This window comes from Gossypium raimondii, chromosome 2 (assembly GCF_025698545.1).
Source record: "Gossypium raimondii isolate GPD5lz chromosome 2, ASM2569854v1, whole genome shotgun sequence".
Classification (NCBI taxonomy): Eukaryota; Viridiplantae; Streptophyta; class Magnoliopsida; order Malvales; family Malvaceae; genus Gossypium; species Gossypium raimondii.
Window position 1 is genome coordinate 383,364 of NC_068566.1, and position 70,721 is coordinate 454,084.

At 31.8% G+C, this 70,721-nt stretch overlaps 8 protein-coding genes and 2 long non-coding RNA genes across 10 annotated transcripts in view; 5 read left to right on the forward strand and 5 right to left on the reverse strand.

Moving 5' to 3' along the window:
• Positions 1–30: 30 nt before the first annotated feature.
• LOC105787443 (uncharacterized) lies at positions 31–3,062 on the reverse strand. Its single transcript, XR_008191109.1, has 2 exons — positions 790–3,062; positions 31–714 (listed from the first exon to the last, which is right to left on the reverse strand). It is a non-coding gene; the product is annotated as an uncharacterized LOC105787443 (long non-coding RNA).
• Positions 3,063–6,755: 3,693 nt separating this feature from the next.
• LOC128033705 (uncharacterized) lies at positions 6,756–8,369 on the reverse strand. Its single transcript, XR_008189687.1, has 3 exons — positions 8,311–8,369; positions 7,757–7,843; positions 6,756–6,958 (listed from the first exon to the last, which is right to left on the reverse strand). It is a non-coding gene; the product is annotated as an uncharacterized LOC128033705 (long non-coding RNA).
• Positions 8,370–14,464: 6,095 nt separating this feature from the next.
• LOC105787446 (la-related protein 1C) lies at positions 14,465–18,965 on the forward strand. The gene is made up of 6 exons (XM_012613831.2): positions 14,465–14,944; positions 15,308–15,848; positions 15,926–16,082; positions 16,189–16,279; positions 18,102–18,173; positions 18,327–18,965. Exons 1-6 carry the CDS (start codon positions 14,471–14,473, stop codon positions 18,609–18,611), a joined length of 1,620 nt encoding a protein of 539 aa, XP_012469285.1. The 5' UTR covers positions 14,465–14,470; the 3' UTR covers positions 18,612–18,965.
• A 1,385-nt stretch (positions 18,966–20,350) lies between these two features.
• LOC105787447 (la-related protein 1C) lies at positions 20,351–26,976 on the forward strand. The gene is made up of 6 exons (XM_012613833.2): positions 20,351–21,158; positions 21,472–22,009; positions 22,101–22,257; positions 22,364–22,454; positions 25,755–25,826; positions 26,009–26,976. Exons 1-6 carry the CDS (start codon positions 20,682–20,684, stop codon positions 26,273–26,275), a joined length of 1,602 nt encoding a protein of 533 aa, XP_012469287.1. The 5' UTR covers positions 20,351–20,681; the 3' UTR covers positions 26,276–26,976.
• A 4,194-nt stretch (positions 26,977–31,170) lies between these two features.
• LOC105787448 (protein FD) lies at positions 31,171–32,740 on the forward strand. The gene is made up of 3 exons (XM_012613834.2): positions 31,171–32,080; positions 32,160–32,237; positions 32,366–32,740. The coding sequence occupies exons 1-3, from the start codon at positions 31,547–31,549 to the stop codon at positions 32,435–32,437; spliced, it is 684 nt and encodes a 227-aa protein (XP_012469288.1). The 5' UTR covers positions 31,171–31,546; the 3' UTR covers positions 32,438–32,740.
• Positions 32,741–36,768: 4,028 nt separating this feature from the next.
• Positions 36,769–37,570, reverse strand: LOC105787453 (E3 ubiquitin-protein ligase At4g11680). Its single transcript, XM_012613838.2, has one exon. It carries the CDS (start codon positions 37,425–37,427, stop codon positions 36,996–36,998), a length of 432 nt encoding a protein of 143 aa, XP_012469292.1. The 5' UTR covers positions 37,428–37,570; the 3' UTR covers positions 36,769–36,995.
• Positions 37,571–39,574: 2,004 nt separating this feature from the next.
• On the forward strand, positions 39,575–41,490 carry LOC105787449 (pentatricopeptide repeat-containing protein At3g51320). The gene has a single exon (XM_012613835.2). The coding sequence runs from the start codon at positions 39,807–39,809 to the stop codon at positions 41,430–41,432; it is 1,626 nt and encodes a 541-aa protein (XP_012469289.1). The 5' UTR covers positions 39,575–39,806; the 3' UTR covers positions 41,433–41,490.
• Positions 41,491–42,305: 815 nt separating this feature from the next.
• On the reverse strand, positions 42,306–44,495 carry LOC105787452 (SKP1-like protein 1B). The gene is made up of 2 exons (XM_012613837.2): positions 44,114–44,495; positions 42,306–42,711 (listed from the first exon to the last, which is right to left on the reverse strand). Exons 1-2 carry the CDS (start codon positions 44,408–44,410, stop codon positions 42,538–42,540), a joined length of 471 nt encoding a protein of 156 aa, XP_012469291.1. The 5' UTR covers positions 44,411–44,495; the 3' UTR covers positions 42,306–42,537.
• A 2,634-nt stretch (positions 44,496–47,129) lies between these two features.
• LOC105787450 (protein MID1-COMPLEMENTING ACTIVITY 1) lies at positions 47,130–52,067 on the reverse strand. Its single transcript, XM_012613836.2, has 9 exons — positions 51,740–52,067; positions 51,287–51,479; positions 50,734–51,162; positions 49,925–50,337; positions 49,683–49,792; positions 49,451–49,522; positions 49,061–49,167; positions 47,622–47,715; positions 47,130–47,470 (listed from the first exon to the last, which is right to left on the reverse strand). Exons 3-9 carry the CDS (start codon positions 51,139–51,141, stop codon positions 47,418–47,420), a joined length of 1,257 nt encoding a protein of 418 aa, XP_012469290.1. The 5' UTR covers positions 51,142–51,162; positions 51,287–51,479; positions 51,740–52,067; the 3' UTR covers positions 47,130–47,417.
• A 14,552-nt stretch (positions 52,068–66,619) lies between these two features.
• Positions 66,620–70,721, forward strand: part of LOC105787457 (F-box protein At4g35930) — a 4,219-nt gene continuing 117 nt past the window's right edge. Inside the window, exons 1-7 of the mRNA XM_012613839.2 lie at positions 66,620–66,766; positions 66,895–66,929; positions 67,036–67,085; positions 67,244–67,737; positions 69,572–69,646; positions 69,878–69,987; positions 70,280–70,721. The exon at positions 70,280–70,721 is cut by the window's right edge and continues 117 nt beyond it. Of these exons, the coding sequence (XP_012469293.1) occupies positions 67,384–67,737; positions 69,572–69,646; positions 69,878–69,987; positions 70,280–70,541 (801 nt within the window). The 5' untranslated portion in view covers positions 66,620–66,766; positions 66,895–66,929; positions 67,036–67,085; positions 67,244–67,383 and the 3' untranslated portion in view covers positions 70,542–70,721. The remainder of the gene's footprint in view (positions 66,767–66,894; positions 66,930–67,035; positions 67,086–67,243; positions 67,738–69,571; positions 69,647–69,877; positions 69,988–70,279) is intronic.

A 70,721-nucleotide genomic window follows, 5' to 3' on the forward strand; every position in this document is an offset into this window, starting at 1 on the left:
AAAGTTACAACATTGTAATGACATATATCATGTTATTATACCGTCCCAAATATTATAAACTCAAAAATTTACCAAAATATCATCAATACAACCATGATTTTTAATTGTTAGCAAGAAATCTCCTGACCCATTCCAATCGTACAGAAGAAGGTAAACTAAAGAAAATGAGCATTTGCGTTGGATGATCTGGAATTTTGCTCAATGCTCGATAACGCTCATCCACAGTTAAACCTTCTATTTCACAAATGTTGGATATAAATTTATAACTTTTTCTTGGATGACCTGGAATTCTTCTGACTTTAGTTGAATTACCACATCAGAGACAATACTCCTACTGATTTGCTCGCCTACAACCCGCATGCTTTCCGCCAATAAAGTGATAGCATTATGAAATGAAAAAGAAATATGATCACTTGCATCAGAATTCTTTTTTATGTTCTTTGAAGATGTGGAACTCCCTTGGCTTCTATCTGATTGTAGTTCTGTAGCTGAAACATTCATGTCATCCAAAGAGACATCAGCTTCACATTCATAAAAATCGTTTCTTTCTTCATGAATATTTGTAGTAGCTACATCCTCAACATTTATTTCTTCAATGATAACAGCGGCTATTTGAGCATCTTTTCCAGTGGCTCGATCTTTTGTGTAGATGACAGTAAGTTGGTCGTAATAAGGGAAACTACGATGTTTAAATTGACCTGCTTCTTTATGACTCTATAAAAATGAAGAATTCATATTAGTTATAAATTTGGTGAAAATAAGATAATAAAGACTTGAAATAATTCTTACATTTATATATGAGTTCCACACCGCATCTTCAGCAACAACGAGCTGCCTATGCTCATCCTAACCAAAATCGCTATTATTTTTTCCATTAAGCATGTCATAAACGATTGACCAATCCCTTTTCAGTAGTCTAATCCTCGATTCAATATCAGGTTTAGCCTTTAACATTGCATTGGGTAAAACTTTTTCTAACATTTTTTCCAACTCATTTAAATAACCGGCTTTAAATCCCGTATCAGCATTAAAGGTTCCAACATTGTGCAAGTCGACCATACAAGAAACCAACGCAGCATCTTCTTCGGAAACCTATTTCCTTTTGGTTCCTCGAGAACTTTGGGAAGAAACATTTGATTCTGGAAAACCTGACATAATTATCTTAAGAAAAAAAAAATTAAAATTCAGTTCAATATTATGAATCAAAAGGTCAACACTTTATAAAATTATAATACATGATGAATCAAAAGAAAATAAATTATAATTCAACAAGTCTAGAACAATACAAAAACCAATTCAAATACCACCAAAGTTTCACAAACTAGATACATAAAATAACATAAACCTAGTTCCATCCTAACTAATTAAAGCTCCAAATGATAAAATTGTAAGAACCATTCGAACAACCACATCCAACATCTTAAAGACAACTAAATTTTGTCATCGGAACTTACATATTTGGCAGAGAAACCTAATAATAATATTCCTAGAAAAAGAAGCAAATTTTGAAAAAAAAAAATCCAGCTTGAGTTTACTACTATTTAAGCACGATTGAAAACAAAAAATCCAAATCAATAGTGTTTCTAAAGAAACATTTGACAGCATTAAGACATAAGAGGTAGCTAGATTCTGTAATAATGGTAAACTTGAAATTTTAACAATTGCAAAGAAAAAAAAAACATAACTATATATTGCAAATTATGTAACTTAAACTACAACCACACCTTTAAATCTAGAGCTGTTTATTCGAATTTAGGTGTAAGTATCATTAACGGATTTGTTTCCATCATGACTATGCAGGGTCTGCATTAGAGGATTGGCCATCTCAGAACATTAGATTAACCATCTCATCAGCTCACTGGATGGCATTGGCAACATCTTTGTTTAACTTTATTTTTATATGATTTCACATAATGTTATTAGATTAATCAGAACATTTTATGCTCAAATCCATAAACAAGAAACACCAGATCAGAAAAGGAAAAAAAATGAGCATTTGCGTGAATGCATGAATGAAACAGCAGAGAAAGGTGAAATTAGAAATGCAAAAAATGCAATGCATATGCAAAAAATGAAAGGTGAAATTTTAGGTCATTTTCAATCAATACCCAGAAGAAAATAGGAAAACAGGTTGACAAACAAGCAAACCACAATATTGGAAAGAAAAAAAAAACCCAAAATACAAACTGTAATTTACATTTGCAAATCTGAAATGTCAAAGATACATGCTTAATATAGAAACTCAAAATCTGAAATGCATTTATAGAGTTGATGAAACAAAAATCCCATTCAACAAAAGAGTGAAAAGAAAATCAGAACTTTGGTTCGTTACATTACCAAAATGGCTGAAAGATATATATATATATATAAAAGGATTCTTTTCCAACAACCATCCCCCAACCATCACCATTTTATATATAATATACGGATCTGGAGATGATGCACACAAAATCTTTCTTTTTGTTTGTTTGTTTTAACTACATTATATTTGAATATAAGAAAAGCAAATGAGTATGAAAAATTCATCAGGATTTTTAAAAAATATTAAAGAAAGAAACATGAAGATGACTACCAAGAATAAAACAACAAAAGAGCATGAAAAATGAAATACTGCAAATCAATCCACCAAGAAAAAAAAGACCCTAAAATGAATGCTTCGGAATTGCGCCGGAAAATGGTAGGAAAGGGGAAGTAGAGAGATATGGGAGAACGAAGAAGGGAAGTCGGCATTTTTCATGAGTATCTGATATTGACTGAAAATGACCTAAAATTTGCAAATCTAACATTTGCAAATCAGCTGTAACAAAATCGGAGCTAACAAAAGAGAAATCAGCCGCCAATAAAGTGAAGAAGCACTTGCCTGAACAGTGAATCGGGAGCGGGTGGAGCCTTGTGGGGTGACTTTGCTGGCAGCTTCTGTTTGCTCTTGTTTTGGGGGCTTTTGGGTTGGGAGGGTAAAAATTGAAAAGGAGTAGCCAAACGGTGTCTGAGAAGGAATAGAAATCACCCATAAAACAGCCAATTTTTGGCATACCCCCATAATGGAATAAGCCCGTAATACGGTATTTCATTGAACCAAACGGGTGATTAGACTCTTTAATTACAAAAGAGCCTATCTTTTTTAATAGTTGAATGGATTCTTCGTCTTTATTACCAATTCTAGAATAATATGCTATTATTCTTCTTCCATCAGTTCTGATGTAGTAGTTTCTTTCTTGAAGAAGATATCTGGCTTTAGCCATTAAATTAATTCCGATTTGGATTTGATAATAACTTGGATCTTTTTGACACTTGTCAATTGTTTTTGCCAGGTGTTCTTTGTCTTCATTTAAAGCTGATAATCGATGGCCAGCAAGCATAGTATTAATAAACCATATTTGGTATGGCTGAAAAAATTTTTCTTTTTCAGAAATACTTATAAAAGTACTAATTTGAATATAAAAATAGTAAAAGAAATCATCATTGTTTATGATGGGGTGTAATGGCCAACCAAACATGCTGATTACATGTTTTCATATTACATTTGAAGTCTCTTTTTGTCTACAAGACACCTTTATTTTACTTAAGTTGAGTTTGGATAATAATTTTGTCTTCTTTAATTTAATTTTAAATTAAATAAAATTTTAAAATTTAATTATAAAAATATCTAAAATATTAATATAAAATTATAAAATTTATTTTTCTTTAAATAATAATATAATCTTTTCAAATAAGTTGAGCCAAGCTCGAGTTTGAAATCATTTACAAAATTAGGTCTTTATCAATAAACATCTCTACCATTTTGAAATCTAGTCAGATTACTCAATTAATATTTTTTTACAACATTTTCTCTATTTATAAAATTCAAACTCAAAACCATTTTCAACAAACTGCAGTTCAAGCAAATGCTTCTTGTCTAAATGTGCTCGTTCGTCGGGTTCAGGCCGGGCTTAAGCATAATATTAATATACTTTATGCTTACTCAAGTTCGGCTCGGCCCAAAATCTGGGCTTAAAATTTTATCCAAACCTATCCATATATGCAAAAGATTAACCCAAACTTATTTTATGCCCATGCATGTTGTTTTTTTTATTTTTTTAAAAAGAATTATTTTATTTTATTTCAATATTTTGTACATTTTTTATATAGTTATCTTAATATTATTTTAATGTTTATATTAGAGTAGTATTATATATTTAGTGTAAGTTTATTTTTTTAATGTGTTCTAAATTACATAATATATAAAAATAACATAATATAAAGTATTATAAACTTAAAAACGGGTCAGGGCGGGCTCGGACCTTGAATATTCAAGTCCGAACCCAACCTATATTTTAAACGGGCATAATTTTTTTGCCCAAACCTTCTCAAATGTTAAGCGGGCCTTCATACATGAACAAATAAACCGATCCATGAACAGGTCTAAATATAATCTTTTCGGGTTTTTTACAAAATTATTATAAAAAAATAAAAAATAACCAAAATATTATCTTTTTTATTTACCAAAATGTTATAAATTTTTTTATTTACCAAAATATACAAAAAAAAACAAAAACCTGCAAAAAAAAACCTGTGGCGGCACCAAAGGTGCCAAAGAGATTGGCCTGACCAAAGGTGCCAAAGACATTAGCGGCATAGGACTAAAATGTAACTCTCTACAGTTTCAAAGACCTGACATGCAAATTTACCATTTTGAATTTTGAAAGTGAATTGGTGCACCTGTGGGTGTGTCAGCGCTAAAATTGAAACTTGGCTAATTTCCTTCTAAGTCTTCCTTATTTATTATTTTCTTTTTATTCCCCTTCAACTCACTTTTTTATTTAATAAACAATTCCTCAACCTATTTTTGTAGTTAAATAAGCTCTTAATCTATGATTTTTACTCATAAAAGCCCTTTATTTTATTATTAAAGTAAATATATTTTACCTAAAGTAAAGCTATTTTAAAAAGTATAAACTAATTCGCATTTTATGTATTATTTTGGTAATTTGATGAGAATAGTTTATCAAAAGTAATAACTCTATTTTACTTTAATAAGTTTATTAAAAGTAATTTTATGTATTATTTTTACTTTAATAAGTAAAATTTACAGAAAATAGAAGTCTCATATCAATTAGTCTACAAATTTTTTTACCTAAAAGTATTTTTGTAAAAGGTGATTCCAACCACAAATAAATTTTATTTATTTTAGAAAAATAATTTTCTATTTAAATTATGTTCGACTTAGCGATTAACGGTACTCATAGTAGTTTTCTTTCGCTCACATTATATTTAGAAACTATAAATTTAACTAATAATTATAATTTATACATGATAATATTTTTCTAAAGCTTTTATAATTATCCTTATTATCAATTTAATTTACGATACGGTATAAAATTTTAATTATAAAACTTTAGAAAAATCTTATTATGTATAATTTATAATTATTAGTTGAATTTATAGTTTCGATATAATGTGAACAAAAGAAAATTATTATGAATATCATTAACTCTTATGTCGACATACTTGAAAAAAATTATTTTTGAAAAATAAATAAAATCTATTTCGTTGAATCGATTTTACAAAAATACTTTTGGACTAATTGGTATAAGACTTCTCTATTTTTGGTGTTGAAAGAGAATAATAAATAATAAATAATGAAGATTTATGAAGCAATTATTCCTATTTAAGGTTTGATGTCGCCACACTCTCAAAGCGAGACCTTAAAGCTTTTTTCAACAATCAATCTAAATGAAAAATTTACTTATCGGAGTTTGAATATTTTAATTTATCATATTTCAGTTTGGTGTCACGTGTTTAATATTATTTTTAAGAAATATTTTTAGGATAAAAAATATTTCTAAACAAGTTACTTTTTAAAAGAAAAAATACTTCTCCCAAATAAAAAATTAGCTAAAAAAGTATTTTTTTAAAGCTAAAAATTTTTACTTCTCCTTAAAAACATTTTTTTCCTAAAAACATTTTTTGAAACATTACTAAACTAAGCCTAAAAGCAATAGTTTATTAAAGTAAAATAGAGTTATTGTAACACCCCTTACCCGAGACTGTTGCCAGAGTCGAGCACGAGGCATTACTTAACTTATCTTACTAATTCGGAGCATAAAAATTTACTTTTGCAAATTATTTTCACTACTTACAGCAAAGCTGTCCAATTGCGCAACAGTCACTAAATTAATTATAACTTGAGCTACAGAACTAAAAATTTAACTCCATAAATTTTCCTTGAAACTAGACTCATATATCTTCCTACCATAAAATTTTTAGAATTTTTGGTTCAGCCAATTAGTACAGTTTATTAGTTAAAGTCTCCCCTGTTTCACCATTCGACTATTCTGACCTCTTGTTACTAAAAATAACTTTTCTCATTATAGGATTTTCATATGCTATTCCCACTTGTTCCTACAGAAAATAGACTCATTAAGGAATCTAATCATGTAAATTTCAACTCATAACCATTTTTGTACAATTTGTAATTATTTTCTAAACTCAGAACAGGGGACTCCAAAAACAGTTCTGACCCTATCTTACTAAAATTCACATATCTTAAAATATAAATTTCCTTTTGCTACACTGTTATTTTTCCATGAAAATAGACTCAACAAGACTTAATTCCATATATCATTCATCCTCTAATTCATTTTATACCATCCTAGCTGATTTTTCAAAGTCACGTCACAGTGCTGTCTGAATTCTGTTTCTTTGCAAAATTTTACCCTTTTATGATTTCCATGCATAGTTTATCACCTAAACTTTTATAACAACAAACACTTCCATACTTGACCATTTTAGCAACCATTCATCATCAAATACTTACACATCATTCTTTAGCAAGATCATAAATACAAACATTTAGAATAACTAAATCCCTATACATGCCATAACTCAAACGTGTTTCGACATAAAATACCGAGCAGTTGTGGTTGATAGTGTGGATGATCTCCGACTTCTTTAGGATCCTTGAAGTAGCCTTGTAATACTATAAGAGAAAGAGAAATAAAAGACGTAAGCATAAAGCTTAGTAAGTTTACTAGCAAATAAATAACAATATTTAACTTAAATAATTAAACTCAATGTCTATATCTCTAGTTTACTCTTTAGTTAATCTCATACTAGTTCTCTTACTTGTTTACTTAGAATACTTGTGTGCATAACTTACTCAATCCTTGCTGCATCGTTGAACATCAATTGATAGTATAATAAGTTCTTAAGTCTTACAACTTACCTGAGCTTGCCATTTATGCTTTAAACTGAACTTTCATGAACATGATTCGTTTACAAGCCCGTTGAGCTACATTGGAATAATAAGGATACTCGGGTCTCTTCTGATAATAACATGCCAAAACCATGTCCCAGAAATGGTCTTACATGGGATGTTCTCATGTTGGTGCCCATGCCATGTCCCAGACATGGTCTTATAGGGGACCTCTCATCTCGGTGCCAATGCCATGTCCCAGACATGGTCTTACATGGGACCTCTCGTCTCGGTGCTCATGTCATGTCCCAGACATGGTCTTACAGGGGACCTCTCATGATCTTAAGGATGCCAATGCCATGTCCCAGACATGGTCTTACATGGGATCTCTTTACCCAAATGTCATGACATTCGTATCCAGTACCATCTTTATGTATCAACGGGACTTTTAAATTTTAATTCTCTATCATTTTATGCTTGGATCATCATCAAATAAATTCATAAAATAAATTCATAATTGCTGGAAATTAACAGCATTAATAATAAATATTTAAATATTGCATTTATTTACCGTAAACTTACCTCGGTACCAATTATAGCCAAATTCACCAACTTAGCCTTCAACTTTATTCTTCCCTTTGTCTAACCTCGAGTTTCGTACTTCTTGATCTAAAATAGTAAATTTAACTTATTTAATAATCACATTCATCAAAACAGCCCTCGACTCTAACTTTTTCAAAATTACAATTTTGCCCCTAAACTTTTACATAATTACATTTTTGCCCCAAGGCTCGGAAATTAAACTTCATCTCTTATTCTTATGTTTTATAACATTCTGAACATTTTTCCTTCTATGGCAACATCAAATTCCCACTCTAACATGTACTTATGAACATTAGGTATTTTCTTGATTATGTCGTTTTACTCGTTTTCACTTAAAATCGCTTAGCAAAAGTTGTTTAACATAATTTATAGCTTCATATTCTATCATAAAACATCAAAATAAACACTTTTTACCTATGGGTATTTTTCCAAATATAAACCCTAGGTTAAATTATTGCTAGAATAAGCTAAATTAAGCTACCAGGATCTCAAAAACGTAAAGAACATTAAAAACGGGGCTTGGGATCACTTACTATGGAGCTTGGAAGCTTGAAAACCCTAACTATGGCTTCCCCCCTTGCTGATTTCGTTCATATGAAGAAGATGAGCATAATTTGCCATCTTTTTCCCTTTTAATTCATTTTAATTACTAGATTACCAAATTGCCCCTAACTTAAAAATTTTCTATTTCACTTATCACATGTTCATTTTTGTCTACCAAGTTACCAATGGTATAATTACCATATAAGGACCTCCAATTTAAAGTTTCATAACAATTGGACACCTCTAACATGTAGAACTCAACTTTTACACTTTTTACAATTTAGTCCTTTTGACTAAATTGAGTGCCCAAACGTCGAAATTTTCGAACGAAATTTTCACAAAATTATTTTGTGAAATTGTAGATCATAAAAATATAAGAAAAATAAAATTTTTCTCATCGGATTTGTGGTCCCGAAACCACTGTTCCGATAACCTCAAATTTGGGTCATTACAGTTATTACTTTTTAATAAACTTATTAAAGTAAAATAGAGTTATTACTTAATTAGAATTCTAAGTATCTTAATTATCACTTAATTATAAATTTTGGTAATTTAATGAGAATAGTTTATTAAAGTAAAATAGAGTTATTATTTAATAAACTATTCTCATCAAATTACTAAAATAATACATAAAATGCGAATTAGTTTATATTTTTTTAAGTAGCTTTACTTTAGGTAAAATATATTTACTTTAATAATACAATAAAAGGCTTTTATGAGTAAAAATCATAGATTAAGAGCTTATTTAGCTACAAAAATATGTTGAGGGCTTGTTTATTAAATAAAAAAAAGTGAGTTGAAGGGGAATAAAAAGAAAATAATAAATAAGGAGGGCTTAGAAGGCAATTAGCCAAGTTTCAGTTTTGGCGCTGACACACCCACGGGCGCACCAATTCACTTTCAAAATTCAAAATGGTAAATTTCATGTCAGGTCCTTGAAACTGCAGAGAGTTACATTTTAGTCCTATGCCGCCAATCTCTTTGCCACCTTTGGTCAGGCCAATCACTTTGCCACCTTTGGTGCCGCCACAGGTTTTTTTTTTTTGCAGGTTTTTGTTTTTTTTGGTATATTTTGATAAATAAATTTTTTTTATAATATTTTGGTAAATAAAAAAAAGGATAACATTTTGGTTATTTTTTATTTTTTTGTAATAATTTTGTAGAAAACCCAATCTTTGGATTCACACTCTTTCTAACTTTCCCCTTTTGGTATTAGAATTGTCATTTTCTTTATTTTATTTGAAAATAATAATTTAAATATTGAAATAAAATAAATAAATTACATAGGCTTAATATATCATTTGGTACTCGAACTTGACATTTTTATTATCTTAGTATCTAATTTTTTGACCCAATTTGGTATTTCTAATTTGGTACCTAAGCTTTTTTAGGTTCAATTTGATACCTAAGTTTATTAAATGTTCTTGAAACACTAATGGCATTAACTTTTTTGTTATGTTACAAAAATATTGTCGAGATTAGAGGAAATTCATGTTAAAGAAATAGGTATTGAATTATGCATAACAATTAATATTAAATAAGAAAAAATTTAAAACCCTAAATTAAAAGAAATTAATTATTTTCAATTAATAAATAATTAAATAAAACTAAAAGTAATTGAGCATATAGAATAAAAAAATATCATATCATCAGTCACATGTCGGTCATACATTGATTATTTTGCTATTTCATAAAAAATAACATTGTTAGTAATTGGAGTAATTTGTAAAACATTTGACAAGTACCAAATCGAACAAAAAAAAGGTACCAAATTAGGGGAAAAAATGTCAAGTTTGGATACCAACTTGGACAAAAAAAAATTAGGTACCAAATTAGAAAAAATATCAAGTTCATATACCAAATGTTATATTAAGCCAACTTTATACTAATATATAAAAAGGGATTAATTTAATAGCTAAACAACACATTAAAAAATAAATTCATTTTCATCCATAAAAAGTAAATGCATTGCGCACTTAGGGTGAGTTTGGATGGGCAGTGAGTTTACCTGCTGTTAGTGTAAAAACAGCGGTGGCGGTGAGATTAGATACTGTAGTGATACTGTAACGTGAGACAAAAAGTAAACTAAACGCACCGCACCGCACCCAACCGCCCATCCAAACCCACCCTTAGTTTTGACCTTGCCCATCCCTTTGCCTAGGCATGGAAGTGGAATTTGATTCTCAGTTGAAAAAAATATATATATATATATATATATTGTAGTGTCAATAATAAAAATAATGTTCTTTTACTGGAATTAATTTTTACTTGTAAATTTATTGATAAACCTATTATGAAAATACGGGCCATCCATGAATTGTTACAAAGTAGTAGAAAATCCGTATCAGTTATATTCTTAAATATCATAATGCAGTTGTGAATTTCATGGCCAAGCAAGGTGGTATAAATTTCACCAGTCTATAGGTGTTTTTTGAACCTCCTCAAGCTATATATGCAGGAATTAATCCAAAATGATATTACGAGATTTTGATTAACTATTTATTTCTGTAATCACTTGATACTGTTTTTATTTATCAAAATAATAATAATCTTGATTCAATCTTGTCACAAATTAATTAATTATCGACTCACTTGTATAAATGTTAAAAAGAAATTATGAGTATAATAATAGATGGAATTAAAATATATCCGGATTTAAATAAAATAAATTTGGACAAAATTCAAAGGTGATAGGACTTAAAGTTATGATAAATCTAGAGAGAATTTACACACACATTATGAGAGTTTAAAATGGATGTCAAAAATGTGAAAGTTTTGATTTTGTCATCTTAGTCCCTATAATTTTTTTATTTCACATTAGTCTTGAAACTTGCCGAATTTTCTCAATTTGATCCATGATTTGGTTTTTGTTGAGGTAAGGTGACATGACACTCTAAGTTTATACCACATCATCACTTGATTTTTTTAAATATATATATATATATATATTTACATTTTTTAAGTTTTGGTTTTTAAGCTTTTATATAAATATTTTAATTCTTTAGGTGATGACATAACATAATCTCAAAGCATTACATCATCTTATCTTAATAGAATCTAGATTTAATGACCAGTTTGAGAAAATTTATCAAATTTAGTGAATAATATGAAAAAAGTCAAGGATCAAATTAAAATTTGTAAAATTCATGATACTAAATATTACTTTATCCCAATTTGAAGAAAAAAAACCATGTTCTGACAAGCATGAAAATAGGCTATTTTGGCCAATTTCCATATATTTTAACCAAACTAATAGTCAATAATTCTATCCTAAAAAGAAAAAGAACAGAGAATAATCTAAGATAAAAATAGGTTATTTTTCCATATATTGATGGTCCCAGTCTCAACATCATATGATGTTCTTTCTTCATTTTCACATTTATCACACCAGATTTAATTGAAACCTTTGCATTTGTAATTGGAATAATAATAATAATAAAAGGCTAAAATTTCCATTTTTTAAATATATAAAATTATCATGAAAGCCAAGTCAACAACCACCTCCATGAAAAAGCTACATCTTTGATTGAGTACGCTGAAGTGCATTATCCTCTTATTTAAACGTATAAAAAAATAGCATATATGATATGCTTTGACGGGTGGAAAATTTTAAATTGTAATTTATTGTTTAAGTATTTTTTTAAATAGCATTAGTTCGAATATTAAAATGATAAACTCTATATTAAATTTAAAAATATATAATTATTAAATTTTTATTAATTGTAGAAATTAAATTTACCAATTATTTTAAATATATATATTTTAGCTGAATGTGAACACTTAATATTCTTACTCCACCACCAAGTAAAAGAATAAACTAACTGTTTTTAAGCTTATTTTTTAATTAATTGTTTAATTTTTATTTTAAATATATTAATCCTCAATCAATTAGTGCATAACCAATTAATATAAATATATCATTTAAATATAAAGAAAATATATAATATGTAAATAAATATATAAATAATTCAAGAAATTAGAAAATGAGAAAATATAGTAGTATTAAAATAAATTAACTTAATAAAATAATTTTTTCTCTAAACAAGATGACCATGACAAATTATTTTGCTAAGGAAAGACAACTTGCTTTAGGAAGTCTTTGAATTAGGGTGTTTGTGCTTAGTTTTATCTTCGGGTTTTGTCTCCCGATTCTACAGAAAGCTCTAGACAAGTTCATACTGTGGGAGCGCCTCGCCCACTAAAGAAATGTGAGTATTTGGCATTGGTAGTGTTGAAACCCATACCTTTACATGACATTAGTGGGTATGAATGGTACCATTTGTCATCCATCGGTTCACAACGAACAACATTTCAAAGACTACTCTCAAAGCGAGTCCAACCTCCCCTCTATATATTTAAATATTTTTATTTATAATTTAATGTCTTAAAAAAAATTATTCATCGTAAAAGAAGAAAAAAAAGAATGCATTTTTGTATTTTAAAACCGCGCGTGTTAAATTTTTTATGTTTAAATTTATAAATCATATGAATTCTTTTTTGGTATTCGCCATGTCCGTTTTACAAACCATATTCAAGGATCGTAGCTGCTCTTCTCAATAAAATCGTCTTCAAGATTAAAACTTGTGTTTCTCCTTAGAAATGTTACGTGCCTTACCATTGCATCCAACGCCTGTTGATAATTCATATGAAATTTTTACGTGTAAATAATTCGTTTTATGTATATTTTGTCATATTCATGTACTCATGTTTTAATTATTACCATATGTAACTCATTGTATTTTTTATTTTACATAATTTATCATTATTATTCAGGTTTGATTCTAAACTTATTTATATAAATTAGTAATTTTTAAATTATAATTATTTAATATAATAAAACTTAAATTTAGTTACAATTAAATATTTAATTTTCTAATATAATATTCAAGTATTTTATTATTTAATAAAACTAATTTTTATAATGCAAAGTTTTGTATATTATCCTAAAATACCATGGCAAACCAAAATACAAGTCAATATCAAGTTCAGAATATTAAAAGGAGTAAAATGATTTTATATATGCAAACTATGACTAAAAGTAAAATCACGTTGTATTGAATATGTAATAGGGTTAATATACTATTTGGTACATGAGTTTGGTTTTAATGTTCAGTTTGGTACTTTGGTTTGGCTAAAATTTCGATTTCGTACCTAGACCAGACAACATCATGTGGTGTAATGAATATTTGACATGTGTGCTCTATAATAAAAAACTTAGGTATTTAATTGAAAAGACTCGTGTACTTAAATGAGACAAAGAAAAGAGTATCAAATTGAAAAAAAACAAACAAACTCATGTACCAAACTGAATATTGATGCTAAACTCAAGTACCGATCTGAATATTAAAGTCAAACTCATGTACCAAATCGAGAAAAGAACATTGAGACATGAAGTAAAGAAAGTTAAAATATGGTCTTTGCACTTTTCAATATTTGAAATTTAGTTTCTCAACTTTTTTGTTTTTAAAAATTTAGTCTCTTAACTTTCAGATTTTAAAATTCAAGTTCAATTGTTGATACGGTTCAAATTATTCTATTAAATTTATCAATAACGCTTTGAAATAATAAAAAAAATCACTTGATAGCCCCGTAAAAAGAAAATATTGTAATGAAATGAATTAAACAAAAGAACTTTAATTGTATTAATAATTAGAATTACATTTTTAAATTTAAAAATAGAGGACTAATTTGATTGAAATAAAAGTAAAATGATTAAATTGTAAATGTACGAAAATTTTAGGGGTTTGAAACATATTTTAACCATTAAAGAATTACATAACAGAATTTTACAACGAATCAAATTAGGAAAGCAAAGTGCAAACAAACCCTAATTAGGTTTTTACAACAGTAAAATTACTTGGTTTCAACAATAAATAACCCCTGAATCGAGGGCGATATGGTAATTCAGAATAATATAACCCAAAGCCAAAAAACCGAATAGTTGGAAACCTCCAATTTAAAACTCTCTCACTTATTTCCGTCTCCAAATTTTGTTTCAATTTTTTATTTTATTTTATTTTGTCGGTTTTTAATCAAATTTTTGTTCTCCGTTTTCCGGTGTTTTTCTCCGTCGCCGATCAAGTCGTCGATAGGGAAAAAGGGGGGGGGGAAACGATTTTGTTTTTAATTGGGGGGGGGGCGGGGTTTGTTATGGCTGCAAATATTAATACGGTTAATTTCAATACCTCCGTTGCAGTGGCAGCTGTTAATCACTCTGCTGGTAGCCCTAACCAATCACATCGTGCCACGACAGAGGATTCTCCGCCCTGGTCTGAAATCGTCCTCCGGCGGGAATCCGACCCAACTGCGGGTAGTCCATTAACGCATTCGTCCTCTTCGTCGCCGCCACCGTCAGCGTCGGTGGTCGAGCCGTATGTTACGACGGAGTTCGGAGAGGGAGGTGTCGAGAATGCGGGTACTGGGCCAAACGGCAATGCTGGTAAGAGGACCGCTTGGAACAGACCTTCTAACGGCGGTACCGAGATTGGGGTCGTTATGGGGGCCGACACGTGGCCTGCTTTGTCTCCGTCCGCAGCTAGGGTTCCTCCCAAATCTTCTTCAGATTCACCCAGAGCTTCATTGGATGGATCATCGTCTTCTCCTTCTGTTGTCCCCGTTTCTCAGGTTTGTTTACCAGAAATTTAAGCCCTTCTTTATTAATTTCTATTTAATAGTTACCATTTCAAGTGTATTTATTACTAACTGTTAGATTAGCTGAAATAGATTAAATTAACTGTTTGATAAGCAAGATATTAAATGCTAAAAATCTGAATTGCCCAGAAATGCAAAGAATCTTGAATTTTCATTCTAGCTGTATGATCTACTTGAATTATGTTTCATTTGATGGAATCTGTATAGTGGACGTTGTATGAAACTATGAGTATAGGAAGTATTTAGAGATTCACTTGCTCAGAGATGTACATGATGTAATTTTGTTTTTTGGAGGTTACATTTCTTGATGGTTTTGCTATGTTTGCCTAACTGTAGGGGAGTGGAAGTGCACCGCCATCATCGGCTTCGCAGAAACCAGTCAGCAACAGCGTGAAGTCAAATTCAAATTCGACTCCGAACCATAACACTCCTGCACGACAGAGGTCAATGAAACGAAATAGTAATAACTCAGCATCTAATGGTGGTCTCTCACAGGCACCGCCTCAAGGTCCTGTGGTTGAATCACCTGTTAATAGCCCTTCATCTAGGGATCACGTACAGAGAAGTAGTTTTGTATCACAGTCTCATACTAGTGGTAATGATCAGCCACACCCACGGAATTCATTTAGACAACGTAATGGTGGTCCACATCCACGAGGAGATGGTTCTCACCATCAGAATTTTGGAGGAAGGCGCAATCAAGATCATGGAAATCATGAGTGGAATGGTCGAAGTTTTAATAACAGGGATGGTCACATGCAGCCAAGAGTTGCTCCTAGGTTAATGAGGCATCCGCCACCACCTCCACTGCCTAATACTTTACCTTTTATTGCACACACTCCTATGCGGCCTTTTGGCACCCCAATGGGGTATCCTGGTAAGCCGTACTTTCGCTATTGTTGCTTTTTTGGGTTAAGGATGAGTGACCTTCCTAATCTCTTTACCTCCTTTCAGATTTGACATCTCTTTATGTTGTCCCGGCTGCTCCTCCAGAGTCACTTAGAGGTTTGCCATTTGTTGCACCGATGCCCCCAATGTTTTTCCCACCCCCAGAGCCTCTTGACAATCAGTTGCATGCTAGAATAGTGAATCAGATAGATTATTATTTCAGGTATGAATTGTTTGCATGATGACCTAGGTCAACTTAGTTAATTCAGTGGCCATATCTTGGTATTTGAGTTCACTCACACTGTTAACTGCCTGTTTCGTTGTTGCAGTAATGAAAATCTAATTAAGGATACCTACTTGAGGCAAAACATGGATGACCAGGGCTGGGTTCCTATTAAATTAATAGCCGGCTTCAAAAAGGTGAGTATTTTTGTGAATTTGGAGCTAGTTTCTTATGTCTGATTGTGAAGTTCTTATGTTTAGAACATTTTCATTAAGATTGCTTTGCATTATGCAAGTTCATAACGCCTATGCGTCCTGGACTCATCTTTAATTCTATTGTGACAAGTTTATGTGGTCACCATTAAAAAGAAACCTATTTTAATTGAAAATTTTGAAAGAAGAAAAAATATAAATATGTACGTTAATACACTAGTTTAGTAATAATAGAAAACACATGATGATTGCTATGTAGAATCCGTTACTTAAGATTGTCAGAGAGGAGCTTTTTCTGAAACAGAAAGAAATGAGGGGGAAAAGAAAAATACCAGAATAGTAAAGCCAGCACCCGCATTCACTATAGCACAGATGTGAGTGAGATATTTCCTTGGGGGTTCATACACCGTAAAGTAGTGATGTGTCAGCTCTGCATTTTAAACAAATTGGAAACAGTTGAAACCTCTGGATTTTTGCTTTGTTGGAACTAAAATTTGAGAAACACTCTACTACTAGATTTTCAAGCTATTTTTCTATTTCTGAGAAAATAAATGAAATTCCCATGAATCCAGAAACCTGGTCTTCACTTTCACACTTAGTTGAGCTAGTATATGGATGGTTCTTGTACTTCTAACATAAGCATTCCTACTCGTTAATAAAACACTGTTGGAAACTTTAAGGTATGGATTTGCTTGACAATTATTTATGAGAAATGTTATTGGTCATTGCTTTTTTTGGCAAGACAATTACAATGGACAGAAACTTGTCTTGCTGGAATTGTCTACACAATTTTAATTAACATTTGTGTGTTCGTGTGTTTGTTTGCTAATTATTTTTCCTATAATTGCTGTTATTTTCATGGGCTCTATCTTTGTTTTGGTCTTGGCTGTTTTTGTTCTATTATGTTGTACTTTTCTTGTGGTCATAAAGAAAACGTAGTTCCAATGAATTTATATAGTGACTAAATCATTTTGTCTAAGTCTTGGTGCTATGTTCTTGCAACTTGCATTCTGGATGTACTTCTAAATTTTGAGATTTATAACCCTTTTGCTGTATAGCATGTTAGGTCTCCATCATTAACTATTTACATGCCTCAATGCTGAAGAAATTGCTATTTCTTATACCATCTTATTGTTTGTATATTTATAGAATAGATTAGCATGCTATGAATGCATGTTCATATAATTATTTGTATTTGTATGTATGGATACCCTCCTGCTGATTTACACACACTCCCCAACCCCAATGGTATCTGGTTGAAGTAGTTTATCCCTTTTTAGAGATATTTAACTTATAAGCATCTGCATGTATTACTTATGGTGAGGTGCATTGTAGTACTTCCATTTTCTTGTTCTTCAAGTGGTGTGGTATAAGTTCCTTTTTTTCGCTCTTTAATTATTATTGTTATTGAAGAAGTGGGGATAATACCATGCTCTCTACTATCAATATTTATGTACTCTACAACAGCCATAGGACAAGGAGAAAATCATGCACGACCAACTTAATTAAAAGAAGATTTTGCATTTTTTGTAGATTTACTAGATTAATCTTTTGCGTTTATTATCATAACGTAAAAAGGGTAAGCTTATTTTACACTCATACAGAATAGCACACACTTCACTCAGCAAAGTGCTTTTTTGTACATTGTGCCTCAGGCAATATAAGGGTTCACAAGTGTCTAGAGTGCTACTTGCACCCTTGGCAACATTGGTTCAGAAGCTTGTAGTACGCTCGTGCTTCTCCTAAAGCATTTTTTTAAAAAGCTTGTTGTGGATAGACAACATATTCTATGGCTCCTCCTTTTCAGGTTTCACTTTTGACTGATAATATTCAGCTTATAACGGATGCTCTGCAAAGGTCAATGGTTGTGGAAGTGCAGGTACCTTTATATAATGAAAATCTGGGGATTTATGTTCATTTTTTTGATCAATAATGAAATGCTAGTCTTATCAAACACCAAGATATGCATGCCTCTTATTGTTCATGCATGCTGGTATGGTTTGCTTTGATCACCTTTCGTTTAACATTTTAGGGTGACAAAGTAAGGAAGCGGACCGATTGGATGCGATGGATAATGCCACCTTCTGTTCAGTTCCCTACCATTTCTGGTCAGGATACGTTGGCTGCTCGTGTTCAGAAGATTTCATTGGAGCAGAAAACCGCAAACCAGAGTGGTACAAGTAACCAAGAAGATACTAATGCCAGTGGACTGTCAGGTAGAGCATTGTCGGGAGACTTCAATAATCAGTCACAGCAACTCAACAGTGAAGGAACATCTGTCGGTGCTCAGGCTGGTCCGGCAAGTAATTCAACTTAAGCTAAACTTGCCGTTGCTTGCAGAAAAAGTTCCTGGGAAGATAGAGCAGAGAGTGATTTTGACACCATGGGTTATTATTTTGCCTTGCTTGAAGACGAAATACGGTTCTTTTCGTGACTTGTTGCGACGAAATATGCTTTTTCTCGTGACTTGTTGCGAAATGAAATATGATTTTCTCGTACGGGAAATTAGAGGAAACTTTACGAGAAGAAAACGAAAACACCATTTGGAAAAAAAGAAAAAAAAAAAAACAAACCTTTGAATTCGAGCTAGTAGGACAAAATTTTCGTGTCTTTAATGAATTGTTTTCTTTTTTTTTTTCGTGCCCTCATGGAAATGTTGGATTTTGCTTTACTTGGTGTGGTTGGTGTTTGAATATGGTGAATTTTTATTTTTCATTTGAAAAAAATATTTGGGGTTTTGATAGCTCTCCAATTGCAAGGGTGAAAGCAAAAAAGAATATGAATGAATACAAATTTGGATACAAGGAAAGTGCTTTATTGAATTAATGTCCACATTGCACAATTATGGTGTGCAAGTTGATGAAAAGAGAATTGTGCCTTACATTATATATTTACTCACATTGGTTTTCTTTCAAAACTGGTGTTTAAACGATTAATTTTATTCCAATTTATGAAAAAAATATTTTTAAAATAATTTTCAAATAAACAAAAATAAACTAAATACAGAATGATCAGTAGGAAATTCAAATAGTTTATACTTTAATTAATGTGCTTTAAATGCATTCCACTTTAAATCTAAAATTAACATTTAACTTGCAAGTTGAGTAAAAAGATTGATTGATATAGGATGTTATACTTTTAGAAACCAATTAAAAATATTATAAATCAAGGATCACTCTTATCTTAATCAGCAGTTGAGGGTTCAATTCTCATTCTGGGTATAAAACAGTTTTAAAACTTATTGTCAGCTTAGACCCCTTAATGTTCTGATTAATTATTGAACTCACTTCTGAAAATACATTGAGAAACCCAATATATATATATAATATTTTAAAGAGGTATGTTAAAATTAATTTTATTTTCCATAATAAAAATCATTTACAAAGAATAAAAATGGTGAAAGAATCGTAAGTATTTGTGTTTAGAGTTAAATTGTATTTTTTACTAAAAAATGAGTAAATTAATTTTTTAGTTAAAATTTTTGTCTATTTCTATCATAAAAAATATGGTTAACGAAATAACCAAGTAGTTACATATAACATCTCACTAATACCTCATGTCGACTTACAGAGATTAGTTTTTAACAATAGAATTAAATGAAAAATTTACCGAATAAACTATTTGCTATTTGATCTAACACATAAGAATTTATTTGCTCATTTTTTAAAGTAAAAAGCCTAAAATATAATCTAACGTCTCCATTCTATTTTTACCAAATAAATTATATTATGCATTGAAAAAGGGATTTATTCTCATCATTACGTGTCTTATTTCTATTGGATGGAAACCAAGGGTGGCCCTGAATTAAGAAACTACGTAACTGAATTTTACCGCCAGTCAAACAAGGAACCCAAGTGAAAAACCCTAATTGGATTTGTACAGCGGTTAATTATTCTATTTCAGCAGCGAATTGACCAAAACAACCCCTGAATAGAGGGCAATATAGTAAATCGTAAGAGTATACCAAGCCAAAAAATGAAAAAAACCCAACAGTTAAGCAAGGACCTGGATGAAATAACATTAAAATAAAAAAATACGCACAAAAAAATATATTTAAAAAAGAAAAAAAGTGAGAAAGAAAAAACAGAAAGAAAGAGAGAAGCAGAGGTTACAGCGCCTCCATCGCTGCTCTTCTTCTTCGATCGAATTATCGAATCCCTAATTTTTTATTTTTGGAAAAAAATTCCTAAATTTTTGCAATTTTGGAGCATCGAATACTTCAACTCTCACTCTTTCTCGTCTCGAATTTTGTTTGATTTCTTTTTTTGAAATTTTTGGATCAAAATTTTGTTCGAATTTTTTCAGCGATTTTCTCCGTCGATCAACTCATCGATAAAGGGAGAGAAAAAGGAGAAAATCCGATTTTTGTTTTAATTGGGGTTTTGCTATGGCTGCAAATATTAATACGGCTAATTTCAATACCTCTTCCGCTTCAGTGACAACTGTTAATCACTCTCCCAGTAGCCCTAAACAATCACATCGCGCTACGAGGGCGGGTTCTTCGACTAGGACTGGAATCGGTCGTCGAGAACCCGACCCGATCGCCGGTGTTCCGTTATCGCCTTCGTCTTCTTCGTCGTCGCCACCGCCATTAATAGCTGCGACTGAGCAGCCACCTGTTGTGGCGGTGGTTGAGGAGGAAGGCGGGGAGAATGCGGGTTCTGGGTCTAATGGAAATGCGGGTAAGAGGCCCGCTTGGAACAAACCTTCTAACGGTGATGCTGAGATTGCGGCCGTCATGGGGACCCATAGGTGGCCTGCTTTGTCTGATTCCGCTAAGGCTTCTCCCAAATCCTCTTCAGATTCACCCAGAGCTTCATTGGATGGATCATTATCTTCTCCTCCTGTTGTCCCCGTTTCTCAGGTTTGTTTTCCTAAATTTAAGACCTTTTAAAAAAAAATAATTTCAATTTAATCGCTGCCATTTCCAGCTTATTTATTACCAACTGTTAAAATAGCTGAAATTAACTGTTTTAACTGAACCAAATTAATTAACCAAAGGATCAAAAGAATCTTGAATTGTATTTCATTTTATGGAATCTGCATAATGTTCTTTGCATGAATATAGGAAGTATTTAGAGATTCATTTGCTCAAATTTATATATGATGTAATTTTGTTTTCTTGGAGGTTACTTATCTGGATGGTTTTGTTATACTTAGCAATCTGTAATTTGTAGGGGAGTGGAAGTGCGTCATCATTTTCCGCTTTGCAGAAACCAGCCAGCAACAGTGCAAACTCAAATTTGAATTTGACACCTAACCATGCTCCTACACGCCAGAGGTCAATGAAACGCAATAGTAATAACTCGGCATCTAATGGCAGTCTCTCACAGCCTCCACCTCAAGGTCCTATTGTTGAATCACCTGTTAATAGCCCTTCTTCTAGGGACCAGACACAGAGAAGTGGATTTGCATCACAGTCTCATACTGGTAGTAATGATCACCAACACCCACGGAATTCATTCAGACAACGTAATGGTGGTCCACATCCACGAGGAGAGGGTTCTCACCATCAGAATTTTGGAGGAAGGCGCAATCAAGATCATGGAAATCATGAGTGGAATGGTCGAAATTTTAATAACAGGGATGGTCACATGCAGCCAAGAGTTGCTCCTAGGTTAATGAGGCATCCCCCCCCACCTCCTCTGCCTAATACTTTACCTTTTATTGCTCACACTCCTATGCGGCCTTTTGGCACCCCAATGGGGTATCCTGGTAAGTTGTTCTTTCACTATTGTTGTTGCTTCTTTTGGGTTAAGGATGAGTGACATTCTGAGTTTACTGTAATCTCTCTACCTCCTTTCAGAATTGGCATCTCTTTATATGGTCCCAGCTGCTCCTCCAGAGTCGCTTAGAGGTTTGCCATTTGTTGCACCAATGTCCCCAATGTTTTTCCCAGCCCCTGAGCCTCATGACAATCAGTTGCATGCTAGTATAGTGAATCAGATAGATTATTATTTCAGGTAATGCTTTGTTTGCGTGGTGACTTAGGTCAACTTCGTTAATTCAGTGGGCATATCTTGGTATTGATGTCACCCACAAAGCTAACTGCCTGTTTCTTTGTTGCAGTAATGAAAATCTAATTAAGGATACCTACTTGAGGCAGAACATGGATGACCAGGGCTGGGTTCCTATTAAATTAATAGCCGGCTTCAAAAAGGTGAGTTTTTTTTCAGAATGTGGAGCTAACTTAATGCCTGATTGTGTAGTTCCTGTGCCCAGAGCTAGTTTCATCTGTTAGCGTTATGCATGTTTATAACATCTGCACCTGCTGGACTTATCTGTTATATTGTTGAGGCAAGTTATGTGGTTATCATTAAAAGCAAACCTATTTTAATTGAAGTTTATGCAGTTGTCATTTGTATGTTTTAAGAGAATTTCAAAACTGTGAAAACCTGTGGAATTTTGCACTTTAGGTTTTGTCAAAATTTTCTAGAAATTAACATTCGAGAAACACGTAACTACTGGATTGTCAAGCTATTTTTCTATTTCCATGAACATAAATTAAAATTCAAAGAATTGAGAAACCTAGTCTTCAGTTTCACACCTGCTGCTAGTTGTACTATTTCATGAATATTTCTTGGTACTTTTAGCATAATGTTCCTACTCATTAATAAAATAATCTTTGAAACTTTAAGATACATTTATTGGTGATTATTTGTGAGAACTGTTATTGGCACTTGCATTTTTGGCAAGATAATTCCAATGGACATATACTCATCTAAATGCAATTGTCTATACAATGGTAAATAACTATTTTGTGTTCTATTTTGTGCTAGATATGTTTCCTACAATTACTGTTATTGCTAGCTCAATCTTTTTTATTTGGTCTTGGCTGTTCTTGTTTTATTATGTTTTCCTTTTCTTGTGGTCATAAAGAAAATCTATTTCCAAAGAATTTATATTCAGTTACCAGATTACTTTGTCTAAGTTTTTCTGTATGGATTTGTGTTATTTTCTTGCAACTTGCTTTCTAGATGTTCTTTTAAATCTTGGTACTTATAACCCTTTTGTTTAAGTTGCAAAACTATACTTTGGCATGCTATGTATCCTTCACTAACTCTCTGTAGGCCTACGATGCTGAAGAAATCTTTATCTCTTATTCTATATTCTTTTGGTATACTTATAGATTAATTGGTATGCTATCAGTGCATGATCATAGGGTTAGTGGATTAATATCTATGTTGCTATACCCTTCTGATGTATGCACGCATACGTCCACCCATTAGATCCTGGTTGAAGATTATCCTCTTAAGAGATATTTAAACTTTAAGCATCTGCCTATATACTTACGTTGAGGTACACTGTAGTCCTTCCATTTGCTTCTTCTCCAACTTATTCAAATGGTAAGGTATAAGTTCATAAGTTCTTTTTAACTATTATTGTTAATGATAAGCTGGTTCAAGCTCAAAGTGCAATGAACTTGTGCTTTTAATTTTTGTGTAATAATGGGTATTAATAAATAGCATACTCTTAACTTAATCATTTACTTAACGTTTCTAATTTTACTAGTTAAATTTTTTGCTTTTCTTTTGGAAACTTACCCATCTCATCATTCCATTAAGATTCTTTTAAATTTAATGCTATAGGATGATAATATCCCATCCCATCCTGTATAGGAGCTATCCCAAATTAGGATGATCATATGACCAAACCACCAGAAAAGATAATATCCCACTCTTTCCTCCCTGATCTTACTACAAATCCTTCTTAATATTTGTATATCATCTGCACTTATCTCTTTTATATGCATGTTGCTTGTTGTTAGCCAATATTACGAATCATATAGCAAACTAGTTGTGGTAGTCTCCTATTGCATTTTTTCACTTTAAGCAACCCAACCTTTGTCCTATGAGTAACATTTCCATTAAACTTTCTTTTCTTTCTAAATTATTGCCCTTAGATGCTTAAAGCACTTTGCTACTAATATCACTTAACCATTTAGTGTAATAAATTCTTGAATGCCATTCCTTATCTTATGAAATGTACAGTCTGTATGCTTGGTTGTCAATTTGTGCAATCTACACCCAGACCTTTAGTGTTTGTCTCAACGACTCTGATATGATATTAACCACTTTAGTTTTGTCAGCCAATACACACCGTCTGCTGGTAACATACACAAATGCTTTTTCATCTTGAATTTCTTTTGATGTCTCATCCATTACTCTGGCAAAAAGAAAAGGAATCAACCTGGTATTTGATGCACCCATTTTGTAATCTGTACTTCATCTTTTAATCAACCACAAGTTCTTATGTTTACAATTGCTCCATAAATACCTCTGTACACTAGCATATTTGACTGTGTTCTTGTTTGAAACACATCAAAGAATGTCTCTAGGTACACTGTCATATGCTTTCTCTAAATCAACAAGTTCTTTTGTTTGTAATCACTCCATGCATATCACATTATACTGGCATATTTGAGAGGGATTGTGTTCTTGTCTAAAGCCCATCAAAGTTCATTGCCTTGGGGGCATGAATTCAAACTAATTTTCCACAATCTTAGCATGTTGTTGTAAATGTTACTCGAAGACTTTTTCCCAGTATTTCATATTATGACTCATAAGTTTTATTTGAATGATCATATCACATTTGAACCTTTTGCCTAAGGTATAGCACAGTGCATGTTAGGAGATCTGATTATGATTTTCTTGAGATTTGCGTCTGATTTTTATTTCTTAAAATTCCCTTTGTTAATTTAAATAAACTTTCCTTATAAATTAGGATACATAGCTTTCTTATCTTCTTTTTCTTTGTAGAACATGAAATTGTGGTTTTGCATCTTGTTTTTTAAATTTTAAACCTCTATTTAAGAGGAATATTATTAATGAATAAAATGAGTTGAAAGTTTCAGTAAATCCATTCCAACATATGCAACTCCCTTAGAGTTCGACAACCATAGGCAAAAATTGGAATCGAAATAAGGGAAAAACCTTTCTTCAAATCTTAGTTCTCTATTAATTTTATGGTGATTTGATCCCAGACTTGGACCATAACAGTGCACCAACTGTCATCTTCTGGATGTTAGTCCCATATATAGTAGTGATCTACCGTCATCCTCTGGAAATTGAGCTTTTGTGATTATGTCATTTCTTTCCTGATCAGGTAGTGAGCATCATTTTCTTGGTTTTGTGCCTTTGTGTCGAATAACAAAGAGCGTCAAACCTAAAAAAACATAGAGCGTCAAGTCCCTATAACCAAGACCATTTGATTAGGCACTCGCTTGATGCACCTAGGCATGCTGTTTTGTAAGGCAATATTCATAAAAAATGTCTACATGGTTAAAAAAACGTGCTTTTTTTTTGCACTTTGTGCATCTTGCGCCCTTAACAACATTGGTTTAGAAATTTGTTGTTGGATAAGCTTGTAGTGATTTTGCTTTCCCAAAGCAATTTTCTTTTCTAAATTTTAATGCTTGCTGTACAAACTCGGCATATTTTCTATGGCTTCTCCTTTGCAGGTTTCGCTTTTGACTGATAATATTCAGCTGATAACGGATGCTCTGCAAAGTTCAACAGTTGTGGAAGTGCAGGTACTTTCTATATTTGATAATCTTGGGATATATGCTTTATCAATATTGAAATGCCTGGTCTTATCAACCATCAAGACTTGCATGCCTCTTATTTTTTATGCTTAATTAATGGTTTTGTTAGAACATAGGACTAAAATTATGTGGTATGGTTTGCTTTGATCACTTTTGCTTTCACATTTTAGGGTGACAAAGTAAGGAAGCAGATTGATTGGATGCGATGGATAATGCCGCCTTCTGTTCATTTCCCTACCATGTCTGGTCAGGATACACTAGCAGCTCGTGTTCAGAATATTTCATTGGATCAGAGAACTGCAAACCAGAGTGGTGAAAGTAACCCTGAAGATTCTGATGCTGGTAGACCATCATATGGGGACTTCAGTAATCAGGCTCAGCTATTCAACAATGAGGGATCAACCGTCGGTGCTCATGGTGGGCCAGCAAGTAATTGAAACTAAGCAAAATCTGTTGACGTACGTTTTCCTTGCTAAAAATTCCTGGAAGATAAAGAGTAGAGAATGATTTTGACGCCATGGGTTATTATTTGCCTCTCTTGAAGGTACTGGTTTTTGAACTTTGCTACGATGAATCGCGATTTCTCGTACAGCAAATTTACCGAATTGTTTTCCTTTGTTCTTTTCTTTTTTTACAAATGGGGATGTTGGATTTTCTTTTACTATTTGTTATTGGTGATGTTGGTGTTTAAATTTGGGGAATTTCTATTTTAATTTTCGAAAAAACATAAAAGAAAATCTTTGGAGGGCTTTGATAGCCTCTGGTTGCAGGGGTGAAAAAAAAAGAGAACATACTTGGATTGAGGTCTATGGAGAAAATGGCTCCTGCAGCTGTGCAGCAACAGCTACTACTGCTATTATTCATGCCTACAAAAGCTTCTTTTTTTATTACCTTTCGAGGCTTATATCATTTACCAAGAATTGCACTTTATATTATTTATTTATGTACTTATTTATACACTATTATTATATTTGCTACTTGCTTCTGCTTCATAAAAGTTTGCCCTTCGTTTGTGGGACAATCCTTTGAAAGCAACCCTATCTTACAACTGGTTCTTGTTGTATGGTTTTAAGTTTTGGAGCTTGTGGTACTTTTGACTGACTCTCAGAATAATTTTATTTATTATTTGTGGTATTAATATTATATTCTTTTTCATTTAGATGAGAATAATAGGGTACTATTAATACACATACCTAAAACTTTTTAGGTCTAAGTAAGCTCCATGCTTGAGTAATGTTTAGGGTTTAAGTCTCGTGGATGGAGAAAACAATTTTAGTAGGGTATAGGGTTTTGATTTGGTTTAACTTTGGATTTAGTTGGGGTTTATATGATCAAATTATTGAAAGAGGTAATGGAAAATGATAGTTTGAAGTACCATAGAAGTTTACAGAAGTTAAATTGTATTTTGCCTTACTATTAAAAAAATTGGACAAAATAGTCTCTATTTCTTGTACCAAAGAGTTTGTTCTTTTCTGTTGAAGGTTTTATCAAATGATTACATGTGACAAGCCCTTCTGCACTTTATGTTGATATATATGGATTAGCTTTTTAATAATAAAAGTAGATTGAAGTTTTATAAGAATGATATAACGTATAATGATTTGTTTATGTAAAATACAATCTGAAAAAAGAAGAAGATGTCGATTGTGTTTAAAGTTAAGGCATGGTAGTAGTTTCACATTTATTCCATGGGCACTTGTGTAAGTAATAGTATCATTTTACTTGCTAAAAGAAAACATTCTTTAATAATAATAAAAGTGACACACAATATGCTAAGCTTGGAGAATGGTTCATTTTATGGTCCAAGATTTACCCGATTTGTATCAGGATATAACATATATAGCAAAAAAACATAGAGTAGCACAAACAATTTAGGGTACATGCATGTATGTTTAATTGGTGAAAGAACATAAAACAACACCACCTCGCACCCCTATTGATATGGGGAAAAATGTTATTTATGTTAGTTCCCATTCAAAGGGGTGCTTTCCTTTAGGGTTGTTTTTGTTTTTTCTAGGTACACTCTTCCCACTTGATTATCATGTCTCGTTGTACGAGCCCTTTATGGGGTTTCAATGCTAACATCCAATGGTTAAACACACCATTCACCAATGCTGAAAGAATAAGAATCAGAATATGATCGATAACGTTTCTCTGTGATTTCTGTGGGAAACTCAAAATATTATATATAGAGAAAGCAGTCGAGTCTCAATCAAATCAGGGTCCCCCCTATACTATACAACACCACCCCATGTTTAAGAGAGGTTCAATCATGGTAAGCATATGGTAAACTGGGAGATTGAATGCAGACAAAGTTGTTGATGAGAGAGCAATGCAATGGTTTGGTGCTAGGGGCTCAAATAAGGGCGCCGTGATTCGTGTGGCCAACTATGATCACAGTTAGTAATTTAGGGTCTCTTTACATGAGCGTATACTTTCAATACAGTGCATTTAACTTTTTAATATTATCGTCATTATTATTACATTAATTATAGATAAATATTATTAATCACTATAGTAATCAATAGTGAATACGTAATTATGAAATAAAAAAAGAATGGTGACTGTGGTGGTGGAGTGGAAACCTGCAGTTGGCTGATTGCAGGCAGCCAAACCGGTCAGTGGCAGTACTACTAACTTTTCAAAGAGTTTTTTCTTTTCTTTTCTTTTTTCTGTTCTAATAACTTTTCAAAGAGTTGAAAAGAGATTTGGAATAGTGAAAGTGTTGCAGGGTTGACAGCTGTTCACTTAATGCCACCTCCCCCTTCTATTCCTAACCTTTGTGAGAGTTTCAAATTAATATCTTAAATTAGAAAGTAAATTAATATTTTTGTTAAAAAATTATCCATTCTTATTATTAAAAACAGGTTCGTATATGTCAGCATGAGGTTATATATAACTGTTTAGTTATTTTGTCAATTACGTCGGTTTTATTAGTAGAAATAGATGAAATTTACTCTTTGATTTAATATATATATATTAATTTACTTATATTTTGAGTAAATGTGATGAATATAATCGACTCTAATATAGCGATGTATCTAACTTTTATATCTGAATTTGGTAAATTAACTTATTTTAGCAGTTGAATTTGGTAAATTGAATAATTTCAAAATACCACCTCAACGTATTTACTATCAAGATCAGTGTATTGAATATTCTTTTACAAGCTAATGGTATTCAAGTATTAAAATATATCATTAATTTGTAAAAGGTTAAAAAAATTTGTGTTTTCTGAAATTTAGGAATTTATTTTTTAGACTTTATTTTATGAAATTTAATATTTTCTATTTTTAGATTTTAAAATTTAAGTTCAACCGTTAGCGCTACTATTTTTTTTGTTAAATTTGTTCTTTGCGACATTTTTAAATTAAAAAATACTTACACGGTAGCCATGTAATTAAAAAATGACTTTGTAGTTAACTTGGATTTAACAATATTAATGATTAGACTGAATTTTGAGATCTGAAAAGTAGAATAATTAAATTCTATGAAATAAAAACATAGGATTAAATTCCCAATTTTCAAAAATTACAAGGACTTCTAGCACATTTTAACCTTTGTAAAAGCATTACAGAGGCTTGTGTATTTGGAGTTAAATTGTATATTTTTTTCTCTACTGAATATGTATATACATATATATATATATATATATATATATTAGTTCTTATAGCTAAACCGATTTTAAAGAGTAAATTGATCATTTTTGTTAAAATTTATCTATTTATACTATAAAATCCTGATCCGCTACTATGTAATTATTTTGTTTAGTTTTTAAATGTATAAATGAAGGATTAAAAAAGAAAAGATAAATTTACTCTTTAATCTAAAATAGAAAAATTAAATTAAATTATAATAATAAAATACTTACTCTAAATAAGAATAATAATGGAAAATGGGGTTTAAATCTCCAAGAAAAGTAAGTAAAGGGAAGAAGAAGAAGGGGGGGATAGCAGCATATTATCCTATGAACAAAACAGGTGTCTATTTCTCAGAGAGTTAAGAGAATCTCTTCAGAAACTGATGTTGATGATGTTGGTCATGACTCATGAATCACCATCATTTCTTAACCTATTCTTTCATGGCTCTTATATATGTAGGAATATCATAATTTCGTAAATTTTAGATCGTTAAAATTGTTATTGTATCGTCTTTCTTGTTTACATTATTTATGTAAACTCAACGCTCTTATTTCTATTCTCTTCTAAAGTTTAGTTTTTTTTTTCTCATGAAACAGTTTTGAACGTTAAGAATCTATGAACGAAAATCTAAATAATTTTATTCTTCGATCTCTAACACTAACTGTCATATTGACTTGAATCTTTAGTATGTTATTATACTCATCAATGAGTATTGATCTATCGTACCGGTCATCGAATTGTTGCTTAGTGATTTCTAGTTGATTTTTTTTAAATCGAGTGATCAAAATGTAAACTTCTTAATAGTTCGTAACTCTTTGTTACTAATTAGTTTTTATATTAAATGAACAAAAAACTAACAAATAATATGTAAAAATAGGGTTAATTTTTTGAGGGTATTTTATATAAAATCTAAAAGATATATAAAATGATGAGATTCAAACTCAAAACATAGCGACTTGTAGTTTATCGGTTTTACTATTTCAACAAAAACCATATTTGTTTTTTAAATCATTTTTAATTTCTTACATACAAAACCCTAACAAATAATAATATATAAAATTGTATAAAATATGAAAGTTTTGGGTGTAATGTTAAATCGCGTTTCACTTTAACTTGAAAAAGATATTATTAAGAAAGATAATGATTAATCTCGAATAAATTAATTTTCATAAACCATAAAACAAACGTGTATAATAAGTTAAATTTTATATAAAATATAAAGGGTAATCTACCCTATTCCCTAAATTATTAATAAGTTTACTTTTTGATCACTCGATTTTAAAAATTACAAAATATCACAGAACTGTTCGAAAGTTTTCATTTAAGTCATTAGGTTGTTAAAATGATTATTACATGGCATTCTCCATTCGCGCCTCTTGCACCAATCGAAAACTCTTTTCCCATTTTTCTTCTATAGTTCAGTTTTTTTTTCTTCATGAAACAATTTTAAATGTCACGAATTTATGAACCAAAACCCAAATAACTTTTTTATCCAATCACCAACAGTAATCGCTAGATCGACTTTGATCTAAGGTATGCTTTTCTACTCATCAAGGGACATTGATCTATCGTACCAATCGTCGAATTATCGCTTAGAGCTTACTAGTCAAACTTAAAAACAACTTAACCAACCAGTAACTCAAATAAAAACTTTCGAATAGTTTAATGACTTAGATAAAGACTTTCAGATAACTCAATAACAATTTTATAACTTTTTAAAATTTAACTGATTAAAACGTAAACTTACTCCTCGTGTAACCAGTTGATATAGTTTACTCAAATATAAAACTACTGTCTTCACCTCTCTTTGTATCTCTCTCTCTTTTTAGTGTATGAATATATATAATATCAGTCCCCATCAGTCCTTCAACAGCAGAAACTTCCAATGGCCAAAGCTGATATTAAACAGTCCCTTCCCCTATGGCGCGTGGCTCAAATGTACTCTACTCTTTCCCCTATGAATAATCACCACCATTAAAACACACCCAAAAACCAACCATCACCATTGCCATCACCATTAAAGCTTACCTCTCTTACAGTGTTATATCACCTCTGCCACCACCACCAATGTTATCACCATCCAATAAACCCCAAATAACTCCATTAAAACCATCTTCTCCTTCACCTCCCCATAGACCTAAAACCATGGAAGAAGTATGGAACGACATCACCCTCGCTTCATTACACGACCACCACTCTTCCTCTTCTTCTTCAAGAGAACCCTTTTCATCCAGTCCTCATCTCATTCTCCAAGATTTTCTCGCCGCCAGGTCTGATCCACCACCACCGCAGCAGCAGACCAATGGTGGTGGTGATACCAATACTATGCTTTACGGTTCACCTTTACCACCTCCAGCTACTGTTTTAAGCTTAAATTCAGGTCCAGGCTTTGATTTCCTCGATAACCCACGTTTACAAAGCAGTCCTATTTCAACTTTGCCTACTTTCAATTCTCCATTCGAAGCTCTGGCTTCGTCGACCACCTTAGCCACCTTTGGGAAAAAAAGGACCCAAGATTCCGATAACAGTTCCGGTAATCGCCGGCATAAGCGTATGATTAAGAACCGTGAATCCGCTGCTCGATCAAGAGCTAGAAAACAGGTACTGTCATTTCATTACATTACATTTATTTCCCCTATTTTTTGGTCTGAAAATTCCTCTTTTTTTTTTTTTTTTGCAGGCTTACACAAATGAGCTAGAACTTGAAGTTGCTCATCTTATGGAAGAAAATGCAAAACTCAGAAGACAACAAGAACAGGTAAAAAAAAAAAAAAACCCAACATTTAAAAACATGTTTAGAACTCGTATATGTTTGGTTTTTAGTCCCTTTAAGAACTAAAACATGTTTTCTTGGGGTTTCTTTTCTCATCTTTCATGTTCATGCAGTTACGAGTAGCAGCTACAGCTCAACTTTCCAGAAATCGAATGCTTCAACGAACATCAACAGCTCCATTTTAAGCTAAAAAAAAACAAATCCAAGGACCAATCTCTTTGCTTTGTTCTTTAACCAAAGTCCCCTCTTTTTCAGTAGCCAGGGGAAGGGGTGTATGTGGTTTAAGCTAGAAAAGGAAGGAATTTGTATAGGGTCTTTTTTGGGAGGGTTGAAATGGCTATATTTCAAAGTGTTATGGCTAACAAATGCAAGAAAAAGATGGTATATTTACGGTAATATGTAAAAGAGCCTTGATGCTGGTGGTGGGTCTTTTTGTTTTGTTTGTATCCTTTCTTAAATTAAGACCATTCATCTTCTCTGTACATTTTCTCATGCAAAAATTTGTGTAGTAGGGACTTGCTTGTTTAAATTTGGTGATTCAACCCCAAATATAAAATGCTGACTACTAGTAGTAAAACAATTATCAATCAATGGGGGACCCAAAAAGAAGTAAAAGTTTTCAACTTTGTGCTCACTCATTAAAATTCCTATTCCTTATATGGACCTCTCTATGCTACTTTTTTTCTTCAATAAATTAAGGGTTTTTTAGGTTAAAATACATTTTTATCTTTTACTACTTTTTAAATAATAAAAGGGTAAAATATAAAAAATGGTCCCTTCTATTTTTTTGGGTTATGTTTTAGATATTTACGTTATTGTGGTGTAACATTTTAGTCATTAAGTGTTAATTGTCGTTTACGTTAAGTTGATAAGAAAAAAAAGGAAAGTTAAAAATATAAAAGAAAAAAATTTGCTTAAAACGAAAAGATACGGGGATTAATTGTATAATTTAACCTAAATTTTTTGTTTGAACTAATGATTTAACGTATCACGCCAGCTTATCGTTACACCATTAACGACAATTAACGGTTCAGTGGCTAAAATGTTACAACACGTTAACTAAGTGATTAGAACGTAACATTTCAAAAAAAAAAAACTATTTTAGTAGATTACCCATAATAAAAATATTCATTTAATATTGTAATAATGAATTTAAATTTAACAAAATAAATTTTAATTTGGTTAATATATATAAAAAGTGAAAAAAAAGGTGTAACATTTTTTTAAAAATTTCGAGATTTTTTACCTAATAATCACGTTGAATCTCAATTAAATTAGATATTGTATTTATGTTTATCCAAATGACAACTTTAATAATCATGTGGGTATAGTTTGAGGATTGTGATTCTCTTTTGTGAATCAATGCCATATCTTTTTCATGGTACATTACTTAAACAGTGACCAAATCTTGGGTTTCGTGGGGCAAGATTTGGTCCTTAGAATCAAATGTATTGTGTACATTTATCATACAATATGTTGATTTTTTTTCTTCTTTGTACTCTTCTTATCAGATTAGGAGAAAGGTTATATCGATTTCGGGTTAATATATCATCGGTTTTATAGAGAGCTGAAAGTAGTATTTATAAATCATTCAACAAATGAGATTGTTGATGAGGCTTGAATCTTATTATTTGTCAAAGAGTTAATAGGTACATAGATGTCGACATCAAGAGGTGGTGGGCACGAGGCCCCTCCATGAATGACAAAATATCATTTCAGTCCTTTTATATCTCTAAAATTTTAAGTTATTTCAATAGTAAAACTATATTTGTATCCCCTCAAATAAATTTTCGGTTTTGACCTTTTAAAATTTTAAAAAAGGAATGGTTGGTGCAGGGCTCCGGTCTTTCTTAAAATGAAGATTTTTTTACTTAGGTCCTTTAAAATTTTAAATTAGTAAAGGTAAAATTGCACTTTGGCTCTCCTAAAATGATAAAAATTATAAAGATATAGACTATTAAAATAGTGAAATTACATTTTTACTATTGTAAAAAACAGAACGAGAGGAATTTCGACCATTACTTCCTAAATTGTCCCAACTAATCGTTACATGCACCGACATCTCTAAGAACAATATTTTACATGACCCAAACATTATTTTTTTCCATCTCTAAACTCTATGAATATGTATGTATTTGGCAATAGATATATACTACATAAAACCTAACCTCTAAGGGTGTTGGAATATGGCTATTTTTGGGGTTGTTATTGACTCAATGTAGACCTATACATTTCTCCCTTTTTTAAGTCCAAAAAAGGGGGTGGAAGGCATTGGTAAGTGGGGAGCTTTCCCTTCCATTGCATGCTAAAGTTATAACAAAATTGATTCACTTTAGGTGGCCTAGGAAGTAGCAACTAGGTTTATGTGAAGATGGGTTATGTAGTTGTGTGTGTCTCCAATGTATTTTTTAATTAGGTTAGTCCAAAAATTGGAGAATTAATTGTCATATATATATTTCATCAATTTCTACTTGGGGGAGAAGAGTTGACCAAAAGTAATGTACATTATAAGTTGATTACTATTTCTAAACATGTAATTGTCTTGTACAAGACATTGGATGAAAGGTAGGAGCCTAGAGAAAGAGGTAAGCAATAGCATTGGTGTCCACTAAAATGGTTAAATTATTTATAAATTAATATAATGATATAATTGTCTTTCAGCCCTTTAAGGGTTTATAATTCATTTTTGGCCCTCTAAAATTATTTTGGGCAAACTAAATTTATACTCAACAATTGGTAAGGTTTTTTTTATTATTATTATCTAACTATGAAAAGTTGCATTATTTGGTTTTTTCTTTGTAACCAGCCATTAAATGATAGATGGAAAGATGACGTGATAGCTTTTAAAATTGGTATAATAACAACTTTAACAATTAGTTTTGATTCAAAAAAACCCTTAACGTTTAAATATTGTTTAATTTGGTCCTCTTTTTCAATTTTGCTTTTCTTTATGACTCTTTACCTAAAAAGCTAAAAAGTCTATCAACTAAATTTGGTCGAAAATATACCAAAAATAGGAACACTAAGAAACCCAAGATAATTAATTTTCATCTTTTCGCATTCTTTAAAATTAACCCTTAATGTCATAAAAAGTAAAAGCGAAAAGAAAAAGACCAAATTACACAATGTATAATTATTGAGGGTTAATTTTTGGAATCGAGACTAAATTGATATAATATGAAAATGTTGCGGATTAAAATTGTAATTATGTCAATTTTAAAAACTATCAAGTTATCTTTTCGATAGTAATTTAATGACTGGTAACTAAAAAAGAAAATTTCAAATAGTTAAATGATTATTTTATAACTTTTTTATAAACGAGTGACCAAAAAAAATAGTAATAATTGAGTGAGTACGAGTATAATTTACCAAATTATTTTATGTGAGGATGCCTTGAACCTTCAAACAAGCTTAACAAGTCTTGGTATAACTTATCAAGATCAATCAGCTCACCCTCACTTAAAGAGAGCTCAGCAGTCAGCACCAATTGACTTAAACATCATAACTAAATCTAATCATGGATCGGTTCTCTATGCAAAATTTTAGATCCATTTTTTAAGTCCAACTCGGCTTAAAAGATAGGTTTAAAATTTTGTCTAACCCCGATCAAAATTAAAAATGCTAAACTTAAACTCTAAGCGGCCCTTTCAGATTAATTTTTTATATTTTTATATAAAAATATATAATATATCAAATACACTAAAAATATTAAAATAAATGTTCCTCAATAAATCGAAAATACATTAAAAAAAGTCTTTATATTTAAATAACACTAAGATAATTGTAACTTAGCAAACACGTGTCTCTAAAATAGTAACAAAATTATAAAACAAGAGTTATGCAATATCCAAACAATAACAACAAAATAGTAGCAATATAATAACAAAATGATGACAAAACAACTTATTCGCGTCGAGTCAAGCTCAGGCAAAAATCCAACCCAAAGCATGAGCCATTTAGAAAATGAGTCTTATTTTTTGTCCAAACCCAAATTTTAAACCTATATTTTTTCGCAAGATAATCCAACCATAATAATTGTATAACTCATCTTTTTCTCTCTTTGGGGCCCAAAAACCACCTCAAACTAGACCTACCTCCAACGACTAATTGTAAGTACAATCAACAATTTTTTATAGCCCCCAAAAAAGAACTTCATTTCACTTCTTTAGAGCTTTATTTATCCACTCATTTCCTACTACTCTCTCAATTTTCTCTTATTCCTCTTTCCATATACTCACTTCGAAGTATATTTCTAGTCATCGATGTGTACTGATTTACTATACCGATTATTAGATCGTTGCTTGAAACTCACTAGCTGGACTTTTTAAAAAAAACTTACTAATCCGGTAATTTAAATAAAAAGGTTTTGAATAATTTAGTTAAATAAAAACTTATGAATAATTCAGTGATCATTTTATAATTTTTTGAAGTTGAGTGACCTAACGTAAACTTACTAATAGTTTAGTAAAATTAGGTTAGTTTACTTAAAAAAATTTGCACTCCCAACAAGAAAAGATAAATTCAAACTCTAGTAACGATATTATTAAATTCAAACTCTAGTAACGATATTATTGAGAAAAACAAAATACAATGAAAGAATAAAAAAAAAGGTTGAGCAAATATGCATTGAAACGAAATTTTATACAAAACAATAAAAACATTTCAACATCACAATAACTTCATTGTCGTCTGGTGCATATTTGGCTTTCAGAAGAGCCGGGTTTAATTCCTGGCAATTTCCGGCTAGAATCCGGCTATATGAAAAGACGAAAACCATATCATCATCTCTTCAGTGAAAGCTTCCCTTCTATGAAACATAAACCTATCTTCTTCCCCCATTGAAAACCTGCATATTGGACAATTCTTCTTACATGTATTCACCCACTTATCCACACAAACCCTATGAAATTCATGGAAACATGGCAACACCCTTGTTTCTTCCCCTTCTTCCATGCTTGATAAACATACACAACATGTTTCACCTTCTGTTGATCCCTGCAAGTAGCTGCTGCTGCTGCTGTTGCTGCCCATTGCTGTTCCCTCCATCACCACCACATAGCCAGCCGCCGCGGGTGGTGGTGGTGCTGCTTCTTTTGTTCTTTTCCCTTCATCACTTACTGATCTTCTTACACCAACAATGGTGTAAATGAAGGTTACCAGCTTGTTGAGAATCATTTTGGTTTTGTATTTTTTGGCAGCAATGGGGGGTTCAGGTTATCCGTATACCATGTTTATGAGTTGCCTTCCTCTTAGGTTGATCATCATCGGTTGTTTTGTTTGCTTGGTTTGAAAGGGTTGTTAGATTTGGGATGAACCGATTTTGAGGGTTTAACCCCAAGCGGTTGCACCTAAACCAAGAGTGTTACATATGACCTTTTATTCTTTATTGTTTATTTTATTTTATTTTTACTTGCTATTACATTAAAATCCATACATGTTAGCCGATTGAGTCTTAACTCGATTAGTATAAGCATTGCTGTCAATATAGGAGGACATGAATTCGAGTATGCTGAAACGCATTATACTCATATTTATAAGTTGGGGAGAAGCTATAGATAATTTAAAGCATTATGTCAAAAAGAACGTACATGTTACAATAACTCTATTTAGACATAGATAGGGTTAATTTCAAAGAATGTGAAGAAATTTTTGTCCAATTTTTAAATTTTATGCTTCACAAAAAATAGTAAATTTGTCTTTTAATCCCCTTAAAGCTTGTAAAATTTTAAGTGAAAAGAAGAATAAAATTATATTTTGAACTCCATCCAAAATTCATAATTCAATTATGGTCCCACCAAAATAATTTTCGGGTTTTACTACTCTTTAAAATTAAAAACGTACAATTGTCAAAATATCAACATTGAATCAATTAGGTCTTTACGTTAGCTTAGCCATTCAATTTAGGTGTTAAATATCGGCTTGAATCAGTCGTGAAGCATGTTTAAAACGTGTACCTACGTATAGATAATATGAATATGAGTTTTAAGAAAAAAAATAGAAAGTGACATTAAAATTTACAAAAACTATTTCTCTTTATTCTTATAGATCATATTCAAGCTGTTTTAGCAGTAGATACACATATATTTACAAAACGATCCGTACATGTATTTTAAATATGTTGAACATCATATTGAATTGGCATTTAATTTTCAAGCCAATGCCTAAGCCGATGGAATGACTTAAATGATACAATATCGAAACTTTGAAGGATTCAATTAAAATTTTTTAAAATTTATATATCAATTCAAATTTGGAGTATAATTTGAAAACTTTTACGACAATTAACTTTTTTATATAATTTATACAAGACCCATAAAAATTAATTTTTTCGAGATAAGTAATTGTCCCTCTCGATAATGTTATGACTAGTATTCGAACTTGAGTTAGTGAAGGCTATGGATTAGGTAATGAGAAAAATATCCCCTAGCATCGTTGTAAAGTGGACTGGGGGCATGCATGCTTCGAAGGAAAGCAACTAAATGATGGGAAAGTAATTGACCATTGACGGTACGAATCTATGGTGATGGTTACCTAATGTTGAAGAAACCTGGTATATTTACTCTTTTCTGAAAGTATGTGTGTTCAAAGAGTGGGTTGTTCACCGTATGCTACGGGAAACAGACAATACCTTTGGCTGTTAAGGGGTTCAGCCAACTCCCTTGGTAGATCATGCTTTCGAATTTTTTTTTTTGGTATTTCTCTCAATAATAAAATTAGAGGTGTTTATGGGCCGGATTCGGGCAGGCCCAGAAAAAATTTTGGCCTGTGTTGTAGGTCCAATCCAAAATATGGGCTTGAAATTTTTGTCCAAGCCCGGCCCGAGAAAATTTCTTAAGCCCGAGCCCAGCTCGGCCCGGCCCTTTTTTAATAAACACCAAAAATTTATTTTAAAATTAAAAAAATAAAAATATATATTTATTATATTCGGGCCGGGCCAGGCCAGGCCCAAAAAGTGGTGCCTGAGCCCGACCCTTTTTCTAAACGGGCCTAGTTTTTTTGCCCAAACCTAGAAAATCTAAGCTTATAAATAATTTAAATAAAAAATACTCTAAACTCGAAATAACTTAAATTTAAAACGGTTAAATTAAATTACAAACCCGAATAATCTAATCAAAACAACCCGAACTCAAAATAGTACAAAATTCGAAAACCCTAAAATACCAGAATCTAAAATTTAGACGAATTACTTTCTGGTTTTAATGAAGCTGGTTCGGCCTGTCGTTTTGTTTTCTGGGCCTTGAACAATGGTGTATTTTTCAGTGGTGGTTCTTGGGCTTATGGGTCTTATATTACATACCTTTTCACTTGCCCTGCTTGCTGACTTTTGGAAAATCAATCTCCCAATTTCGGGCTTTTCAGCTAAACGATCCCTAATTTGCTAAACCGAAAGGATCAAAGCAACCATTTCTGAATAACATGTCCCTCACTCCATTACACGCTACAAACTAGAAAGCCAGGAGGCTTTTCTCCTTTTTCAAGCCTTCTATAACATGCTTCAATGGCGGTAATCAAATTGAGTTGGAGAAGAAGGTACCAAAACAAAGTCCCAAATGAATGGCAACGATGTCCATTCGTGAACTCCTTCGTTTTCGATCCACCATCTTCATTAAACCCAACCGGTTTCACTTGCCGTTTTATTCAACTGAGTCCAAAGCGCTCACTTCGATCCTCGATTCGTGTCGTGATATAAAGGAACTGTTTCAAATCCAAGCTCGATTGATAACTTCGGGTCTCTTCCAAAACCCATTTTGGGTCGACAGGGTTTTGATCCATTCTTCCAAGTTCAGCAACATTGATTACACCGTTTCGATTCTACGATGCATTGAAAATCCCGGTACTTTCCGTGTTAATTCAGTTATCAGAGCTTACTGTTTTAGTTCTTTACACCATCAAGCTGTGGTTTTTTACTTTAAAATGCGAGATAATGGGTGGTTTGTTCCTAATAGCTATACTTTTGTGCCACTTTTAAGCTCTTGTTCGAAATTGGGTTGCTCTAAATCTGCAAGGAAGTGTCACGGCCAAGCAATTAAATTTGGGGTAGTCAATAGATTGCCAATACAGAACTCTTTGATTCATATGTATGGTTGTTGTGGGGTTTTTGAGTTTGCCATCAATGTGTTAATTGAAATGTCTCAAAGAGATATTGCCTCATGGAACTCTTTTATTAATGTGTGTGTCAAAGTTTGGAATTTGGGTTTGGCTCACCAACTGTTCGATAAAATGCCTAAGAAGAATGTGGTTTCTTGGAATATTATGATTAAAGGGTATTTAAAAGCTGGGAATCCGGGTTGTGCATTGAAGTTGTTTAGGCAAATGGTGAAAACGGGATTAATGGGGAACGAGAAGACTGTGGCTAGTGTACTTAGTGCTTGTTCCAAGTCAGCTAGATTAAAGGAAGGAAGATCAGTTCATGGATTTTTAATCAAGAACGGCATGAAGTCTAATATAATAATAGATACAGCTTTGGTTAATTTGTATTGTAACTGCCAGAAAGTAGGATTAGCTCGTAGGATGTTCGACAAGATCAGAAATAGGAACCGAGTTTGTTGGAATGCAATGATTTTAGGGCATTGCATTCATGGAAATCCCATAGATGGACTAAAATTGTTCACTGATATGGTGGAAGAAACGATCATTTCTCCTGACGAAATCACTTTCGTCGGCGTTCTATGTGCTTGTGCTCGTGCAGGATCGGTACCAGATGGCAGAAACTATTTCCACCAAATGATCAACAAATTCGGTATAAAACCGAACTTTGCTCATCATTGGTGCATGGCGAATCTTTACGTTGGCGTTCAACTTTTCCAAGAGGCGGAAGACATCCTAAGGCAAATGCCGGATAGTGCCGAGGACATATCATCTGATTCGGTTCTTTGGGCTAACTTGCTCAGCTCATGTCGGTTTAGGGAGGGCGTAACTGTTGGGGAAAGAATAGCAACATCGTTGATTGCAAAAGAGCCTAAAAACTTCACATATTATCAGTTATTGTTGAATGTGTATGCTGTGGCAGGTCAATGGGAGGATGTTGCTAAAATGAAACAGATAATGAAGGAAAAAGGGATTGAAAGAGTTGCAGGGTGTAATCTTTTAGATTTAAAGAACATTGTTCATAATTTAAAAGTGAGTGAACAATGGAGGGAGGGTATGGATCAAAGGGATGTCAAGCTTGCTGAAAGCTAGTTTTACACTATTGATTGAGAATATGAATCAATGTTTTTGATGGGGGATTTTGTGTAAACTTTTTCTTCTTCACAATTGGATTTACTTGAAATAATTGATTTTTCACTGATACAAATACAATCAATCTCTTGATTAGGTGGAAAAGTGAAGGAATGAGAAGAAAGAAAGAAAAAGTGGAAAGAAAATGAATTTTGAGCAGAAAAAAGTAAGGAAAGGAAAAGGAAGATCATTTTACATCCTAATGTATACAAATCCGTCCTTCCAAAGAAAAGAAAAAATGAGAGAGATACATATTAGTTTAAAATTATGCATTTCTTTTTCATTTTCACAATTACCAAAGTAATGGACGAAAAGAATATTATTCTTTATTTCTATTTTTCCATCTCTCATTATGAAAAGAAAAATTAGGATTTTCACCCTTCAAATTTTTATTTTTCATTTTACCAAGCAAAGCTTAAATATCCAAATTTTCACCAAGTTCAAAAGCTTCTCTTTACAAGTCTGCAAGAGGTATTTCAAAAATAAAGTCTTAACATTAATCTTGTTAAAATTCATTTCATTTTTTTTTTCATTTTAAAAAATTCAATAATATTAACCTTTGAGATATTATAACTAACATGAAATCCCTGTTAGGTGAACAAGAGATTAAAATAATCTAAAGGCAGTCAAATATCAATTATGAATTTTCATAACCAACCAAAATGGTAGTAGCCTTGACAGACTTGAAACACTTCTATTCATGTTTTATTTCCCATGCTAAGAAGACAACGAGAAGAAGTAAAATCAATTTCATCAACTTAGCCTATTGATCGGTTAAGTCAATTAAAACTTGGGGCATATAGCAATAGATGGATAGTAAAATGGCAAGCATAATTTAGACAACCATTCTCATTCATATCACAGACCACGATTAAAGGACATTACTTGGATACAACAGACTGGTTTTTAGTGAAGACAGGCAAAGAACATAGAAGATGACACTTTGAAGAGTTTTAAAAGAGCTCACAGAATATCCAAAAGTACAGATGAAAAGTCAGAGCAACAAACTACATTTTTATATATAGAGAAGTTTGATACAATTGAACCGGCACTCGAAATTGACCCTTCATTCGAATGCCCACTGGTTCTCCCGACGAACCTCTTCTTCCTCTTCCGGGGTGAAGTCATTCTTGATATTGAAAGTCTTCCTGATCTCTTCTGGGGTCTTTCCCTTGATCATGTCAGCAACAGTTTGGCAAGTGAGATCCAGCAAACCCTTGATGTTCAAATAGTTCGCTGCCTGCAAATAGTATGTTATAAAGCTCACATGTAATTTTCAAGGGTTTTTTCAACAAAATGGCTAGTGAAATTTAGACACCAGTAAGCGTGTAATTTAACATTGGTGCTTGCAAGCTACACGAGTTCGACTTGAAAAAAACTCAAACACTATTAAGTAATTATCGAGCCAAGGAGCTCAAGCTCTCAATAGAGCCAAATTCAAGCTTGGTAATACTTGGCTCAAACTGCTCCGAGCCTTATCAAGCTCAAGCATGAATACATACAAGCTTAACCAAACTCAGGCTCAAGCTCAAGTAGGAATGCAAGCCTTATCAAGCTCAAGCATGAATACATACAAGCTTAATCAAGCTCAGCCTCAAGCTCAAGTAGGAATGCATATGAAACACTGGAGCTCCCAAGGTACTTGAGTTGGACGCAAACAAAATTTGAACTCAATTAGGTAATAATCAGGCCGAGGAGCTCGAGCAATCAATAGAACCAAATTCAAGCTCAGTAATACTCAGCTTGAACAACTCAAAAGCCTCATCAAGCTTTTCATTTTAAATATTTTTATATTACCAAATTGTAGTTGTTGCACTTAACATATATTATTAACCCTCAGATTTAGTTATTGAACCGAGCTCAAGCTTGAATACATACAAGCTTAATCGAGCTCGAGTTTGAGCTTGGGTACAAAAATTGATATATGAGTTTGATCAAGCTTGAGCTCAAATAGCTTAATTATATATTGAACCGAGCTCGAGCTTGACTGTATTAGGAATCAGCTCAGCTTGATTACACCTTCATGAGCAACAATTATTCATTAGTTCTGCAATGCAACAGGCAGGCATCACCTACATAGCAATTCTCTCGTTGGTAATTGCAAACATATGCACAATCTCAAACACAGTTGTATTGAAAACATCAATCTTCATGCAGGGGCTTCTTGCTTATTGCTTTTTGTTAGGCAAGGCATCATCAAAGAATCAATCTTTTTCATCTTAATGAAAATCACAAATTAGGCTTTTGCTTGTCAAGTGAAACAAGACCTTTAAACCAAGAGAGAACAAAGCAAAAAAAAAAAAAAAGAACATGATAATTATACCAGGGCCACAAGCTTTACTTTACTTATGCAATGGCTTGTTTCTTCAAATTTACGACATATCTACGACTTGATAAACGATGCTACATTCGTAACCATCAACGAAATAAAAAAAAAAAACCAACAAATCACCAAAAATTGAATACATTGAAACGAAATTATGCATTATATACCCAAAACCAACCCGAATTTTTCAAATTTCCCCTACCCGCAAATTCAAAACCCTAGCTTAACCAAGAAGAAAACATAAGCATATAATTGAAACAACAAAAACAAAGAAAAAAATAAAAACGAAGGGAAAAGGAGAATAAGAGGTACTGACCAGAATGAGATCAAAGAGAGTGGCTTGATCGACCTTGACAAAGTCAGCGTCCCAACTCTTGAGCTCGTCATCGGCGGATCGATCGTCTGTCTTAGGAGCCTCGACGTGTTTCTTGCAGTACTCGATCACCTTCGCTAAGATCTTGCTCGTAACATTAGGCAAGGGTATCCCGTTATCAGCGCAATCGTCCTCGATCATATGCTTAATCGTCTGCGACTCCAACGCCACCGCTTCATCAACCTCGAATGATTCGCCGTCCGAGCTCTTAAGGGTGATCTTCCTCCCCGACGACGACATTTTTTGCTACCGATTTCCCAAAAAGATTAGAAAACGGGAATTAAATAATCAAAGGTTTCTTTTCTTATTGACAATAAATTAGGGATTTTTATAGAGGGTGAGTGATGGGTGGTATTGGGATTGGGTTCGGTTTTTTTATGGAACGGTTGTGATTTGACACGTGGCGCCAAGTTGTTGTTTTGGATTCTCATCGAACCATTACATTGTAGACACGTTTAACACAATAGAAAAGGTATTTTCAACGTTTTAATTTGGGTTAATTGCATTAAGCATCCCAAAAGTTTTTCTCTGATTCTAGATTGGTGTTCTCCAAACTTCAAATCATTTTCATTGAGTCCTTAATTTATATCAGTATTGTATCAATCATATATTTCTATTAGCCTAATTGTCAATTTAGTATTAAATGCGAGTTTGATTTTGATAGAATATATTTAAAACAGAGAAATCAATTTATAAATATGTGTATATTTATTGTATAGGTAACTTGGATTTGATTTGTTTAAAAATTAAAAAAAATAAAGCTTAAATCGTGGTTTGGCCCTTGAACTATATTTTTTTCTCATTTGGTACATAAATATTTTTTTACATCGCTTAAGTACCTGAACAATCATTCTCCTCCTAGTTTAACCCCCCTTGGTACATTCTCATCGAAAGTCGATCATTTTTGGAGTAAAATGGGATGAAATTGATAGTTCATGTACTAAAGTGAGACAGAAAAGTTTTCAAAATAAGAAACCATATATGGTTCAAATGCTAAATCATGAAAAAAACTTGAAAAATGGGTAGAGTCAAAGTTTTTAAAAAATATATTTAAACACGTTAAATTTAAACTATTCATATAATATACTTCACTTCAAATTTGAACTCAGATTTTGATGACTAATTATTGTCGATTGAATCTTAACTTGATTGGCATTAAGAGGACGTGAGTTTGAGTGCGCTGAAACGCATTATCCTCCTATTTATGGGTTGAGGAGGAGCTATAGTTAATTTTAGACATTGTGTCAAAAAGAACATATACGATCAAATCCTATAATGAAATTATTCAAAAAAAAAATTAAAGGTGGCTATTTGGATCCATAAAATATGATCCAAAGACTAAGAAATGACACAATCAAAGATATATAGATGTACACAATGAATCTCAAACTTGAATACTTAAGACATCATTGGTATATCAACTAAAGACTTAAATATAAATTTTTTCCATATGGTGAATCTATAATATGTGTATATATACTTATATTAAGCTCATGACTAAACTAATATCACGAGTAGACCTATTCACGGGTCGAGCTACTCACCCAATCCTGAAAACCTGTTCAAAATTTGAAAGGATTTTGACAAAAATATTATGCTTGAAAAATGGGTTTGGGTAAAAAAATCGGATATATTTAAAATATGGGATGGGCTTGGGCTTAACACTCAAAACTCAAGCCCGACTCGACCTGATCTACTTTTTAAGTTTATAATATTTTATATTATGTCATTTTTGTTATGAATGCTATTAAGTGAATGTTCATTGTGATCAAACTTTCATCTTTCTTAACTCTTCATCCTTATCTCATTGTAACCTCTTTCCTATTTATATATTAAAAAATGAGAGTTTAATCTCCCTATATGTACACGTGAGCATACTACTTGTAACGATGATGAAAAAGAAATAGAAATCCTCTTATTTTCATCTATTATTCTTACGTTCTTTACATTATTATTATTATTATTATTATTATTATATATTACATAATATAATAATTTATACCATATAAAAATAAGTCCCTAGTAATATATAATATGACTATAATGTAAATATTAAAAATTCAAAATGAATGGTTAAATATTAAATTGAAATAAACATATTTTTTTGGAAAAAATTAAAAATATGAGTAAACCTAAAATAAACTTGAATTAACCATTTACAAATATGAGTCCGATCTAGCTCAATTGACCATATTTCTTTTCGATTAATAATATATTGTCACCTCAAAATTTGATTCAATTTTTCAACTGAAATTAAAAACTTTAGGAGTTATAAGAATTATGCCTATTAAACCTTAATAGTTCTTTCCTTCTTACCTGGAAAATTATAAAGCAATAATATTTCCTTTACATAAAAAATGAAACTCTTTTTTGTACAGATGGGTTTCAAGTATTTCTACGTTCTTTCATGCCTTTTGGTTTTGCATTATGTTGTGCAAATGTTGAAACAGTAGAGAGACAGAATGGAGCACCATTTTCCTCTGAAAATTAGATTATCCCAGTCAAAGATAAGCTATAGTTGAAGTTACCTACTTCAATGAGTCAATCATTACCTTGAAATTTCGTATCTGTTAAAGCAACATTCTACAGCAAACAAAGGAAGAGATAATTGGATATGGAGGAAGAAAGGCAATTCCTCAGTTAATTAGTTTATCCGGCAGGCACAAACGAGGTGCAGAGGAATGTGTCACAATTTTAATGGATAGCAATATCCATTAAAACAGTGAAGGCTTTGTCAAGGTACCATTTAGCATTTAGAACTGGATATATGTTTTTTTCTACTAGAGGTGGAGAGTGTTTAAAAATCCAATCAGGAGCTCAGTGGACATTTTAAACAAGACTTCATTTCAACAAAAACACTTTGCCATTACACCACGGTTGACTTTGAAATTTGATGTATTAACCCTTTTTACCATCCAAAAAGAAAAGCTTGATTCTTGTTCAACTGCACTACTTTCAGTTCATCAATTTGTTCTTTCATATCTAAACAAAAACAACACAAAACTTAATCCAAAAACCACTATACTAAATGAAAATCAGTTTCTCCTACAACAACAACATGTGCTCAATCTCCATTAATAATTTCACTAATTTACATACAAAGACAATATATACGTGTATGTAGGTTCAAAGAGAAAAGCAATCTTTTAGTACAGGTTCAATCTGGTAAGTGGCAACTAGAGTTACCTTCTATGTTCAGCTTTGATACAAACCTCCCAAGAAAATGTCTCTTCAGTACTTTTTCCACTCATGATTCCATGAACTGTGATGGTGGAGGGCTTGTTTTAGTCTTCTCAGGACCTGCAAATTCATATGATTGGTTTAAGGTTATGGCATGAAGAAACCGTACCGCAAAAATCACATGCATCGTGCAATGATCGAGTTTTTAGAGGGGAAAAATGCAATTTTCGCTTGATTGTTAGGTTCTTAGTACTATATATACGAGACGTACCGTAAATCCCACGAATCTCTACTTCTCGCCATTCTTGAACGAGGGCACAACAACAGCACATCAAATGAGAGAGGAAATCATCGACAAACCCGCCCTGCCAAAGGAAGAAACGCGTAAACATTTTAAGGGTGCTGAATTTTGAGTGACATTGAAATTTATTGTGGAGGAAGTAAAGATAAACAGCGAGGATCATATGATGTTAGCAAGTAGAAGTACCATGAAGCCCTTATACTAGAAGCTAGATTGCATTTTGCTCTTTATTAAAAAAATGGGCAAACTAGTCCCTGTAGGTTACATCAAAAAACAAACTAGCCTTGTTAAAAATTTCATCAATTTCTCCCGTTAAAAATTGGTCCTTGTACATGATGACGTACAAGTGATGTGTCACATGCAGAGGTGCTCATGGGCCGGGCCGGGTTCGGGTCAGGCTCAACTAAAAATTTTGTCCACATCTGACCCGGATAAAAATGCTAAAACCCGGGCCCGACCCAACCCGTATTAATTTTTTATATTATTTTTATATAATTTTTAGATATATATAATACATTAAAAATACTAAAAACATCAAACTAAATATTTTCCAACAAATTAAAAATAATTTTTAAAAAATATGTAAACTTAAATAACACTAAGATAAATGCAACTTAACAACCAAATGCCTCTAAAATAATAAAAAAAAATTAACAAATGCCTTTAAAATAATAACAAAATTAACAATAAAATAAGTTTTATACAATATCCAAACAATAACAACAAAATAATAGCAACATAATAGTAAAATGGTAACAAAACAGAAAGAAAACAACGAGAAAATAACATTCAAAAACAAAAAAAAGAGCAGATATTTTTTGTCGCCCGGGCCAAAAATGTCTTACCCGAGGCCCGGCCCGTTTTTTAAATGACCCTTATTTTTTCGTCCAAGCCTATTTTTTGGGCCTATATTTTTGCCCAAACCCTCCCACATTTCGGGCCGGGACCGGTGGCCCGACCCATGATTAGGTCTAGTCACATGTAATTGTCTAATTATTTTGTCAACTACACCAACTTTTAACAGTAGAAATAGATAAATTTTTAACAGAAAGAATTAGTTTGCTATTTAATCTAATGTACAATGACTAATTTGTCCATCTTTTGAGTAAATAGAGCAAAATGCAATTTGACTCCTAGTATAAAGGCCGCCTTGATACTTTTACCGATGTTAGCATGTTTTTGTCATTATATTGATTTATGGATACGGCTAGCCATATACTTCTGATAACTACAACTAATAGAAGATGGCATATGGCTTAATCACGGGTATATCGTATGATAAGTAATGGGGCCAAGGTAACAGAACCAAACCATATTCGTCCATGGAACATAAAAATAGCAGAAAACTTGCGATTCAAGGTTTTATATTTTAACCAAGTAGATTACTCTTTTAATGGCAGAGAGAATACCGTAATGTTCAATGCCTTGCGAAGCTTCCTTCTAACACAGCAAGTGTAGCAACAGCACGACAATATCAATGAATACGCCATTAATTCGTTGCATGCTTCAGCAGAAGCTGCAGGAAGTTTCGGTGTAAGTTTTGAAAACCAAAGCAATACCCAAAACCAAAAATATAAATTTAAAGGTGTTGCAATCGACATAAGGTTTGCAAATAGCAAGCCTACACGGGAGAAGGTAAAATCCTAAGGAAAGCTGGATTCTCGTAGTAAATTATGCATGGGCGCTAAGCAATATAGATCAAATTCGTGTACAAATGAAAATAATTATGTACCAGACAGATTATCAACCGAGCTATAATGAAACAACCGAGTAATAAAATATGATCCACAAATACTTACACATATGCCTGTTTGTTGCAACGGTAGCAATCTTTGAAAACGTACCACAAGGATAAAAGAATGTCTTTATACCTGCAATGAGAAAGGTGGCTTAGGAGACCAGACGATCAGAAAAACCGTACGGTCAGTTTCACCAATATCTGTCCTAGAAATCTTACAAAAGATCGTTCCGAGCATAGAAAGAAGACATTTAACGCTTAGCAGGGCAGCAATGACATAAAAAAGGACTTACACAGAGATGGTTCCGAGCAACAACCGAGCAAATCAGCATTCCATTCTTCATACCGATGTGATCCTCTATCGGAGAGTAGATCATGTCCTGATGAAACTGAAGAAGTGTTTCTGAAAACATATGACAAAAACTTTAGAAGCTGCACTCAGCTTCAAGTACACGAAATGCATAAACTATGAAAGCATATTCTAAGGGACAAAAACCGAAATAAATGTCAAACACATTGTACAAGGAAAAACAACCTTGAAGTCATGCGAGAATCAGGTTTCTTAGGAGAGTTATCATTGTACGAATGACCGTTTTCATTATCGACATCTGAGTAATTACGCTCCACTTTCTTAGACACTTTTGGGGATGAACTCTTATCAGGAATAGAAGCTGCAACTTCCGTTACATCAAGCAAATGCTGGATTACTTCACACTGCTTCACATCGTAATTAGCTTGCGAACGTTGTAGCTCCAATCGAAGCTTTTCATTTTCCTTTTGCAGCGCTTCATTAAAACGCATGTTTGGGTATGAACAAGAAAGAGTTTTTTTCAAGATCATGGTATCATTTTCCGAGGGTTCGGGTTTCATTATAACATCTTGCACCCTTCTATCCTCTTCATCTAATGTGTACTCATGTTGATCTTTCTCGATAACTTCGAGTCTCTCCTGCATGATAAACATTCAAATAAATATGGCAAATACCAACTACTCATAGCACTTCATTGAAGTTACTCAAGCCATGTATATATATGGATAAACTTATTAACACATTTTCGAGATTAGTCCATGCCCTGACTCGATAAACTTCGAGTCTCTCCTGCACGTTAAACATTCAAAATAAATATGGCAAATACCAACTACTCATAGCACTTCATTGAAGTTACTCAAGCCATGTATATATATGGATAAACTTATTATCACATATGCCCTGACTCGAAGTCTGCAGGTTAAACATTCAAATAAATATGGCAAATACCAACTACTCATATCACTTCATTTAAGTTAATCAAGCTATATATATATGCATAAACTTATGAACATATTTTCGAGATTAGTCGATACCCTGACTCGAGCATTATCAACGAGAGTGATAAGAGGAACGATCTTCAAATACCGGTCGATTTCGCTCTGTGCCTTCCTAAACTGATAAACAATGTTCCATCCCATGGCCAAAACATACAAATAGCTTCTCTCTTGACAACTATTCACCAAAATGTAAGACCTCCTCAATGCATCCTCGAGCTGCTCCAATGGCTCCCTCGTCTCAGGGTACTTCTTAAGCTCCGAGATCCTGAGCTGCTCCAACAAGTTACCGATCAACTTCAGATGCTGAGCGAATTGCCGGCAACTCTTCTTATGCATTCGAGCCGTGCTCGCCGCTTTAACTATCATGGCTATTAACCGCACCGCATCAAAGCCTGCGAGCTGTGCTACGTTCGCAATTTCTCCGAAATGTTCCCACGATGCCATCTTTTCTTCTCAAACTTAAATCTGCATTAAATATTATATCATTGCAGAGTCAAAATTGAGCTTAATGAACAGTAATTAAAGAACCCAAAAAGAAAAAACCATGAAAGAAGTCTTATCAGGGAGATTTTTTCTATTGTTTTTTCACCTGTTTTAAGCTAAAAACTTCAGTGTTTCACCATTAACAAGAGCTTTAACGTTTCCTTTTGGTTTCACCACTTGCATTGCCGACAAAACCCCAGAGCCGATTTGTTAATGGAAAGTGACGACTACGTTGATGAAACTTGAGAAGAAATAGATTCTATGGGTTTCAAGCAGGAACCAAAAGCTTCTTCAAGGATCTATACAGAAAATTAAATAATCACTCAAGATCCTCCACTTTTTAAAAGCTTAAAACAGCTCAAAAAATAAAATAAGAACTCAGTTTGTAACTAGAAGATTACCCATCAAGCTTCTTCAACAAGAAAAAAGAGACAAAACCCAAAAAAGAAAAAGAAAATCCCAAAATGCAAATAACATTTATTTGAGAGAATCTCTGAGTGAGAGCTCTTTTACAGCAAATAACAAAAAGAAAATGCACTAATGGTAGTGAGACACTCACCTACTCTTCAGAAATTTTTTTCTCTTACTTCTATGCTTAAAGTGATTCTTCTTTTCTTTTTTTAACCTTTCTTGTTTACAATCTTCGAGAAAGTTTTTTCAACAGGAGAGCATTGAATTCAGAAATTTAAGAGGCATTGCTTTGCGCAAAACGAATAACTTCACAACTCTTCTTCTTCATAGTCTTCCTTAGTGAGCAAAGCTCAAAAAATGATGGTTTATTTCTCTTTGTTACAATTTTTTTTATGGTGGTTTTTTTTACAGTATTCGGTGTTGTTTGTTTGTGGTGCAGAGAGAGTCTCCACCATTGGCGATGACAGCAGGAGCTTTGAGTTTTGTTACTTTGCAATGGAGGACAGGTGGTGTTAAAAAATTTTAAAGTGCGAAAATGTCCCTGGTTCTTTTTCTTTATTTACGGAAAATGCCAGTGATTTTCACGGACGGTAAAGTTCGCAGTTATTTAACAGTGGTGGTGATTGTCGGCAGTAAATAGTGGATATGGTTTAAATGTATTGATTGTAATATTAAAAATTAACATAATTGATAGAATAATTAAACAGTGACATGTGACGTATTTTATGTTGACTTATAATGACTAATTTTAACAACAGAAATGGATGAAATTTGTAAAGAATGATTAGTTTTCTCTTTGATCTAACATACATAGATTAATTTACCTATTTTTTAAGTATATGAGATAAAATACAATATAGCTTATAGTACAGGGTCTTCGTGGGCTTTTACCGCTTTTATATTGAATGAATTTTTTGAACAAAATATTAGATGAATATTATTATTTGGGTATAAAATATATATAAAATAATGTTATTATCAATAACTTATGATACTTGAATTAAACCAACATAGCTTGTATAAAATTATATAATATTAAGCCAATTGAGTCTTAGTTCGATTAGTATAGACATGAGTTTAGGTGCACTGAAGCGCATTATCTTCTTATTTATGAGTTAAGAAAAGACTATAAATAATTCTAATTATTGTATCAGAAAAAATAGATATTATTGTAAGATTATTAAAAAGGATTTATACAAAATCAAATTTTCAGACTTTCTACTTGGAAAGATACGGGTCTACAGTGTAACACGTGGTGAAATAATTAAAGGACACCAACTCCAGCTGGCAATCATGGACCGCTTGCTCGCTCTTGCTTGTTCGGTTCACCTAAACACATGCGCTCATAATCCATACCCTTAATTTGCTTTTACTGCCTCAATTAACAACAGCCGCCCCTACCATAATTAAGTTAAACCCAATCTCTAATTTTTTTTAAAAATTTATTTAGAACCGATAATGGATCGGACTCCATACACAAAGTGAGAGAATTTGGATAAAAATATAGATTCGAAAAATAGGTTTAAACAAAAATAGTAATGCTCGTTTTCTAAACGAGTCGGGCCTCGGGTAAGCTTTTTTCACTCAGGGTCGAGAATTTACAAAAAAAACTGCTGTTGTTTTGCTATAATTTCACTATTATATTACTAATATTTTGTTATTATTATTTGAACATTGTATAACTCTTATTTTATTATTAATTTTACTATTATTTTAAAGGTATTTATTTGTTAAGTTACATTTGTACCTATGTTAATATTATTTAAATATAAATTTAAAAATGTTTATTTTAATATATTCAATATATTATATTTTTAAATTTTATTTTTATATAAAAACTTTAATACGGAAAGACTAAACTTTTACCTCAACTTATTTTTCGACTTAAATCTGAGTCTAAACTTTTAACTCAGTTAAACCCAAACTCAACCCGATCTATCTTCCAGTCTAAAAGTTACCTCAGTTATCAAAGATGGGAAAGTTTACCATTATTTGGGTCGTTAGGTAGGGACGTTTATCGGAATTTAGTTAGTAGCAGCCTAGTGGTTTGTTTTTTTTCTTTCTATAAATGTTATCCTTTTTTAATGTAAAATATAAAAAAAAAGGTTTTTTTTTTAATATCGAAAGGGATAATAGCGTAATTAGGGCTTTAACTAAAAAAATTTGGGGAAGAGGCGTGCATATTCTAGAATGAACAACCATTCTCGTCACTGCCAAATCCCATGTGGACCCCTTAATGGTACGACAGTGACAGTGCCTCACATGCCCTCCATTGGCACATGTCTTGCTTTCCCCTCTTATGCTAGTCGCTATCCTATCCCTTGTTTTACTTTTTTATCTTTCATGTTAGCTCCATGTTTAAACAACATTTCAGGATTTTTTACATAAATAGGTTGAAAAAAAAAAAATACTGAAATAGGGTGTCAGAAAAAATATTTACCAAAATGAGTTACTTTTTTCATTGGAGCCTATTAGATAGGCGTCAATGAATAAAAAATAATAATTTTTTTGAATAAAATATTTTTATATTTTTTAATAATTTTTTAAAAAATACAGTCAAAATACTGATCAACGGCCTGGTCGGGTGGGTGGCGCCTATCGTAGGCGTCAATGAAGGTGCCTCATAGAGAGGCACCAATGAAGGTGCCTATAGAGAGGCGCCATTACTAGACCTCGTCCATGGGCGGCCAGCCCAAAAATTTCGGCCCTACTCCTAGGTTCGGCTCAAATATGGGCCTAAAATTTTGTCCAGCCCGCCCGAAAAATCATATGCCCAAGCCCGGCCCGACCCGGCCCATTTTTAAATAAACACCAAAAATTTTTAAAATAAAAAAGTATTTTAAAATAAAATTAAAAATATATTTATTGTATTGGGGTAGGGCGGGCAGGCAAAAAAGTTGTGCTCGAGGTCTGCCCGCTTTCTAAACGGGCCTAATTTTTTGCTCAAACACATATTTCGGCCTATATTTTTACCCGAACCTCCTATATTTCGGCAAAGCCATCGGGTAGGCCGCCAGACCATGGATTAAGGTCTATGGCGCCAAGGCCTCATAAATTTAGGATTATGTTATAAATTTTTGTGTTTGTAATTATTTAAAATTTAATTTATTAGTAATAAATTACTAAATTACTAATAAGTTACTAATAAATTTATAACATAATCTTAAATTACTAACAAATTAATTATAAAATAATTACAATATTCATACAAAAATTACAATATTACAATATATACGACATTCAATATTCATACAAAATTATAATATTACAATATTCATACAAAATTACAAAATTACAATATTCATATAAAATTGCAATATTTTTTGTTATTAATTATTAATTATAAATTATCTATATTTAGTATGAATATTGTAATTTTTTTGTATGAATATTGTAATATTATAATTTTGTATGAATATTGCAATTTTTTTGTATGAATATTGTAATATTATAATTTTGTATGAATATTGTAATGTCGGTATATATTGTAATATTGTAATTTTTTGTATGAATATTGTAATTATTTTATAATTAATTTGTTAGTAATTTAGGATTATGTTATAAATTTATTAGTAACTTGTTAGTAATTTAGTAATTTATTACTAATAAATTAAATTTTAAATAATTACAAACACAAAAATTTATAACATAATCCTAAATTTATGAGGCCTTCATTGGCGCCTAGACCTGTCCATGAGCCGGGCCGGGCCCAAAAAAAATTTTGGCCCGACTCCTAGGCCCGGGCCCGGCCCAAAATATGGGCCTAAAATTTTGTCCAGGCCCGGCCCGGGTAAAAATCATAGGCCCAAGCCCGGCCCGGCCCATTGGCGCCTCTCAGAATGGCACCACCATTGGCGCCTCCCAGGTAGGCACCACCATTGGCGCCTCCCAGATAGGCGCCAATACTATGTATTATACAGGTTCTATACTAACCCGAAAAAGTATAAAATTATATTTTATTCAAAAAAAAATTTATTATTATTATTTTATTCATTGGCGCCTATCTAACAGGCTCCAATGAAAAAGTAACCTATTTTGGTAAATTTGTTTTCTGACATCCTATTTCAGTATTTTTTTTTCTATACTATTTGGGTAAAAAACCCCAACATTTCATTATGGCTTTGAAATTAGGGTCTAATTAAACCAGCACATATACGAAAGTTGGTCCAAAAAATGAGTTTAGATAAAATTTAAAGTTTTTTTTTATAAATCAAACTTTGAGTAAAAAAATTTAAAATTTGATCCGATCTGAATATATTATATTATAAAAATATTATATTAATTATTTATGTTAAATAATAATTATATATGCTCAAAATTTTAAAAAAAATTTTACCCAACTAAATAATTTAATCCAGAATATAAAATTTTAAAAAATATATTTAATACAACAAAATATTTATTATATTTATAATAGTGTTTTTAATATGAATATGTACTTTTAATGTAATAGAAAACTAATTTAAAGATATCAAATATTGACGGGTCGAGTCAGGCCCAGACTACTTTTCTTAAAATGGGTCGGGCTTGGATAAAAAAAGTAAGTCCATTCTTCAGGACGAGTCGGGCTCAAGCTTAGAAAATTGATCTAAATACCTTGCATGGATCCAACTCGAATCCGGTCCGATCCGGCCCATGAGCACATTTAGGCCGATAATGGATGGATTTTCTTTTAAGAGTGTTTAAATAACTATTTTTCATGCATTTAATCTCGGTTTGTGTATAAATTTTGGTGAATGTTGCGTATAAATGGTATTATTGTAAAGAGTAAACTACATTCAATGTTACTAAATTACTAGTAAATTTATGTTTTAGTTACTCAATTTTAAAAAGTTACAAAATGGTCACTGAACTATTTGAAAGTTTTTACTTACTTCATTAGGCTGTTGTTGTTTTTAAAGTTTAACTAGTGAGCTTCAAGCGAAGTATCAAAGATTATAAGAACATACTTTAGATCAAAGTTAGTCTGATGGTTAGCATCAATGATCGAAGGAGAAAGCTATTTAGTTTTTTGTACGCATATTCATGAGATTCAAAATTGTTTTATAAACAAATAAATAAATTGATCCATAGAAGAGAAGGGAAACGTGAGTTTTTTTATTAGTGCAGGCAATGCAAATAAAGAAGCTCATACAACAACGAGTTTAACAATCCGTTGACTTAAATGAAAACTTTTAAATAATTCAGTGATTGCTTTGTAACTTTTTGAAGTCAAGTGACTAAAACGTAAATTTACTAATAGTATAGTGACTTTGGGTCTAACTTATCTTATTTTGGATTTAAGTCACACCATATGTGGGCATGTCCCGATCGTCAGGCCTGACTATATTCCAATTTTTAAATTTTCGTCAAATTAAAATAATAAATTAAATCTCAAATTTCAATAAAATAAATTAATTAAATCATAATTAAACATATTTAAAAACTCGTGAGGTAAAGCAAAATGATTTTTTTTATTATACAGAACCAATTTAAATTATATATTTAAATAGTTTATTTGAATTTAAAATTCAACAAATTAAATTTTAAATAATTATTGAAATTAGAAATTTATTTTCTCTAACAGTAACTAAAATCATAGCCTATTTTTTTGTATGCACAAAAACCAAAAGAGGGGAAAATGATAAAGTTGTCGTTTTTTTTCTTTTTTTAATTATAATTTCTGCCCATAAATTGATAAAAACATGAACATGATGGCACCATTTTTTGTTTCTTTTTTGCTGAATTATAAGAGAATGTATTGTCAGGTGGTGGAAACACAATTGACAGTCTTCCCCCACAAGCAATTCCCTTTTACGTGGAAAAATTATAGATATGTTAGTCATTAGCTCGATTAGTATAGATATTATTATCAATGTAGAATGATGTGGGTTCGAATGCACTGAAGCACATTATACTCCTATTTATAGGTTGGGAGGAATTGTAAATAGTTCTAAACATTGTGTCAGAAAAAAAAAACAGATATAGAGGAGCAAAGTCATGATAGATTAATTATTCTGACAGATAATCTAGAGGCAGTCAAAGTTATTTGTGATCGTAATTCAGATGTCTGGAGTATCTCTTTAGTTAGGAGAATTCAACATATTTTATTCCAATAAGAAAGGTGGTTCATACGTCACATTCGTAGAGAGGATAAGCAGGCTGTGAACATTCTAGCTAAAATGACATTTGTAAACAAGGAAAATCTATACTTATTTGAAGACTCGTCGTTGGAGATTCAATAAACTTTAGAAGAGTGTTAGGATCGACCCGATTAAGCAACAAATAAAAAAATTACGGAATAAATTGAGAAATTGAACACACAAATTTAACGTGGAAAAACCCCCTCCAAAGAGGATAAAAAACCACGGACAAAGATAATTTTACTATAATGGCAAAAGAATGAAGAGTACAAAAGATGAAGATAAAAACTAAACCTCGAAAACAAAGAACCCTCAAAACATAAACACAAAATTCTCTAAATGTGTTATGAGTTCTAATATCTAATGGGTGTATTTTCTAATGTTGTAAAAGAACCTATTTATAGGCTAAATTAGTAGGTCAAATAAACTGTGCTAATAAATGCTAAATATATTATACTAATAAATACTAAATATTCTAGAAAGAAAATATATTTTGTTTAACTTGACTTGCAAGCAATCTCTTAAAATTTGGGTCACATAACTCTAATAAAGATGATACTGCTAGGGTTCTTTATTCCCTAGTTCTACTTTGTAATCTCTAGATTTTATTTTAGATTATCTTTTCACAAAAAAGAAGAAGAAGATATAGTCATAACCTATAATGAGATTGTTAAAAAATATTATAAATATGATTTGTCTATTTTCCAAGCAATCACGATCAATTACAAACATAGTTAACATTACAAAGTACTAATTTAATAATTGAAATATATTTAGATAAATTTGATGCATGATAAATTTTAAACTAGAATAAACATAAATTAGGGCATGATTAAAATTATAAATTTTAAGTGGGGTAAAATGTAATTTTTTTATTTTTAAAAGGATTAACACTAAAATTTTAACTTTTGGAAGGGTCAAGGCGTATTCCCTAATCTATGGGAGAAATTATTTTATCAAAATTTCCCACCACATTATCTTTGGTTCATTTCTAATTATTTAAAGACATTTCAACAAAAATTCTCATGTCATTGATACATAATTTTAGTAAATTTTGTTACCCTGAACTCAGAACTCAAGTTTAAGTTCAAGGTTTAGATTCGAGGTTTAGAGTTCAGGTTCGGGTTCGAGGTTCTGGTTTCTGGGTTTAAGGTAAAAAAATTGTCAAAATTATGTATTAATGACATGAAAAAATTACTTGAAATGTCATTAAATAACTGGAAATGAACCATAAATGATGTGGTGGGAAGGGTCCATAACATAATTTCTTCCCTAGCACTACCTCTAATTATAGTAAAAACTCCGATGAAACTTGAATCTAGGATTTTTAAAAGTTAAATTCTATTGTTAGTTTTTATATTATGCGTAAATTGCGCATTTAGTATCTGTATTTATATTTTTGTCATTTGTAGTCCATGTACTCCTGAAACTTTAAAATTCCAACATTGACTAAATGATAAGTGTTAAGTACTATTATTTTCAAAATTTAACGTTGTAATCATATTGTCACACAGTATTGTCATATTAATTTGTTATTTTCACATAGTACTCACAGAAAGAATTACGTAATTTTAGTTAAAAATTTAACAACTACCGTTTGAGTTAGAATTGAAGTTTCAAAATTCAAAAAGCACAGGGACTAAAAATGATCAAATTAGAGAACAAATACTAACTTTATAACTCACGAGACTGATAGCAAAATTTAACCTAACGACCGATATTATTTGGTTTATGACTCGAAGTTCAAAATTACAATAACTAAATCTATAATTTACACACAATACAAGGACTAATAACAAAAAATTACCATTTTAAAGAATCAAATTAATATTTGTCTTTTTTCTAAGCACCTAATATAGGTATCATATTCGAAACTAATTAGTAGCTCACGTGTAATTAAGATTGCAACTCATTTTTTTGTCTTTTTGAGTGTTATTTATTTATTTTAAATTTAACATTTTTTATATTTTATTGTTTTATTAGTGTTGGAGCAGGGGAAATTAAGAATTTTATTGGGGTTGGAATTAAATTATATATTTTTACGGTGGTAACATAAATTTTATTATTTTCATAGTTTATATTATTATAAATTTTAAATAATTAAATCAAATTTTATAATTTTGAAATTAAAATATACATTTATATGAGTTGGTCAATCTAAGGTGTCTTGTTGTCATAAATTGTCTTAGGCAGGCCTCTTATATGAGTTGTTATGTTTGTATTTTCCCTCTTTACTTTTCTGTTTTTAATTTTGTTTTGTGATATGATCTTGGCTAGAGTTGCTTATGGACCGGGTCAGATCGGGATTTAAAATGAGTTTAAAAATTTGTCTAATCCCAACCTAAATTATAGATGTTAAATATGGGTCTGTATTAATTTTTTTTAAATTGTTTTATTTTATAAAACAAATTTAAAACATATAATATATCAAATACACTAAAAATATTAAAACAAATGTTTCCTAACAAATTAAAAATACATCAAAAACATTGATACCAATGTTTCCCAACAACTTTTAAAAAGACATGTATCCGGCCCGAGTCCGAGCAAAAAAAAGCTTACCCAAGACCCAACCCGTTTAGAAAATGGGTATTTTTTTTAATATTTCAAGTCTATATTTCTATTTAAACCCTCCCATTTTTCAGGCGAACCTTCAAACTTGATCAAATGACCCAACTCATGGACAATTCTAATTGTGACTCCCATCTGTTTTTTGGGCTTATATTATCATGTTTTATATTTCATTGTGATAATTGATTAAACATAATAGTACGAACGTATACATAAATAAACAAATAAATAATGCAGCAAGGCCAAACCCTGAGTGTTTTTTTTTTGTTTAATAATTTTATTATATCTTCGGATCATATATGTTATTTTTAACACAATGTCTAAAACTATTTATAGTTCCTCATTAATCCATAAATAGAAAAATAATGCGCTTTAGAGTACTCGAACTAACGTCCTCCTACGTTGATAACAATGTCCATACTAATTAAACTAAGACTCAATCAACCCAAGTGTTTTTTTTAATATTAATTAAACAAATAATATTTTTATTTTCTAAATATTGGATAAAAAGATAATGTAGAGGTTAAAAAATGTTGGCACATATACAATGGGGTACACGAATTCAGCAGTAGCCTTATTGCCAAACCACGTCAAGTCGTGTCTCGTGGGTGGTCATAATTTTGGAATTGTTGCCCATCAACAAAGCTGTCTTTGTCGTTGCATCTATCGCAATTTGTCTTTCAAACACCTATTTTTCGATTATTTTAAGAGCGACAAATCAATGTACCCGTGATGTTATGTTGTATTTATCAAATTGGACAGGTGGGATTAACTTTGTATTGGGTTTTTTTTTTTTTAAGGATGGTTTTTGGAATTTTTTGAAATTAAAGTTATTATATGTTGAGGGTTGGAAGAGTTACTAGGTGCCGGGATATAGAGGGAAGGTGAGCGTTTGATTGAATTAAGTGAAAAATTTTAACTTAATTGAGTTGACGAGTATTGCTTTATCATTCTAATTTAATTTTAAAAAAATTCGAGTTAAATTAAAAAAATTAAACATGTCAAATTAAAATATTGTTACAGTATAATTGAGTACATAAATTTGAAACCATATATATTTAAAAACTTTAAAATAAAAAAATAGTATGATAAACTTGAATAATTAATTAACTTATTTAGTTCAAAATTATTTTTTACTTTCTTTATATATATTTTAAAATTTTTTAAATTTTTTAAAAAATATAAATTTTGGGATTTTTATAAATATTTTAACTTTTTGAAAATTATTTTGAATTATTTTTGTAATTTTGATCAATTTGCTCATTTTCAAAATTAACAAGGACTAGAGGTGTTCATGGGTCGGGCCGGTTCGGGCCGAGCCCATAAAAAAATTTCGGCCTGGGTCCTAGGCCCGGGCCCGGCCTGGTCCGAAATATGGGCATGAAATTTTGTCCAGGCCCGGCCCGGGAAAAAAATCATAAGCCCGGGCCCGGCCTATTTTTTTAATAAATACTAAAAATTTATTTTAAAAATTAAAAAAATATTTTAAAATTAAAAAATATTTTAAAATTAAAAAAATAAATATATTTATTATATCGGGCCGGGCCGGGACCGGGCCAAAAAAGTTGTGCCCGAGGCTCGGCCCGTTTTCTAAACGGGCCTCGTTTTTTGCCAAGCCCATATTTCGGGCCTATATTTTTACCCAAACCCTCCCATATTTTGGGCGGGCCGTCGGGTCGGGTCGGGCCGCCCGGCCCATGAGCACCTCTAACAGGGACCTAAAAAGTATTTATATTAATTTGTTATTCGAACTATTTAAGTTATACGAATTGTAAAATCCAACTCGATTTTTTTTCGATTTTTCAAATCAAATCAATTTTGTTCACCTCTAGCTAGTAGGCTTGATGGGTTATGGTAAAAGGCAAATGCCGAAAACAGTTTTTGAATTAAAATTGAATTATAAATTTTTTGAGGGATTAAATATAATTTTATAAATTTCCAATGGACCTTGAAAGTAATTTTACTATTTTAAGAGGTTAAAACTTCTGCCTCCCATTGCATTCCCCCTTGATTATGGTATCTCTCAGACAAGTGCCTTCTATGGCTATGAATGGTGATGTCTATAGGTTGACTTGAGTAAATTAAGAGCAAAATGAATGTACCTAGAATGGTAGGTTACATTATCAATTGGATGGGTTAAATTAATTAAAGGTACCTACAATGTGAACAATGGCTGATATTTTGGGTTATTTTACATAACTTCATTGGGCCATTCATGAAGATTTGGACCGATAAAACAGAGAGACCAAAGCACAGCTTGTGAAAAGAAAAGCGGGCCCATTAAAATTATATTTACTCGCGATGCAATCAAGCCTAGCTGAACTAGTAGCAAGTTCGAATCCTACTTCAGGAGATTTGATTCATTTCGAATTAAAGAAATCAGAATGTTAGAATGAAAGGGTTCGCTTTGACCGTTAAGAGCAGGTAACCCGTTCCCTGTGTCTTTGTTTCTATTGCATTCTATCTCATCGTATCACATTCTGTTCTGCAATATTTGAGAGTCACCGTCAATACCTCAGTGTAGGTGTTCGGGATAATCCTTTGTTCCATAGTCCCGGGGTTATTTACAACCAGCCAATTAAGAATTCTCAAATGGACTAGTACTATAGCAAATGCCTCAAAGATGCAATCATTGATTCTCTCGAGAGGCCACAATTACCTCGTTTGACTAGAAGTTTGGGGTTTTATATTTGTTATGATAGTCACTATTACCGATCCGTAACCCAATTGAGTTCAAGTTGAGTTCTTGATAAAGGGTTGCGCGCGGGCCAAGATCGAGTTGTCAAGCCACGAGAAACTCCTAAGAAAGCTTTAGACGATCAAATCTGGAACGAAACAGCAAAACTTAATTAAAATCAATTAGATCTGAAAACTAAAAATTCCTAATTCAATAAAGAACAGCCAAGAATCAAACACTTATGAATAGATGTTCTTGGAAGCCAAGAACACGAAATTAAGCCCCAAGATTAACTTCCAATCAGCTGAAACTATCAAAGAACACAAAACAGCAACTAAATTAAAAACAGATTGCGAAATCAATGGACACTAGTTCTAGGGATTGGACGGCAAGTAAAGGGGGATTTTTATGAATAAAAAACATTTCTTTATGTCAAAGGAAGTGCCGAATCAGATCTTGAAGTTTGGAATGGCTGAAACGAAACAAGAACAATTAATCCCAAATTATTCAACAAAATGGCACAAGCAGAATTTAATAAAGAACAATGAACAACAAAATAAAGAAAATCCTAAGAAGCCTTGAAACCCCGAAAGATTTCACAACTCCCTTCAAATGGCTCTAATCTCCCATTCAATGAAGAACAATGGCAAGAAGAAGGCTGAAGATGGCTCCCACGATCAAAAAGATTGCTAAAACTACTTCTAAAGAAACTAAAGAGAGAATTTTTGGAGAAAACTCTAAGAGAATTTGATACTCAGCAAAAACTAAAATTTTCAATGTAATTGTAATGTGTGGTCTATGGGTGGCTGGTCAAGCCATATATATAGGCCTTCTAACTATTTTCCTAACCCTAATAGGAAAACTAAAAAACACACCTAATTATTGATTTTCAAGGGAATTTCGTCCAAGGCCTTTAATGGGCCTCTTTGGGCTAGGGGTGTTTATTCGGTTAACCGACCCGAAATAGCATTAACCGAATTAACCGACCTTTCAAAATTTTTAACCGTTAACCGAACCGAAATTTTTTAAAAAAACTAACCGAACCGAAATTTTTTCGGTTAATTTGGTCGGTTAACCGAATTAACCGAAAATTATATGTTTTTTATTTTTGGTTAAAAATTAACCGAATTAACCAAATTAACCGAATTAACCGAATTAACCGAATTAACCGAATTACCCGAATTAACCTAATTGAATCATACATAATTAAATTATTTTTAGACTTTTATACTTTAGTTTTAGTTTTAGTTTTAGAATTTTATTTTTATTTATTAAATTATTTGTAATTTTTATGATTGGGTTGGGTTGGGTTGGGTAATTAGATTGGGTAATTCGATTGAATTGAATACTTGGGTTTGGATTGGGTTTAGGTGAATAGTGGGCCTATTTATATATTATAATTTTATTTATTAATTTTTTCGGTTAAACCAAAAAAATTCGGTTAACCGACCGATTTGAACCGAATTAATCGTTAAACAAAAATCAAAAATAATTAATCGACCCGATCGAAAAAATTCAGTTAACCGATCGATTAATCAATTCGATTCGGTTAACCAATTTTTCGCTTTTACCCGAATTTTGCACACCCCTACTTTGGGCTGAATTTTTACATAGAAATTTATTTTTAAAGTCTAAAAATTAAAACTAAGTATTTAAAGAATTAAAATTTTACAAATTGGGCCACTTTGACAATTTGGTCTGATTTTCAACTAAATCTAATTTAAATTTTTTGATTGGGCTTGGAACATCTTATTGGGCCTTGTCTTTAAGAACTTGGGCTTGTAATCTGTTCTCTCCCGAAATTGGCTTGTTAATGCTTGTAATTGAGATCCAATGCGCCTTAGTTGCAAGATTCGGTTTCTTGGACCAAGATTTCCAATATTTGAAATCTTGACTTTCTTGATTCTTGAAATCGCTCAAAACAGCAAAATTGGACCAATATTCGGTTTCTTGATTTTCTTGAAAACAAGAAAGTGAATCTTAATTTTCTTTTTTCTTCGTATGCGCATCTAAGGCCTTTGTGACTCGTATCAGTTCTACATGGTTTGCACTTCAAGTTTGCATGACACTATGAGTTTGCGTGTAAGGAATTCGCACCATTACATAAGACCGCACGACGTGGGTTCGCACATCATCAGGTAAGCAAACCTACATTGTATAAACACTGTTAAACCTAGAGTAAGGTACGTGTCGACATGCATGAAACTTACCTACGACATCACATTTATGAACAATAGTTATATCGTATAAATACACACCTTCACCATCTAAATGACATGCAGAAAACACTCAACAATACTTGATTTGAGCTTAATAGAACATCAATTTTAAGTTTAAATTCGACTCGTGACAAAATCGAGTTACTCAAGATTGATTGGACTTCTTTATATATAACAATGGTAAAAATGTAATTTCACAATATAAGAAAATATAAAAATGAAAAGCCTGATTAGGCTTGTGAATTATTCAAATCATATACAATTACACTCGAGTTCAACTCAACCAGTAACTCAAACTTGGCTTGATAATTGCTGAATGGAATTTGAGTTTATTTGGGTCAAACTCAACCAAATTTTAACAAGTAACCTTGATTTTAAATATTCGATTTCCATTAATATATAGGTTTTTTTTAAAGTTTATTTCGGTTCAATATTTATTATATATGCGAGCACTATTCATATTTATTTTGATTTAAGTTCATATATATTTTAATTTTTAATTTTATTGTATATTATAATAATTTATTTTAATTATAATTATTTGAATGTATGGATTGTAATTATAAAATTTTTTAAATATGTATTTTTTTATTTATATTTTGTTTTTGAATATTTGATTTGAAAATTGAAAAATAACCCGCTCACGTGTTGGAAATGATAGGAGTTACCCGCGGCCTTCGGCACCTATTAAATAACTAAGCATTGGATTCCATTTTAATGGAAGAAAAAATGGGTTTATTAAATAATAGTCACAAATTGACTAAAAAAGGCTTTATTTACATTTTTAATCCCTAAATTTTATCCATATTTCGATTCAATACTATAATGTTGTTTTTTCTCAATTTGTTTTTTTTTTCAAATAATGCAATATATAAAAATTAAAATTTATCCAAGTCGACACGTGGCATGTACACAAGGTGGAATAGAGATTAGTACATCGCAACTGTACATGGTGAGATTATAGTCTGGGTCTTAAGGGTTTGAGACATCTGTTTTAACAATCTAGCCAAAACCTCGTTGGTATGGTTTTTCTTATTCTCCACCCGAATAATAAAATTAAAATGTAGGAAAAAATAATTCAACTAGGTAACACTGTTACATATTGTTATTAAATTGTTGGCATAAAATTAGCAATTCAATAAATTGTGTACACAGTATTATCAAATATTAGCATATTAACAATTTATATACAATAAATTTGCAAAATGCGGCAGTTTAAGTCCATGTATTTATCAACAAATGAACTAGCTTCTCAAATTTTTTTGTAAAGTACGAGAATTAAATTATGATAAATTAAAGTAAAAGGATTGATTTATAAATTGTTATAAATTAGAGGGATGAAATTTAAATTTGACCTTTCTAAATATATAAACTGTTCTTGAAAAACTTGGCGGGAAATTAAGAGGATTTCAAATAAAGAGCAAACCCTAGCGGCCCCATCTCTTCCCTCTAACTCGCAGTTTCTCTCTCTAAAAGCACGATTAGACCTACTCTCACACTAAAATTTCAACATTTATGAAATTTCGCTCTCAAAATTTTTTTTGTTCCTATTTTTTCACACGGAAATATCTGCTAATTTAAGATCGGTGAGTTTATCTGTATGCTCGATTTTTTTTTTGAATATTTAGGATGTTTTCCCTTCGATGTCATTTTCTTGATGAAGTTCTTACTGTTTTTCGTTTTGTTGTTTATTCGGTTTTTTTGGAATTTGCAGTGGAGATCAATTGAGCACGATTTGGAAATAATCATGTGAGTTCTGTTTATTTAGCAATTTTTTTTTAATATTTAGGCTTCGTTTTCTTATTTTTGATTGATGAAGTTCTTACTGCTTTTCTTTTGGCTGATTTGTTTCCAGTTTTGGAATTTGCATCGGTGATCAGTCGAGGACGATTTCAACATAATCATGTGAGTTTTGCTTACTTAGAAAATTGGAGCTTTTTTGTTTCTGATACTTTTCTTAAGCCTTATTTTGCATCTGTGATTTTTCTGAGTCGAAATAAAAGAACTAAGTTCTGTTATATTATGAATGGAGAATTATGATTTTTCTTTCATTTGAATGTCAGGTTTTAGAATCTCAATTCATGGCACTCCGTTACAAGGTGTGATTACTCAAACACTAGGCTTACATCAGTGGGAAAAAAATAGTATATAGTTGAGGGATAGCTTAGAATACAAGGAAAAGAATAAGAGTGAAAAAGAAAGTATGGGAAAAGAGTCTCCGATCGATAGGGAATCGAAAACAGCAAGAAAGAACAAGCGATTAAGGAGCTCGAGCAGTAAGTATCTGAAACCAGGTACTCTTGCTCATCTTCGATACAATAAAGCTTCGGCCTCCAAGTTTTGTACCGATCTTGGGAAGAAAAGGGTTGCAGTGGATACCAAGAAAGCAGAGGATGATAATGTTTTGATGGAAAATAAGGTTATTGAGGAAAGCACTTTGATGTTATCGCCAGTGAATTTTCATAAGCAGAATGGTTTGGTGCGGACTCCGAAGACGCCTCGGCCTGAAAACTTTGAATCAGAGTCGAGGCTCGAGTCTCTTCCTATGGATTTACTGGTATTTATTTGCACCCTTTTGTTAATCAGTTTGTATTATATGGCCTTAAAATGCTTTACAGCTTCTTCATTCTATATAGTGATGATTATGGTTGTATATAGATTCTATTTAACATTACAAGGTTAAAATTGTTTAGGCCATTGGTTTAGATGCTGCAGAATTCACCAAATTATTGCTTTATATTCATCTTGGTCATGTCTATGATCTTTATTTGTCGGTGGCATACATGATGGGCATCCTTCAAAAGTTATTAACATGCATACATGATGGAGAATCATGTTGCATGTTAATAACTTTTTGTTGGCTTTGCTTCATTCCTTTACCTAGTGATACCTGTTATTCATTGTTATAATATGCATGATAGAAAGCGGACTTTAACAGAAGCAGAATTCCTTTAATCACTTAAGTTTTCTATTTAATCTTTAATCTTCTTTTGAAGTTTTTTTTTTCTTTATACAATCAGCCTCTCTATAATAGCCACCCCTATAGTAGTATTTTGTTATAACAGTCAGGTTTCTAGTAGAATCGATTTTTATGTTTTATTTTAACCCTTTATAACAACTTTTTACTTATAAAAGCAACAGCCATAGTTATAAAGAACATTCTTTAATAAATTAGTTCTCTATAATAGCATATTGTTTAAAATTTTAAGTAAAATTATAGCTATTTTATATAAATAAGCCTATTAATTATAAGTTTTTTTAACAGAAGCAGAATTCCTTTGATCACATAAGTTTTCTATTTAATCTTTAATCTTCTTTTGAAGTTTTTTTTTCTTTATACAATCAGCCTCTCTATAATAGCCACCCCTATAGTAGTATTTTGTTATAACAGTCAGGTTTCTAGTAGAATCGATTTTTATGTTTTATTTTAACCCTTTATAACAACTTTTTACTTATAAAAGCAACAGCCATAGTTATAAAGAACATTCTTTAATAAATTAGTTCTCTATAATAGCATATTGTTTAAAATTTTAAGTAAAATTATAGCTATTTTATATAAATAAGCCTATTAATTATAATTTATTATATAAAATAATTTTAATTAAAATATTATTTCAATTAAATGTCTAAATTTCACATGAAAAATCTATTAATTATGTTTTGTTAAATGAAAATAATCTTCAACGAGTGGAACTAAAGATATCAATTCTATAAATTATTAAATTTCCTAATTAAATATTCTATTATGAATTTTGAACATCATATAAACTTATAATTAATTATCTGAAATTATGTAAAATCAAAGATGCATAAAAGCAATAACACATGTACTTGCTATACGTTTTCTATTTTTGTTTATTTTATTTCCACTTTCTTTTTGAACATAATTCTCATGAAAATTCATGATACGAATTCTATGGTAGGTTTACAACAATTATCATGTTATTATAGGTGTATAACAACCACCTCTTTATAACAGAAAAAATCTTGACAGATAAATGGGGTTGTTATAGAGAGAGTTGAATGTATTATATTTTTTGCTATGTGCTTTGAAAACCAATCTTCTGGGTATATGATAAATGGCAAAATATTGTTTGCTTACATGGATATAAATTGAGGTTAATCTGCATGTTTTTCGATATGTTGTTGCACTTATTGTTCATGGTTGACTGTGATATGATATCTGTAAAAGACACTATGGATGCATGTTTATATAGCTTCTGCACGAAGGAACATTGCAACCAAAATCTTGATTTTCAGGTGTGAAATTATTTTATATGCATCCCTCTGTTACTTTGCAAGATTGAAACTGCGTGCTTTCTATTATATAGAGATCTTCCCTTTCCCCCCTGAAAACTGATTCCAATCTTTTTCTTTTTGGAAATATTAAGGTTAAAATACTTTGTCACTTGCACCATGACCAGCTGAGGGCTGTTTTTCATGTTTCTCAAAGGATAAGAAAAGCTGTAAGATATCTCTCTCCCTTTGAATGCATGTTCGTTTTAGGATTAGTTCAACATTGCTGTTAGGGTTGAAAAGTTCTTTTGAAAAGCACCTATCAGCCATTGGATGGCAGAAGGTTTTTGTTCAACGTTGCTTTTGCTTCAAAAAGTTCTTTTGGACCGTCAAAAGCAATGCTAAAGACACTTTTAGCATACGAATCATATTATATAACCATTAATGTTCATTGGTTTCAGGTTTCCCAGGCAAGACAATTTCACTTTAATTACACAACACCTGATCGTTCAAGGCAAGAGGTGCTTAGCACAATGACACCAAGGCCTACCGATCACTGGCCCTTTATGAGGTAAGCGTCTATAATGTTTAAGCCCTCAAGAAAAGATTCCATAAAACTCGAAAGATAAGCTTTAAAACATCTCACCCCCTATGTTCTTTTTAGGATTAGTTTAGCATTACTGTAACGGTTGAAAAGTGCTTTTGAAACGCACGTAGCAGCCAAAAGTCCTTTGGATGGCAAAAGCCTTTTGTTTAACATTGCTTTTGCTGTCAAAAAAGTGTCAATCCTGGACACACCATTAGTGCATGAATCATATTATATAACCATATATGTTTCTTGACGTTTTGGGTGTTGTTTCCAGCAAGGGAGAAGGCAAAGGTATTATGTTAAAAAGCCCACACACTCCAAAAGCTCCACGACAGGGTCCGCGGCCACCTTCTCGTGTTAAAGTCACCGAGTTGAGGCAAATCGCTGCAGTGCTCTTTCAAGATTCTGCATTCCCTTCGAGATGCATGGTACCCTCTACTCTCCCTAAACCATTATGCAAATCTTTGGCTTCGAATCGAGTTTTATTTTACGAAGATGAGTTATGCCAAGCTGTTGCTCAAAATAAGCTTCGTTGATATATTCCCCAGTGTTAGAGAATATCATAAAGCTGGATTCCACTTGTATATAGCTATATTTTTTTGCCCATTTCTATATAGGAGATTATAGTTAATAGAGTCAGAAGTATCAGATATGAGGTTTTGTAGGCTTTGCTTGGGGAGTATTAGGTTATATATATGAATCTTATATGCATTAAG

Excerpts from the sequence above, each read along its gene's own strand:
- LOC105787446 (XM_012613831.2), top strand. The coding sequence starts at position 14,471 with ATGGCTGCAAATATTAATACGGTTAATTTCAATACCTCCGTTGCAGTG. Across the intron at positions 14,945-15,307 it reads CTGTTGTCCCCGTTTCTCAG|GGGAGTGGAAGTGCACCGCC; the intron begins GTTTGTTTACCA and ends GCCTAACTGTAG. Across the intron at positions 18,174-18,326 it reads CAATGGTTGTGGAAGTGCAG|GGTGACAAAGTAAGGAAGCG; the intron begins GTACCTTTATAT and ends TTAACATTTTAG.
- LOC105787447 (XM_012613833.2), top strand. The coding sequence starts at position 20,682 with ATGGCTGCAAATATTAATACGGCTAATTTCAATACCTCTTCCGCTTCA. Across the intron at positions 21,159-21,471 it reads CTGTTGTCCCCGTTTCTCAG|GGGAGTGGAAGTGCGTCATC; the intron begins GTTTGTTTTCCT and ends TGTAATTTGTAG. Across the intron at positions 22,258-22,363 it reads CAGATAGATTATTATTTCAG|TAATGAAAATCTAATTAAGG; the intron begins GTAATGCTTTGT and ends TCTTTGTTGCAG.
- LOC105787448 (XM_012613834.2), top strand. The coding sequence starts at position 31,547 with ATGTTATCACCATCCAATAAACCCCAAATAACTCCATTAAAACCATCT. Across the intron at positions 32,081-32,159 it reads GATCAAGAGCTAGAAAACAG|GCTTACACAAATGAGCTAGA; the intron begins GTACTGTCATTT and ends TTTTTTTTGCAG. Across the intron at positions 32,238-32,365 it reads TCAGAAGACAACAAGAACAG|TTACGAGTAGCAGCTACAGC; the intron begins GTAAAAAAAAAA and ends ATGTTCATGCAG.
- LOC105787453 (XM_012613838.2), bottom strand. The coding sequence starts at position 37,427 with ATGATTCTCAACAAGCTGGTAACCTTCATTTACACCATTGTTGGTGTA.
- LOC105787449 (XM_012613835.2), top strand. The coding sequence starts at position 39,807 with ATGGCAACGATGTCCATTCGTGAACTCCTTCGTTTTCGATCCACCATC.
- LOC105787452 (XM_012613837.2), bottom strand. The coding sequence starts at position 44,410 with ATGTCGTCGTCGGGGAGGAAGATCACCCTTAAGAGCTCGGACGGCGAA. Across the intron at positions 42,712-44,113 it reads CTCTCTTTGATCTCATTCTG|GCAGCGAACTATTTGAACAT; the intron begins GTCAGTACCTCT and ends TACTATTTGCAG.
- LOC105787450 (XM_012613836.2), bottom strand. The coding sequence starts at position 51,141 with ATGGCATCGTGGGAACATTTCGGAGAAATTGCGAACGTAGCACAGCTC. Across the intron at positions 49,168-49,450 it reads TGCAACAAACAGGCATATGT|CTTCTGCTGAAGCATGCAAC; the intron begins GTAAGTATTTGT and ends AACTTCCTGCAG. Across the intron at positions 47,716-49,060 it reads GCAAGGCATTGAACATTACG|GGCGGGTTTGTCGATGATTT; the intron begins GTATTCTCTCTG and ends TTCCTTTGGCAG.